This window comes from Oncorhynchus clarkii, chromosome 23, assembly GCF_045791955.1.
Source record: "Oncorhynchus clarkii lewisi isolate Uvic-CL-2024 chromosome 23, UVic_Ocla_1.0, whole genome shotgun sequence".
NCBI classification, from domain to species: Eukaryota; Metazoa; Chordata; class Actinopteri; order Salmoniformes; family Salmonidae; genus Oncorhynchus; species Oncorhynchus clarkii.
Genome location: NC_092169.1, coordinates 6,512,146 through 6,584,234, shown reverse-complemented (window position 1 = coordinate 6,584,234; position 72,089 = coordinate 6,512,146). Strand labels below are relative to the sequence as shown.

General features: G+C 42.4%; 1 protein-coding gene across 2 annotated transcripts; it reads left to right on the top strand.

The window, feature by feature from the left end:
• The first annotated feature begins 27,532 nt into the window (after nt 1–27,532).
• On the top strand, nt 27,533–61,521 carry LOC139381826 (extracellular tyrosine-protein kinase PKDCC-like). Of its 2 annotated transcripts, none has more exons than XM_071125628.1 (7): nt 27,533–28,626; nt 37,769–37,891; nt 43,256–43,521; nt 47,923–48,002; nt 49,811–49,918; nt 56,847–57,020; nt 58,116–61,521. In XM_071125628.1, exons 1-7 carry the CDS (start codon nt 27,826–27,828, stop codon nt 58,199–58,201), a joined length of 1,638 nt encoding a protein of 545 aa, XP_070981729.1. In that variant the 5' UTR covers nt 27,533–27,825; the 3' UTR covers nt 58,202–61,521. The 2 variants fall into 2 exon arrangements, with proteins under 2 accessions (XP_070981729.1, XP_070981730.1); XM_071125629.1 differs by having other exon boundaries at nt 27,618–28,626; nt 47,953–48,002.
• The last annotated feature ends 10,568 nt before the right edge of the window (nt 61,522–72,089 follow it).

Below are 72,089 nucleotides of genomic sequence, written 5' to 3'. Positions count from 1 at the left end.
GCAACTGCTTGCTAAGGTTACAGTCAGGGTTAGGTTTAGAATAAGGGTTAGCGTAAGGGTTCGGCTAAGGGTTAGGGTTAGGGTTAGGGTTAGAGTTACGGCTAAGGGCAAGGGTTAAGTTTAGGGTTTGGATAAGGGTTAAGGTCAGGGTTAGAGCCCAGCTATAGTTAGTAGATAAGTAGATTAAATGTTACAGATAGTCTGTAGAGCATCTACATCCAAATCTATATCCAAATATAGTGTTACCTCAAGACCTGCCGACTCCCTGCAGATCCGGCGTGAGAATCAACCTCCGTTAATCCTAGTTAGATGAGATGGGAGTCCAACACGGCTGACTGCGTTTTTCAAACGTTCTTTGAACCGGTCCACCTGACATTCTAAAGGAGTTATGTCATTTGACAAGGACTCTTAGCACGCAGGGGAAAATCTTGATTTGTTTTCAAGAGTTGTGTCTAATGCTGCTCAGTGTTTTGTCGGCATATGTATCACTGCTGTGTTCTCCACATAGAGGCCGGGGTGTCGGGCCCAGACCAGACAGTTTCTAATTCAATAATGGTTTAATATCGGTGGGATTTTCAACAGGAAGACTGACTCTGAAAAGGAAGAGGAGAGAGACGGGGGGAAAACAGAACCAGCCCAGCCACTGACACTGGGAATTGTCTTCACTTAGATAGCCAACTGCGAGATCCATACAGAAATGGTTTATCGTGATCGGTGTGGAAGAACTTGACTGGCCTGCACAGAGCCCTGACCTCAACCCCATCGAATACCTTTGGGATGAATTGGAACACCGACTGTGAGCCAGGCCTAATTGCCCAACATCAGTGCCTGACGTCACCAATGCTCTTGTGGCTGAATGGAAGCATGTCTCCGCAGCAATGTTCCAACATCTAGTGGGAAACCTTCCCACTAGATGGGAAGCTGTTATAGCCGCAAAGAGGGGACCAACTCCATATTAATGCCCATGATTTTGGAACATACTTTGGTCATGTTGTGTATCTCTCCTGCTTTGTCTCTCTCACACACACAAAACAGACGCACAAACGCATGCATGCACACACACAAGCACACACACAGTCATTTTTTTTAAATTTCAGCACCAACCAAAACAACATGGCATCAATTAAGCCACAAACCCAGTGTCCATTTTAACCCAAACAGGCTGATGAACTGTAATAGTGAATCACTGGTTGAAATGACTATCACTAACACAGATTTTCAATCATGTCCTTTTTTTCTTAGGGTGTGAAAAAATGAATGTTCGGGCAATCAGAAGATAAAATAATATTCTGTTACCATTATCACCTCAACAACTGTAGTAATCAACCTCCAGCCGTTGACAGACAGCCATTACTGACAATTATAAACTGTGTGCTTCAAGCCCTGAATGCTGATTGGCTGACAGACGTGGTATATCAGACCGTATACCAGGGGTATGACAAAACATTTATTTGTACTGCTCTAATTATGCTGGTAACCAGTTTAATAATAGCAATAAGGCACCTCAGGGGTTTGTGCCTCAGAACCCCTTTACGTCGTGCCTAAGAACAGCCCTTAGCCGTGGTGTTGGCCGTATACCACACTCCTTCCTTAGGCCTTAATGCTTAAATAACCCCTTCCACCTAATGAGTAGCATGCAATTAGAAGATCTGGTTGGGAGAGAAATGGAGACTGTTGTTTGTGTGTGTGTGTGTGTGTGTGTGTGTGTGTGTGTGTGTGTGTGTGTGTGTGTGTGTGTGTGTGTGTGTGAATATTAATCTGCGAGAGAGAGAGAGTGTGTAAATATACATTTCTGAATGTGTGTTTGTTAAATCAGTGTTTTCTTAATAAGATAAAAGGGTTGTGAAGTCTCAATCACATTCACGGGGATACATACATCTTAGGGACCCACAATGACCCCAGTAGACGACAGAGCTTGGTGCTTTGAAATGAGGAAGAGACGAAGGGGTTATGAAGGAATATGTGGTTAACCAAATTACTAAAGAGATTTGTGAAGACTTGTCAGTGTGTGTAAAAAGTACTAAAATAATCAAGGACATCAAGCGAGTGTGTTACTGTATGAGTGTGTGTGTGTGTGTGTGTGTGTGTGTGTGTGTGTGTGTGTGTGTGTGTGTGTGTGCTGGCGACACACACACATTGCTCTGTGATCAATCTACACCCGCGTGATTACCCTGACAAGGACGTGAGCGTCGGTGCATCGTTGCTGTTGGGTTGGGGGGACGGGGGTATCGGGTTACCCTCTGTCACTCTCATATTTACAACCGTCCACTTAGCAGTAGGATGCCAGGCCAGCACTGACACTGATAGCTTTACCAGGAGGTCCACGAGCCTCCAGACATCTAGTTAAAAAGCTCCGCCGGCGAGTTCCACAGGAGCTGTACAGTCATTAAAGAGTTGCCTGCCTCGAGAATACCAGGAGCTCCACAGCCCCAGTGCACCAGCCGGGAACGTTCGGGGAACGCAGAGAGAAGGTTGTGGGAAACGTTTCGGAAATCAGAGGCGCATTGTTCAGGGAATAGGCTGTGAGCGTTTTTACTCATGTTCCCACTCTGTGAGATGTGGAGACCAAACATTGCTAATAGGGTCAGAGTTAGGAGCACTGTACGCCCACCCATAAGTTCATAACAAGTGATCTCTTTTCAAACCAGACAGGCGTTCATCATTTGACCTGCAGCTCTTACAAACTCAGGCTAAGCAAACTGTAACACGGTCTCCCCTGCTCCAGCAGAGCTCAGGGTAAAGGTGACTCTTCCCAGAGGCAAACACCTGAAAGTCCAACATATAAAAATAAAAAATGTAGGCATTTTTGTTTTATGAGGCTAACGCAGTACATGTCCACACACTCAGAAACCCATTGACTGGCAATTCTATACACTCTCTTTTGTTCACACACATAACATGCATGCACTCACTCACACACAAAACCCACCACGTACACCCCCCCAGTTTGTGAGTGTGGCTCTTAGAGCCACAAGGAAAGTAATTCAGCGCTGATAGATGCCTCAGGGTCAGGCCTGTTTGTGTGAGCTGTAAGAGACCCTTGATACCTATCAGTCAGTGCAGGAGGGCCCTTCCTGTTGTGCCAGCCATGACCTATGAACCCTCCAACCCAAACAGACAGCAGGGGAACCAGAGGCCCTGAGAGCCCAGCATCCTGGAGGGCTGAACTGACCTCAGACTGACCCCCCCCCCCCCAGCCCTGAACACCCTCCTGGGGGAATGGAGAGAAGGGTATACCCTCCAGACACGCTGAGGTGGGCGTGTGAAAACAAGGCTTTGAGTTCAGACTGGCAGAAAAATTAAAGTTAAACCGTTACAGCTTTTAATAACTAGTCAATTACAATGAATAGTTCTACATCCCCAGCCTACTCGCCATATTCCCTGTTCACATATTCCTTGTCAGGTTCTTTGGACACAGTCTCATGACACCCACATGAGAGAGAGTGAAATGTGATGCATCCCACCGAGTGTGTGTGTGTGTGTGTGTGTGTGTGTGTGTGTGTGTGTGTGTGTGTGTGTCTGATGAGCGTGTGTTGTTACATACATGCTTGCATAAACACAGACAGGGCCTTGTGTCTGAGCTGCCAGATTGATGTGTGTTTGCTTTGGGTTGTCTTGTCTGTTTGAATGTCACTAGTCTTAGCCGCACTCATAAAAATGATGAACCGTCTGACAAATGCTCCTGGGCAGAAACAATAGAACGGTAGAGGGGAGAGAAAATGAGTTTTTGGGCCATTGTTGAAACACTAACTGCCCGGGATAATTTGTTGAAATGTAATGCACTTTCACTATGTATTAATCTCTCGTGGACAGATCTACAGTACACAAACAGAACTGGTGCCGAAGAATCTGTCGGGAAGGAATGCGATGCGTGAGGATAACGAGCAGCGGTAGTTGGTGTTTGGTGCTGGTGTTTGGTGCAAGTGTTTGGGTTTTTCGTCACTGGTTATTTGGACAAATCACGATTTCATGTGTTAGCATCTTTCGAGAAGAGATTCGGCCCATAGACCTGCCCGCAACTTGCAAAGAGAGAGAGGGTGGAGCACATCGTTCCGCTTCAGCTTCTCGTTCTAGCATCTCTTAATCCCTTCTCTGAACATGTTTGGACGCAGCACTCAATCTAGCAGCTGACCAGCTGACCAACTATGAAATACTTTAATTCTGGGCTAACTGAGATTAACTATGCATTGACATTCCAATAACAAACATCTTGGCTTACGACAACTCAAAATTCATATAGTAATGATTCGCTTGTGTGGGAATAAATATCATAACATAATAAATATGTAAATAAATTATGTAAACCCTGTTGTATCTGATGGGCCTCTTAGGCACGGAAAGAGACACCTTTTGGCCCCTGGTCCTAGAGCAGCAGTAGACTGTAGAGTGTTGGAGGTGGACGGAGAGAGCACAGAGATGAAAATGGGACCAGAGCAGTGCAGGCAGGGAAGGAGGGAGAATCGCTGTGGTAGTACATTACAGCAGCCTGCTTAAATAGGCAAAGCACACTGCTCCCATCACCTCTGGACTTCTCCCTCTCAGCTCCACACAGGAGCTATGGAAATGGCCGTGGAGAATTACTTTAGTTTTTCACTATTGATCTACCTTGCTCTCACATGCATGCACGCAGACAGACAGACAGACAGACAGAGCACATTGTGTTTGCAATTCTTGATTCATACAGTATTTGATGATCTGGTTGATGAGACATAACAATGGAATGACATGCCTTGTTATTTCACTTGTCAAAACCCCCTGAGTGCTTCAGTCAGCAGCTTTTGAAAATATCCAGTCCTGTAGATATGTCAATAAATCCTCAGGGAATGCAGACCTTTCTCAGTGGTTCAGACATGAAACACAGCAGCTCCTTCATGTTGTGAATCAATTATATCCTGGGTGGTAATGCTTTAATTAAAGACACACATATCGTAAAAGCACTGTAACCACAACAAATGCCAAAGGCCCTCTCGTTATGGGACATTAACCCACCTCATTGCAGCCCATTGATCCTTAGCGTGATGTATGTAATACTACATTGCAGGAGAGCCCTAATCAGTGTACCTTATTGACCTTTGACCCAACACATGGCTGACCCCTGTGTACCAGGCTCATTGTGACAGATGATAGAGCCCACTCTAAAACACAACAGGGCCATAACTCAGGACAGAGACTGTCAGACAACCTGTTTATTTAGATTTCTCTGTGTGCATGTGTGTGTGTGTGTGTGTGTGTGTGTGTGTGTGTGTGTGTGTGTGTGTGTGTGTGTGTGTGTGTGTGTGTGTGTGTGTGTGTGTGTGTGTGTGTGTGTGTGTGTGTGTGTGTGTGTGTGTGTGTGTGCGAGTGTGTGTGTAGCCTTTTTACATGATGAGAAAGAAATCTGTAAGGAAATTGTAATGGTGGATTTCAGACGGTAGACATTCATCAATATAAATGGATTTACAGCAGACACTTTCTCAATAACACACACAATTGGCTAACACTTGTGATTCTTCACTACAAATGCTCATATGTTGTCAACAACTCTGTCAGATGAAGCCCCATATGGATATGCCCTCATTGACCAGCATGCTGCTCTTACATAAAGCATGTACACACTCCGCACAGATTGGCTTAGCCACACTAGACACAACATTCTGAAGAATCCGCATTCAGAAAATCCACCCACCCACAGTGCAAACACACACATGTACCCATGGCCTAAATACCTAACACACGCGCACGAACACACACACACATACGGCTGCAAGATGTCGTCTTGGGAATGTTTTTTCGGGCCGCAAGATGTCGTCTCGGGAATGTTTTTTGGTCGATGGAAGGTCTCGTGCACAATTCGGATCTTTTATATAGATTTTTCTATTTTGGTGGGGCATTTATCAGGGGGTGCAGCAGTCTTCAGCACCCATACTTCCCGCTGCCGTACACACAGCCTTTCCTTGGGCCGGTTTCGACCTGTCACTCGCCCTCTTACAGATACTTCATGCATCCTTACATCCAAAGCTGTGGATTTAACCAGAGCTGAAAACACCAATCAAAGCTTTAATCCAGCCGGTGCTTTTTCAGGATGGGCAAGAATCGTTTTCTATTACCTCTGGGAAGCGCTCAGTTTGACCTCACCTCCTGTCAATGTAGAGTCTGTCCCTTTGCGTTAGGCTAGTCTGGGAGATAGCTGGGCTTTAATGTGGACCAGCAGCTCATGATGGGCCTGGATTCCTCCATTCTAGAATCTGGCTTCAATCCCACACTAGAATGAGTCTACACGTGTCCTTTTGTCTCCTATAGGCCTACATGTTAGGAATTCATTGAATTTGATTTGTACATATTTTAAATGGCTGAAATCGTCTATAGTGAGACGACTGTGGGTGAATTCGCAATAGACTATAATATCTTAAATTGGGTGTGTGCGCGCTTGTGTATAAAGAACATGCACTATAAGAGAGTGGGGGTGTTCGTCGGTGAGCGGTGTGTGACTTCACGGGGTGACTCCCTGTGGGATGTTGGTTATCCATCATGGCCCTCTTTTCTCTGGTAGCCCTCAAACAGGGCACGTCATTTCAACCCCCCAGGACCCAGCCGGGAGTAGACAGTCACTCCGGCCCCGGCCCCGGCCCCGGCCCCGGCCCCGGCCCCGGCTCCGGCCCCTCACCCTTCTGCCCCAGCTGTGCCACATCCATCTTTGACTGCTTCGCCTAAAGAGAAACACCCACTGGAAGCAGTACAGGTTCTTCAAATCTGATTGACAAAAAAGTTGAGAGTCTGGAGAAAAACCTCCGCCTTGTCTGAGTCTGGTGAGGTGATCCTTTCTGATGTGTCACCCTGTCTGCATACAGTAACGGTAGAGTGCAGTACATCTCTTCTCCTGCGGCGAGTGGTGGCGCTGTTGCCATCTCAACAGCTGAGCCTGCAGCTAAGCCTATTTCGTCTCACTGCCCCTGCGCTCCCCAGCCCAGCAATTATAGTAGGGAAGGAGAGGAGAGAAGAGAAGAGAAGAGAGGGGGCGTCTCTCTCTGACCTGTAAACTCTTAAGCATTTCAGCCCCTCCGCCGAGGAATGGCGAGAAGGAGACATGCTTTACTGGGTGTGCGAGGGGGGCTTGGAGTCGCGCTGGGCACCTTGACAGCTCACACTGCAGTGGCTTAGGCTGATTTGGGTGCCATGTTGTGGCCAGATGTGGAGCCCGCGTCAGACTGGACGCTTGTTCATGCAGACATACAGGGCCTGGTGACTGGAGGTGTCAACCAAATGCATAGTTTTAGTGGATAAGCTCAGCCGTTGTTTTGCAGTGTCTTTCATGACCTGAATGTAGTGACAGTGGTGCAGTGTTGCAGAGATGGGGATGGAGGGAGGAGGAGTTATGGGGGTGAGAGGTCAGACTTCCCCTTCAGCACCTGTGTTCTCCAGCTGACCTGACACACACGGCGCACCTCAATACTGGCTCTGAGCTAGAAGGGGCCCTCTGCCTGCCCTGATCACGCTCTCTTACTTCTACTGACTCCCATAGAGACAGACAGACAGATTCATTCTCCTTGTTATCCCTCTCACTAACCAATCATACTTTACAGTATCTCTAACATTCTATTACATTCCTCCATGCTTATTCACTGTGTCCATCACAAGTACTCCCTGCGAACCTGTGATCATGCCCCTGCCCTTTTTCCCTCCTCCTTGCCTTCTTTTCTGTCCCATCTCTCTCCCCCCCCCCCCCCCCTCTCTCTTGGAGTGCCTGTGCGTTGGGTGACAATGGCCCCCTCTCTCCCCGGGCCCTGGGCTGGAACATCCTCCCGTTCCCCTGCTGAACAGCTCCATTGTAAGGCATCTGCTCTCCAGGCACCTGCAATCACACTCCACACTGGGAAGCATCCCGCCAGATCGGGTTCGCTCACCCTCTTCCCCCACCCCGGTCCTCTCTGCCCTCCCATCAGCCACTGTCCCAGGAAGACGGGCTCTTGTATTGCCGACATGGCTCAGCAATCAGGACCATCTGACAGTATAAAGTGCACCACGTCCGTCTCTCAGCACCCGGGCCAGATCACTTTCCACTGGGCCACTCTGAGTGGGGTCTACAGGGAGCTGAATGGGGCAGTCAGGGGGATAGACTAAGGCTAGCTACTGATGATACAGGGCCAGGTGCTAGAGAATCAGTTTAACCCTTTACACTCGTGGGAATTAGTCGATATGGATAGGGCTAAATTGAAATGAGATATGACAATCAATAGCATAACCATGGTAGCAATTGAAAGGGAACAGTTTGGAGATAATGAGGAAATTATTAGACAAAAGGTGTGTACATAAGTTCCTCGGCGTACACATCACAGACACACTGAACGTTTCCACCCACACAGACAGTGTGGTGAAGAAGGCGCAACAGCGCCTCTTCAACCTCAGGAGGCTGAAGAAATTTGGCCTGTCACCCAAAACCCTGACAAACTTTTACAGATGCACAATCGAGAACATCCTGTCGGGCTGTATCACAGCCTGGTACGACAACTGCAACGCCCTCAACCGCAAGGCTATCCAGAGGGTAGTGAGGTCTGCACAACGAATCACCAGAGGCAAACTACCTGCCCTCCATGACACCTACAGCACCCGATGTCACAGGAAGGCCAAAAAGATCATCAAGGACAACAACCTGCCTGTTCACCCTGCTACCATCCAGAAGGCGAGGTCAGTACAGATGCATCAAAGCTGGGACCGAGAGATTGAGAAACAGCTTCTATCTCAAGGCCATCAGACTGCTAAACTGCAATCACTAACTTAGAGAGGCTGTACATGTGTACATTTTCTCATTCACCCCTTTAGATTTGTTGTTGGGGAATTGTTAGATTACTTGTTGTTATTACTGCACTGTTGGAACTAGAAGCACAAGCATTTCGCTACACTCGCATTAACATCTGCTAACCATGTGTATGTGACGACAAATACATTGAATTTGATTACTATGCCACCATTTTCTTTCTTCCTTTATATGCAACGTGGGGGTCCTCAGGACTAAGCTAAACGTAACACAGGTTCTTTAACATTAAGGAGTGGAGCATTTTAGTTCTCAGTGTCACAAGAAAGGCAGTCTCCATAGGCCAACATCATTTCCATATATTATCAGCTCTGTACAGCTGTCCTACAAGACAGACTTCAGCATTTCATTCACATACACAAACAGACAATAGTAATGTGTTGCAATACTCATAGAGGGCGTGTCCAGGGAGACGGAAAGCAGGTCTAGGTGGAATATGGGAACCAACGCCTACATTTATAATAATTACTATTTCAATTTTTTTAAATTGAACCTTTATTTAATTAGGCAAGTCAATTAAGAACAAATTCTTATTTACAATGACGGCCTAGGAACAGTGGGTTAACTGCCTTGTTCAGGGGCAGAACGGCAGATTTTCACCTTGTCAGCTCAGGGATTTGATCGAGCAACATATCAGGTTACTGGCCCAACACTCTAACCACTAGGCTACCTGCCGCCCAAATAATAGGTTGACGGCTCTACCCCGTTACAACATTACACTGTTGAGTGTATGTGCATTTTACATTTACTGTAATTTTCCACTTCATTTGTTGATAATGAAATCTGGATACATTCAGTAACTATTCCTGGAAAATGACAATGGTCCGAGTGAGAGGACTAACTGGTGTCTCCAAGTGGCAACACACCTCTCCAAAGTGTGCACAGTTCCTAAGGCATTTCGATGCACTTTTATGACTCAAAGAAGAGTCTTTTTTGAGCTCTCCTAGCGGCGCTATCGAGGAACTAAAGCAATCACAGTTGTAGTTGTTTTGAACACAACCCTGCATGACTGCCATCAAATAATTACCGTTGTTGTTTACAACAGTAAACAAAAAATGGTCCATTATAAATCGCAATCTGGGTCAGGTGGGCATGATTTGAAAGCTTGTTCTATTGCCAGCATGACTAGCTAAGTTGTGAAATAGGATATTACAGTGTTAGGCGTTCACAAGGCAATTCAGAGAAACAGATTGTAATTTTGGTTCTCGTAGAAAGGATTCATGAGTGCATTCAGGCGCGGGCACCGCGGCAAATTTTCTTCGCAAGAAACAAACTCATTCTCATTCAAACTCAAGACTCATTCTGTTCAAAACAACCCAGGGTATGACGACGCGATCTCACACCAGCACATCAAACATAGTGATCATAAACGTTGGCACGGTATAATGCAACATTTGGACTCACAGGTGTTTGGTTTGCTTGTGTATGACGTCAGCCTGTATTTATTACAATCCTCCACATCTCATCTTTCAAAATGCATCGAGTCATCTTAACTTGCAGCATTTTCCTCACTCAGACAACAAAAGCGTTGGCAGAAGTTGCCCAGCTACGGGCACTTCCTGTCGCGTGCGGCGCTCAAGTTCAGAACAGTTGTCAGTCAAAGCCCATGCGACGCTGTGAAGCGCCGAGCCGGAGCTCTGACGCCATGTATAGCACGTTATTGTACAGCCACTTAGACAGATAGCCATGTCTACCATTTTCAACCTGTTAACAGGTACTAATGTAAAGGGTTAACCCATGGTCTCCTCACACATCAATCTCATCTACTGCTAAGGGCCAGATAACCACCCCGAGTCAAGCCTTTCAACCCTTACAACCATTTATTAACCCTCCAAACACACGTTACTCACCCCCTAATAACCATTTGTCCCGTGTTGTGCCTTTTAATATGCCAGTCAGCAGGACTATCAGTAGATGGCAAACATGGTTCTGTCAACACTGGTTTACAAACCGAGGTCACGACTGGAGCACATCCCAGTCAGTGCACTAAAGGGCTATCTGTGTAAGTCAAGACCTTGAGCGTCTGTTGGTTGATGTTAATTCCCATGTACTTACTGCTTAATGAAAGTCACATTTTAGAGTTGCTTTATCAAGCTGTTTTTCACAGTCATCAAAAGTGGGTTAAACAGTAACTTCAAAACAAGCAGAGCATTGATGCCTAGGAATCAAATGACCCACTGCCACTGTGTATTGAGCAAGAAATGTGGAGGATAGATAGTCTGAGGAGACAACTGACAGGACAGAGACTTCTGAAGAAAGGAACAATAAAATGTGTGTGGGGGGCTGAGGGGGGGGGGGGGCAATTGATACAATTTTCTGCCCCACTAGCAGTCTGAAATGATATGGTGTGCGGATACAGTGACCTGGACCGACCTGCAAGCCTTCTTTATTAGACGGCCATGATTGGAAGCAGCTGTGGCCCCGCCCCCACAGTCTGGAACTGACGGAAGAATTTAGACCTGTGGAGAGGAGAAAAGAGGACAGGAGGGGAGGTGAGGTGAGAGGAGAGGAGGAAGTCATTTACAGCTCATGAAATGCGAAGCACTGCTGCAACGTGTTATATTTTACAGCGAAGGTTGATGCAGAAGCAAACTCCTTCTTGCGTTACTCTTTGTCTGCCGCGCCCCTGTGTGCACGGTTGGACGGGGAACGACTGCTGGTTGGTGGCAGAATATTGATATATAATATTGTATTAAATACACATTTACAAATTCGCTGTATTTGATGCCTTCCTTTTAGAAAGAATAAATAAAACAGGGTTGGGTGAATAACTTGAAACATTTTACCCATAAAGCCTACTAATACATAAGAGGGGAAACTGGTTTAAAAATGTCTGAAGGCTCTCATATTGGTTCATTTATGCCCTAAAATAAAGATACTGTACACAGCGCAGTATCTTCCACAGAAAGTTTTCTCGACAACAGGACGTAAGCCCTGCAATGACACTACTGAAGCTAATGCTAGCTCAGGCCTTTCACTGATCTGATGTGACTGGACAATAGGCTAATATAAATAAGACTATTCTAACAGGTAATTCAGGTAGATTGCATTCGGGTATAAAGGTAGATAGAATTTATAATTATATGTATTGTACTTTTTTATTATTCTAAACTTCTTACTTTTGGTACAGAGAATCAATGTGTCAATACCGACTCAAGACATGTGACCTGCTTGTCTGCCATGTGACTCTCTCCAGGAAGCAGATATTTTGGTCTGAGGAGTAATCTCTTGGTGGAATGTGGTGGTGTGCTAGCAGGCTGATGTCAGAGGGGTGTGAAACACAGGAGGAGTGCAGCATACTAGCGTCTCCACTCCAAGGCATTGCTTGCATGCCGCTGCTCAGCTGCATGGCAAACATACACAGACATACACACACCCAAATGTCAGTGCTCTCGCGCTGTTGGCCCTTTGAGTTCTCACAGTGGGACGCAGTCCAGGAATGTTGTTCTCTCTTTTGACCTGTATTTCACCTCTCTCAAGCTAATTAACCACATAGCACATTTGGTTCCTTGGGAGGTGTGGAAACGTATGATTTTGGTTTCACATTGGTTGTGTGAACAAAGCCATAAGTTTACTGACTGGTAAAACAACTCGGTCACTTCTGCTGCCAGGCAATGTCAAACCACTGGTGTTGGTGAGTACATTAGCTAAGTATATATCTAGTTAGTAGCTAATTTTGGTTATACAACATTATTTGATAATGTACCTAGCTATATACAGTGGGGAGAACAAGTATTTGATACACTGCCGATTTTGCAGGTTTTCCTGCTTACAAAGAGGTCTGTAATTTTTATCATAGGTACACTTCAACTGTGAGAGACGGAATCAAAAACAAAAATCCAGACAATCACATTGTAAGTTTAAGTAATTAATTTGCATTTTATTGCATGACATAAGTATTTGATACATCAGAAAAGCAGAACTTAATATTTGGTACAGAAACCTTTGTTTGCAATTACAGAGATCATATGTTTCCTGTAGTTCTTGACCAGGTTTGCACACACTGCAGCAGGGATTTTGGCCCACTCCTCCATACAGACCTTCTCCAGATCCTTCAGGTTTCGGGGCTGTCGCTGGGCAATACGGACTTTCAGCTCCCTTCAAAGATTTTCTATTGGGTTCAGGTCTGGAGACTGGCTAGGCCACTCCAGGACCTTGAGATGCTTCTTACGGAGCCACTCCTTAGTTGCCCTGGCTGTGTGTTTTGGGCCGTTGTCATGCTGGAAGACCCAGCCACGACCCATCTTCAATGCTCTTACTGAGGGAAGGAGGTTGTTGGCCAAGATCTTGCGATACATGGCCCCATCCATCCTCCCCTCAATATGGTGCAGTCATCCTGTCCCCTTTGCAGAAAAGCATCCCCAAAGAATGATGTTTCCACCTCCATGCTTCACGGTTGGGATTGTGTTCTTGGGGTTGCACTCATCCTTCTTCTTCCTCCAAACACGGCGAGTGGAGTTTAGACCAAAAAACTATATTTTTGTCTCATCAGACCACATGACCTTCTCCCATTCCTCATCTGGATCATCCAGATGGTCATTGGCAAACTTCAGACGGGCCTGGACATGCGCTGGCTTGAGCAGGGGGACCTTGCCTGTGCTGCAGGATTTTAATCCATGACGCCGTAGTGTGTTACTAATGGTTTTCTTTGAGACTGTGGTCCCAGCTCTCTTCAGGTCATTGACCAGGTCCTGTCGTGTAGTTCTGGGCTGATCCCTCACCTTCCCCATGATCATTGGTGAGATCTTGCATGGAGCCCCAGACCGAGGGTGATTGACCGTCATCTTGAACTTCTTCCATTTTCAGTTGTTGCCTTCTCACCAAGCTGCTTGCCTATTGTCCTGTAGCCCATCCCAGCCTTGTGAAGATTTACAATTTTATCCCTGACGTCCTTACACAGCTCTCTGGTCTTGACCATTGTAGAGAGGTTGGAGTCTGTTTGATTGAGTGTGTGGACAGGTGTCTTTTATACAGGTAACGAGTTCAAACAGGTGTAGTTAATACAGGTAATGAGTGGAGAGCAGGAGGGCTTCTTAAAGAAAAACTACCTGGTCTGTGAGTGCCGGAATACTTACTGGTTGGTAGGTGATCAAATACTTATGTCATGCAATAAAATGCAAATTAATTACTTAAAAATCATACATAAATATGGATTTTTGGTTTAGATTCCGTCTCTCACAGTTGAAGTGTACCTATGATAAAAATTACAGACCTCTACATGCTTTGTAAGCAGGAAAACCTGCAAAATCGGCAGTGTATCAAATACTTGTTCTCCCCACTGTACATCAAGCTACTGTGTAATGTGATGTATCACGTCAGAGGAAGATGAGCATATCTCACGTTAGTTGTTCTTAGCAAGGTAGCTAACTAACTGTAGCCCATTGGTATTTAGGGTTAATACAGTGCCAGCACTTAGATACAGCTTGCTAGCTAATCATAGAATGTAGCCAGCTTGCTTTCAATAATGTTTTAACTCAAACTGGCATGTTAGCTAGGTAGCTTGCTAATGTTTGCTACCTACCTAACTAATTTCAACTCGGACAAAGATATGATAACTAACCTGGATTTACAAGTTAGGTAGCTGGCTAGCTGGCTAGAATTCGGGGGGCTTCGTCTGCTCACCCAAAACAACATGTCTATTCTCATAAATGTTTATTGTGGATTTTCTAGGGCAAAAATAAATGAATGGCGGGCCTTGTCTACTACAGGTATAGCTATGGCCCTGGCAACAAATAGCAAATGTATCAACAAGCATTCAGCAACATACAGCATCACCGGCCTAAATCTATTTTGTAGTTACAGTCCCTCTTTTGGATATACAGTGGGACAAAAAAGTATTTAGTCATCCACCAATTGTGCAAGTTCTCCCACTTAAAAAAATGAGAGAGGCCTGGAATTTTCATCATAGGTACACTTCAACTATGAAAAATCCAGAAAATCACATTGTAGGATTTTTTATGAATTTATTTTCAAATTATGGTTGAAATTAAGTATTTGGTCAATAACAAAAGTTTATCTCAATACTTTGTTATATACCCTTTGTTGGCAATGACAGAGGTCAAACGTTTTCTGTAAGTCTTCACAAGGTTTTCACACACTGTTGCTGGTATTTTGGCCCATTCCTCCATGCAGATCTCCTCTAGAGCAGTGATGTTTTGGGGCTGTTGCTGGGCAACACAGACTTTCAACTCCCTCCAAAGATTTTCTATGGGGTTGAGATCTGGAGACTGGCTAGGCCACTCCAGGACCTTGAAATGCTTCTTACGAAGCCACTCCTTCCTTGCCCGGGCAGTGTGTTTGGGATCATTGTCATGCTGAAAGACCCAGCCATGTTTCATCTTCAATGCCCTTGCTGATGGAAGGAGGTTTTCACTCAAAATCTCACGATACATGGCCCCATTCATTCTTTCCTTTACACGGATCAGTCGTCCTGGTCCCTTTGCAGAAAAACAGCCCCAAAGCATGATGTTTCCACCCCCATGCTTCACAGTAGGTATGGTGTTCTTTGGATGCAACTCAGCATTCTTTGTCCTCCAAACACGACGAGTTGAGTTTTTACCAAAAAGTTATATTTTGGTTTCATCTGACCATATAACATTCTTCCAATCTTCTTCTGGATCATCCAAATGCTCTCTAGCAAACTTCAGACGGGCCTGGACATGTACTGGCTTAAGCAGGGGGACACGTCTGGCACTGCAGGATTTGAGTCCCTGGCGGCGTAGTGCGTTACTGATGGTAGGCTTTGTTACTTTGGTCCCAGCTCTCTGCAGGTCATTCACTAGAATGGCCAATCATATTGCTCAAATACAAATAGCACAACCTCTGTGTTGTCATCTTTTCAATGGTTTTCAATGGTAGACTATGGCAGAGCAGGTAAATGTTGAACTGGAACACAAAAATGCGCTGAGAAGCAGTGGTGTAATAATACTTGAAAGTACTACTTATTTTTTTTGTACTTTACAATTTATTTTTTACTTTTACCCCTTCTCCCCAATTGGTAGTAACAGTCTTGTCTAACTCCCCTATGAACTTGGGAAAAGCGAAGGTCGAGAGCCATGCGTCCTTGGAAACACGACCCTACCAAGCCGCACTGCTTCTTGACAGACTGCTCGCTTAACCTGGAAGCCAGCTGCACCAATGTGTTGGAGGAGACACCATCAAGCTGGCGACTGGGGTAAGCTTGCAGGTGCACAGCCCGCCACAAGGAGTCGCTAGAGCACGGTGGGACCAGGAAATCCCGGCCGGCCAAACCCTCCCCTAACCCGGACGACGCTGGGCCAATTGTGCACCTCCTTTCCCTGACACCCAAAAGTACTTGTTACATCTTGAATCGTTAGCAGTACAGGAAAATGGTCTAAATCACACATTTATCAAGAGAACATCCCTGGTTGTCCCTACTGCCTCTGGTCTGGTGGAATAACTAAACACATGCTTCGTTTGTGAATTGTCTGAGTGTTGGAGCTTGCCCCTCGCTATCCATAAATTAAAAAGAAAAACAAGAAAATGGTGCCATCTGGTTTGCTTAGTATAAGGAATTTGAAATGAGTTATACTTTTACTTTTGATAGTTAAGTATATTTTAGCAATTACATTTAATTTTGATACTATATATTAGTATATAGTATAGATATAGTATATTTAAAACCAAATACTTTTAGACATTTACTCAAGTAGGATTTTACTGGGTGACTTTTACTTGAGTCATTTTCTATTAAAGCATCTTTACTTTTACTCAAGTATGACAATTGGGTACGTTTGGTTGCACACTTAGAATTGAATTAGTTGACCATCTTGAGGTGTAGAGTCAGTCAGGAGGGGATAAGTCCTCAACTTCAAAACTTTGTTCTCTCCATAGCAAAGCTAGCTTAGCTTACCTCTCTGTACTCACTACTGGCCTTTTTTGTTGTGATAGAATGGCAACAACACACCCAAGAAACATCCACATCAAACACCCAAGACAACTCTCGTTTGACTCCAGTCATGGCTGATAGCATTTGTTAATGAGCATTGATTAAAAAATGTTTAAAAAAAGGCAAAATCAGGAAGTGCAGTCACCCTTTCATTTAAACATTCTGAGAATGGAACTGAAAATGTTGCCTGTTCTGGGAACGTTTATTATTAGGTTGCAGGGAGGTTCTGAGAATGTTCTAATCTGGTTCCTTGAAAGTATTCCTGGGAAGTTTTATTAATGCTCTGAGAATGGAAATTCTAGGTTATTTAAAGGTAATAAAATAACATTCTGATAACATTCTCTAAATATTGTGAAAGTTTTATGGTTATTATTGAAACTTTTCTTAATTCCTAACTACAAAAATGAAAGGTTGTTTGGAGGTTTTTGAATAACTTCACTGAATGTTTTAATAAGACTTTTAATAATACTGCTAGCTTATTTTGGGTTCATTTAAAAAAATTCCAAGCAGAGATAGAACACACGGAAAAGAATTTGCTTCGACATTCATCATGCAAAAGCATTTTTTTTCTATTGTGACAGGGCATCAGGGAGATAACCTATGATCTTCAGTTCTCTGTCCATGGAATAAGTCCACTGTGCCACCAGGATGGAGCTAGCATGCAATGTTTTTTTTACTCATACAAAGCTTTTCATTTTTGTCTATTCCAGCAGACCCCATTTCCAAGGAAACAAGCACTCATTAAGATCAAGTGTGGCCAATTAGTGGGCGCGGCAAACACGCCAGAACACACTTAACAAGATTAAGGACAGAGAGAGTTTTCTAGAAGCTGAGAACGGAATGTGTATTTTTTTTAATAGTATAGGTCGTTATCAACAAAACATTTAGCTGCTGGGGAATAAAGAGACCTCCAGCTCTGCTAAAACCATTGACAACTACAGTGCATGCCATTTTCAAGGGATTGTTAAATAAATGTTATAACTATTTGGTTTTAATACCATCACGTTAAAGAGCATAGTCAGTTACCCTATCCCGATTATTCCACATTTAGCTCTATCATCAGAGTTATACAGCCATCAGTAAACATCAATTGATCATGTATTTACAGATACATGAGGGTAGCCAAATAGATTTGGCATGTAGCTAACTTGCTAGCTAGCTAAAGAAATCGCAACATGTGTCTTTTAGCTTGCTTCTTCAGAGACTGGGCTTTTGGCAAGAGCTTGACCACGTCCTGGTAAAGTAGTCAGTCAGACTAATGTCATCACCACTGTAGATGGCAAGCAAATCATATAATATTTGGATATAGCCATCTAGTTTATCCTCTGAAATGTAGCTTGCTAACTAGCCATATTGACGTGATATGTTTTTAGCTAGCTAGCCAATTTGACTTAGTCCAACACTATGTAGACCTACGTTGGTTGGAGAAAAAAAGTATATTAGGTCTACTTACCAACCATTATGTTTAACTATACAAAGTATTTACTGGTAACTTGCAAGTTAAACATTATCAGCCAACAGCAACGTTACATTGGCAAATCCTCAGGACTACCTGGCATGATGACTCCTTGCTGTCCCCAGTCCACCTGGCCGTAATGCTGCTCCAGTGTCAACTGTTCTGCCTGCGGCTATGGAACCCTGACCTGTTCACCGGACGTGCTACCTGTCCCAGACCTGCTGTTTTCAACTCTCTAGAGACAGCAGGAGCGGTAGAGATACTCTTAATGATCGGCTAAGAAAAGCCAACTGACATTTACTCCTGAGGTGCTGACTTGCTGCACCCTCGACAACTACTGTGATTATTATTATTTGACCATGCTGGTCATCTTGGCCATGTTCTGTTATAATCTCCACCCGGCACAGCCAGAAGAGGACTGGCCACCCCTCATAGCCTGGTTCCTCTCTAGGTTCCTTCCTAGGTTTTGGCCTTTCTAGGGAGTTTTGCCTCGCCACTGTGCTTCTACACCTGCATTGCTTGCTGTGTGGGGCTTTAGGCTACGTTTCTGTACAGCACATTGAGATATCAGCTGATGTAAGAAGGGCTATATAAATACATTTGATTTTGATTTGAAATCCGCCCTTCTGCTGCTTGACAGGCAGACCCCACAATAGTTTGGGAAATGAACCTAAACACTCATACTTATCAGGTATACAGTGGGGCAAAAAAGTATTTAGTCAGCCACCAATTGTGCAAGTTCTCCTACTTAAAAAGATTAGAGAGACCTGTAAGTTTCATCATAGGTACACTTCAACTATGACAGACAAAATGAGAAAAAAAATCCAGAAAATCACATTGTAGGATTTTTAATGAATTTATTTGCAAATTATGGTGGAAAATAAGTATTTGGTCACCTACAAACAAGCAAGATTTCTGGCTCTCACAGACCTGTAACAGACCTCTTTAAGAGGCTCCTCTGTCCTCCACTCGTTACCTGTATTAATGGCACCTGTTTGAACTTGTTATCAGTATAAAAGTCACCTGTCCACAACCTCAAACAGTCACACTCCAAACTCCACTATGGCCAAGATCAAAGAGCTGTCAAAGGACACCAGAAACAAAATTGTAGACCTGCACCAGGCTGGGAAGACTGAATCTGCAATAGGTAAGCAGCTTGGTTTGAAAAAATCAACTGTGGGAGCAATTATTAGGAAATGGAAGACATACAAGACCACTGATAATCTCCCTCGATCTGGGGCTCCACGCAAGATCTCACCTCGTGGTGTCAAAATGATCAGAAGAACGGTGAGCAAAAATCCCAGAACCACACGGGGGGACCTAGTGAATGACCTGCAGAGAGCTGGGACCAAAGTAACCTTGAAAAACAGCCCCAAAGTAACACACTACTCCGCCAGGGACTCAAATCCTGCAGTGCCAGACGTGTCCCCCTGCTTAAGCCAGTACATGTCCAGGCCCGTCTGAAGTTTGCTAGAGAGCATTTAGATGATCCAGAAGAAGATTGGGAGAATGTCATATGGTCAGATGAAACCAAAATATAACTTTTTGGTAAAAACTCAACTCGTCGTGTTTGGAGGACAAAGAATGCTGAGTTGCATCCAAAGAACACCATACCTACTGTGAAGCATGGGGGTGGAAACATCATGCTTTGGGGCTGTTTTTCTGTAAAGGGACCAGGACGACTGATCCCTGTAAAGGAAAGAATGAATGGGGCCGTGTATCGTGAGATTTTGAGTGAAAACCTCCTTCCATCAGCAAGGGCATTGAAGATGAAATGTGTCTGGGTCTTTCAGCATGACAATGATCCCAAACACACCGCCCGGGCAACGAAGGAGTGTCTTTGTAAGAAGCATTTCAAGGTCCTGGAGTGGCCTAGCCAGTCTCCAGATCTCAACCCCATATAAAAAATTTGGAGGGAGTTGAAAGTATGTGTTGCCCAGCAACAGCCCCAAAACATCACTGCTCTAGAGGAGATCTGCATGGAGGAATGGGCCAAAATACCAGCAACAGTGTGTGAAAACCTTGTGAAGACTTACAGAAATCGTTTGACCTCTGTCATTGCCAACAAAGGGTATTTAACAAAGTATTGAGATAAACTTTTGTTATTGACCAAATACAGTGCCTTGCGAAAGTATTCGGCCCCCTTGAACTTTGCGACCTTTTGCCACATTTCAGGCTTCAAACATAAAGATATAAAACTGTATTTTTTTGTGAAGAATCAACAACAAGTGGGACACAATCATGAAGTGGAACGACATTTATTGGATATTTCAAACTTTTTTAACAAATCAAAAACTGAAAAATTGGGCGTGCAAAATTATTCAGCCCCCTTAAGTTAATACTTTGTAGCGCCACCTTTTGCTGCGATTACAGCTGTAAGTCGCTTGGGGTATGTCTCTATCAGTTTTGCACATCGAGAGACTGAAATTTTTTCCCATTCCTCCTTGCAAAACAGCTCGAGCTCAGTGAGGTTGGATGGAGAGCATTTGTGAACAGCAGTTTTCAGTTCTTTCCACAGATTCTTGATTGGATTCAGGTCTGGACTTTGACTTGGCCATTCTAACACCTGGATATGTTTATTTTTGAACCATTCCATTGTAGATTTTGCTTTATGTTTTGGATCATTGTCTTGTTGGAAGACAAATCTCCGTCCCAGTCTCAGGTCTTTTGCAGACTCCATCAGGTTTTCTTCCAGAATGGTCCTGTATTTGGCTCCATCCATCTTCCCATCAATTTTAACCATCTTCCCTGTCCTTGCTGAAGAAAAGCAGGCCCAAACCATGATGCTGCCACCACCATGTTTGACAGTGGGGATGGTGTGTTCAGCTGTGTTGCTTTTACGCCATTGTTGCCAAAAAGTTCAATTTTGGTTTCATCTGACCAGAGCACCTTCTTCCACATGTTTGGTGTGTCTCCCAGGTGGCTTGTGGCAAACTTTAAACAACACTTTTTATGGATATCTTTAAGAAATGGCTTTCTTCTTGCCACTCTTCCATAAAGGCCAGATTTGTGCAATATACGACTGATTGTTGTCCTATGGACAGAGTCTCCCACCTCAGCTGTAGATCTCTGCAGTTCATCCAGAGTGATCATGGGCCTCTTGGCTGCATCTCTGATCAGTCTTCTCCTTGTATGAGCTGAAAGTTTAGAGGGAGGGCCAGGTCTTGGTAGATTTGCAGTGGTCTGATACTCCTTCCATTTCAATATTATCGCTTGCACAGTGCTCCTTGGGATGTTTAAAGCTTGGGAAATATTTTTGTATCCAAATCCGGCTTTAAACTTCTTCACAACAGTATCTCGGACCTGCCTGGTGTGTTCCTTGTTCTTCATGATACTCTCTGCGCTTTTAACGGACCTCTGAGACTATCACAGTGCAGGTGCATTTATACGGAGACTTGATTACACACAGGTGGATTGTATTTATCATCATTAGTCATATAGGTCAACATTGGATCATTCAGAGATCCTCACTGAACTTCTGGAGAGAGTTTGCTGCACTGAAAGTAAAGGGGCTGAATAATTCTGCACGCCCAATTTTTCAGTTTTTGATTTGTTAAAAAAGTTTGAAATATCCAATAAATGTTGTTCCACTTCATGATTGTGTCCCACTTGTTGTTGATTCTTCACAAAAAAATACAGTTTTATATCTTTATGCTTGAAGCCTGAAATGTGGAAATAGGTCGCAAAGTTCAAGGGGGCCGAATACTTTCGCAAGGCACTGTACTTAGTTTCCACCATAATTTGCAAATAAATTCATTACAAATCCTACAATGTGATTTTCTGGATTTTTTTTATAATTTTGTCTGTCATAGTTGAAGTGTACCTATGATGAACATTACAGGCCTCTCTCATCTTTTTAAGTGGGAGAACTTGCACAATTGGTGGCTGACTAAATACTTTTTTGTCCCACTGTAGTTCACTTTTATTTTATATCACTCAAATATACAATTAATGGTGGTCAATATTGAGCGATATCGTGAGGCTACCCTCACGTTTCTGAAGTGACATAATAAATTGTTTACTGATCATGAAAAGCATGCGGTTAGGCTTTCTTGCTGTTGGCCTATAACTCTGATGATAGAGCTAAATGTACGCAATTGTTTTGCATGGAATAACCTGAAATCTGACTATACTCTTCAAGAGTATAGTATACTTATTACAACCAAGTAGTTCATATTTATTTAACAATCCCTTAAAAATGTCACAGATCTGTCCATGGTTTTAACTGTGCTGCGGGCTCTCCGTGCCCCCCAGAAGGCAAATAGAATGCCGTGCACCTTATTGTGATGTTTAATTGATGACGACCTATATGTTTTTAAATAACATTCTTAGAACATTACTAAAGTTGCCTTGTGATTTTACGGAACGTTTTTGTTCATGTTCTGAGAACAGAATTTAGAGCCAAAGTGTGTAGAGTATATATTTTTTTAATTCCCAGAATATTGTCAAGAACTGACATAAAAGAGAACCATAAATTCTCAGAAAATTCTGAGAACATTGCTTAATGTCGCGTTCGCATGCCATCGAAACTCGAAACCTATGAGTTCAAATGAGCGTAAGTTATTTGGTTGAGTCTGGTACTTTCAAGTTGGAAACTCTGAGTTCTTGTTTTTACAATGACTTTCCAAGTCAGAGATTTCAGAGTTTCCTAATTCTGACTAGCAAGTGAACGCAGCATCACTCACAGCATTTTTGAGAACGTTCCCAGAATGTAGTAAAAATATGACATTAAATAGAACCACATGGGAACTTTTGTGGAAGTACTGAAATTCCCACATAAAAACATTGTTTCTTAACATTCTTGGAACTATTTGAGAACATTCCCAATGTCAAACCATGTGGATGCAATTAAATGTAACCATATTTGAACTTTCAGTAAATGTTTTGTTAAAGTAAGGAAATACCAAGAAAATATTTTTTTTTTGTTTGTCAAGTTCCTTAAATGTGGTTCGAATGTTCCAAAAGCAAGCAAATATTCTGCACCATTCCCAGAATGTTGTGGGAAAATAACCATATGCAAAATAACCATAAGACAACCACTATCTCATCCAGGTCTAAGAAACAAATTGTTCTCAGAACGTTTTGTGCTAGCTGCATAGCATTGTATTGGCCAAATATAGACAAGTGTCACATTGTGCTCCAAGCCATGATCCACATTACAACTCATTAGATATACTAATTAGCAATTAAATAGGAAGATTGGAGCGAAAACTGGAGCGCTGCATGCAGCTTTCAGTCAAAGCTAAATGGGATAAATGCCATGAAGTGTATCTGACCCCCATGGCAGGTAGTGGGGTATCTCCTGTGGAGTAGCTGTGTTTATTAAACACATACATTTGCACTGTCTTACTGAGATAAGTGTCTGCCATCACCTGCATTGCATTTAACATCTTACTGATACCCAGGGTTGTTGGTAAGGAGGGGCATGCATAAACACACACACAGACACACACACACACACGTACGCACGCCGTGGCCCGGGCTTGATCTACTGACACGTTTCCTAATGGCTCCTACCAAAGCGCATGCTTGTTTCAAGGTCACATTCACACATAGTCTGAGGCTCATAAACTCAGTGTGACTGAGTGTTGGTGGGCGGCACAGGCCTTCCTCCCGGTCTTTCTCTCTCTCCTCCTTTCTCTCTTTCTCGCTAAACTTCCTCGTTTCTCCACTAAACAGGACCAGAAGTTAATCTCTAAAAACATAACTCTTGCGGAGGAAAGAAAGCTCTCTTGTCTCAGACACTGATATGGGTTTACTCCACTTTTCTACAGCAGCCAGCAAGAGGACAGGAAGAAGAAAACCATTCAAAACTCCTGACTAAAGGTCCAGATGGAAATGGGGTCAGTTTCAACTTAAACGGACCATAAAAAAGCTTGGCACCAAAGTGGGAAATTAAATACATGTACAGTGCATTTCTAAAATCAAAACCACGAATAAGAAACACAGAAAATGTAATAGATACAACATCAAGACACTGTTCAGAAATTAATTATATTGACTAAAAACAGCTCCAGTTGACTTGACTCCGCTGTACATTGAAGTTCTGATTCAGAAATGGCTCTGGCTAAAAAGGCTTATCCAAGAAACTAACTTGTTTCTTTTTGACCTTTGGGTCCTTGCAACAAAATGTACACGTTTACAGCTAATATATTTATACCTCTCACATTTGCAGGTTGCTGATCATTATTTTCGGCTCAAACGTGATTGATTGACACATGCCATTTACTGCAGGTGACATATTAGGTCTACTTAAGCACACAATGAATGGTCAACCTATGCCCCCATAACCATTTGAATGAATGTGTGGCTTACAGTAACCAACACATAGGCTATAATTATCACCCTCAGAAAATAGAACGTAAAAGGATTAGCTCAGTCACATGCAGCCGTAGGTTGCGCCAATCACAAAGGGACAGCAAAGGCTAAACATTCCTGCACTGCAGCAGGCTAATCCGTCACCCCCCGAGCCAGCCAACCACCACTCCCTCTGTGAGGATTCTCATGTAAACGGCCGGTTAAATGGAAACCTTAAAAAGGTTAGGCCCCGCAGCACAGTGGTTATAAGAATACTATGTTTGGCTATTGTCCCCAGAAATCCTCAAGAAAATGAAGTTATTTAAGTGGGATTAATGCATGATAGCTCCCCTGAGGGGCACTGGGCCTCCCCACCCGCAGAGCTGTAGGCCTCCGCCCCTAACTAGGCCATACAAATAAATGACCTCTCCACCCTTGTAGTAAGGAATCGGAAATACTACAGCAAAAACTGCACCACTCATGAGGAAAATACAATTTCCTTACACATCACTCCTGCTACTCAAAAATCCAGTCAATGAAAGAATTGTAAACGTTTTGTGTCAGTGCGTTATGGTGATTAGGCTATCTTGCACAAGTCAAAACTTGTTGACACTTGGGCTGCAAAAATAGGCCTAAATATTAACTAATATGTATTTACTAAGGCACTGCATCTTAGTGCAAGAGGGGTCACTACAGTCTCTGGTTCGAATCCAGGATGTATCACATCCACCCGTGATTGGGAGTCCCCTGGCGGCGCACAATTGGCCCAGCGTCGTCGTCCAGGTCTGGTCGGGGTAGGCCGTCATTGTAAATAAGAATGACTTGCCTAGTTAAATAAAGGTTCAATTAAAAAATTATCATTTACATCATAATGTAAGGAGGACTTTGCTAAATAGGCCTAGATAAGTGTAACCAATCATTCTCTAATGAGCCATTTATATTACCAGATAACAATGATTGAATGCAATCACTGTGTGTAATAGTAAAGAAAGAGAAACGTCAAATACACAAATAGTTAATTATTTAATTATTATTATTATTATTATAAATCACTTTTATTGTCAGAATGTATAATTATCATCCTCCTAAGCAACTCTTTTCTACAGCCATGCCACTTTTAGACATAAAACAGTCTTAAAGTGATAAGAACAGCTCCTTACACTAAACAATTTGGTGTGGGATACAGTGGTATAGGTATAGTTACTATAATGAGGTATAGTTACTATAACGCTTCAGCTCCACTGCAGTTTCATCCAAAATTATCTTTACCAATCTGTCAAAAAGGCCCAATGGTTCCTAATATATAATGTAGGCTAATATAGTATAATATAATAGTATGTAATATAATAATTTTTACACTACTCTGACCTTTTTAAAACCGAGACTAATATATATTAACCAAAGCTATAAGCCCCCCTACCCCCACCTCATGCGGTTGCGCCCCGCTGTCTCCGCTTTGTTTGTTCAGTTTCCAGGTTGATTGTATGTGTTAATTAGTTGCTAACAGCATGGTAATGTGGGTTTGATGGATAGACGTGTCACTAGCATTCAGGTCTACACTATCCGGAGACCCAGCAGGGTTTAGACTGGTCTCGCCGCGTCATCCTGACGATTTTTTTGGCCTAACGAAGCCATAGAGGCCGCTCCGTCTCGCCTCTGCAACACCAGAAATAACTAATTTGTCATTAAAGTAATCCAATTTTAAAAAACGAGGGCATTATTTTAAAGTTCGTCATTGTTTACCACAATAGAGAGCGAGACCTCTGCGTGAACTCTCTGTTTGGGCCCACTGAAAAGGGGTCGTGGCTCATTTTTTTTTAAACGTCGCTGGCACTGCTACAGTGTATTTACAGTAGACAAACACCACGGGATTTATTTAGGAAGGCGGGGGTGCTGGCTAACATGAGATTCCATTCGAGGAATGCTTATCTCAGCCGAGTTGAACAAAGCCTTATTGGAGCCTATTATTTGATTATTTATACAGCTTTTTTTTTGTAATGTCTGCTTTTAATTTAGTTTTACTTCTCAGACCCCAGAGACATAATTATACACATTTCTTTCCAAGTAACAGAGGGGCTCGCATAACTCCATCCTGCAAGGAGTCTGAACTTCTCTATCAATTTAAAACCGAGGTTGTAGATTTAAAGCAATCAAAAAGTGTTAGCTAAATGCAATACTTGCTGAAAAGCATTGTGCTCAAAATGTTTGTTGTCTCTTCTAAAGGCAATGCTCATTATTCATTGAAAACATTTCAACTTGCCTACTTGTCATGTTGTGCAACAATAGACCATCAGAATAACATCTAAGAGATAGGTACCAATTTATAATATGGATGACATAACCAATTGGCTTATATTAAGGAGTGACCAGGTAGTCTGGCAGGTAGGAGCGTTGGTCCAGTAACCGAAAGGTTGCTGGATCGAATCCAGGAGTTTACAATGTAAAAACCTGGCGTTTCCCCCCCGAGCAAGGCAGTTAACCCACTGGGCGCCGATGACGTGAATGTCGATTAAGACAACCCCCTGCACCGCTCTGATTGAGGGTTTAGGTCAAATGCGGAAGACACATTTCCGTTCAATGCGTTCAGTTGTACAACTGACTAGGCATCCCATTTTCTTTTGCTGAGGCGTAGGCCCCTATTAGAAAGGATTTCGCAAACCATTAAATTAAGTCTATATTTAAAACACATATAAGCCTAGTCATTCAAAATGGTGATTTAAATAAGATTCATCCATCAAGAGCAATACTAGATATTATTATTAATGTCCATCAATCAACTAATGCGCTTTCATCACTCGCTTCAGTGGTCAGCTTTTGCGCGTGCCATTACTCGAAAAGGCATTTCGAAGAACCCTCAAACACCGCCCCACAGCTGCTGGTTTGTTGGAACTCAGTGTCCAGTGTATGGATTTTTCACATTGCACCATGGGTAGTGTGGTTGTAAAATATTCTATGTAAGACGTACCCTAATGAAAACGCACTGCCTGGAGAACTACAGTGCTCACAGCTGCATGATATACGTATGCTGTCAATCACAGTGGCGTCACGGTTGTTCAGTCGCTCAGGGGGCTTCTAGTAGGCTACGAGAGAGGACCCCTGCCTGATGCGCGCATAGGCTACATAAGTGGTGGGCTTTGCAGTCTGTGAAGGCAAGTGTATCACCATGATCAACCTTATATGGGGAGGATCTTCAACCTGCTTGGCTGCATAAATCATAATCAAGATGAAGACGTGATCATAGCGCATTCGGCATCGTTCGAGGCATCAGTATACCAATAAGTTCTGACGCGCACGATAGAACGGTGGACTCCGGGCAAGGCTACAGAGGTGGTAGACTGCTAGGCGGGGGCTGGAGGCGAAAACAGACATATTTTAATGGTATTAATAAAATTAATCACAATGAAGCGCAGAAGGATAGTGGTTGCGGCAGGTTTCTGTCTTGCCTTCTTCCTTGGTACACTGATGAATTTGCTGTATATACCAGGGTTTGAGCACCATCAGAACCATGACCATAGAGTACATCGGTACTACCACGAAAAACAGCAGCAGGTTACAGGCGATTCGCAGCTTCAAATCGGCGAGTCAGTCACTGAAGCTGTGGCCGAGTCCAATAGTAAACCTGCCGTAGGAAGCAGGCATCATCAGGACCTTCTGCTGCAGATACGAGAAAGATTCGATGAGGTTGTGCGGTACCGTCAGCGCCAAGCGCATGGGTCTGGCACCGGAGACCCAGTCCGCCAGCTGGAGAGACGGAGGCTCATGGATTCAGAGCCAGGGGACAATTGGGACCATATCAAAGTAATTGAGCGAACCGAAAACCGACAGACGCATTTTCAAAATCGACTTTCACCTTCCATATACATGCCCACAGCATCACGGAAAGATTTCACTATGACTTTGAGCAGCGTTAACCGTACTCCGATGCTTGGCTGCAGCAGCATAGACAACGTGACCAATGTTCAGTACCTCGGCTCAGGCTACACAAAGGCTGTCTACAAGGCGTCTCTCAACAACAGCTTGTCGGTGGCTCTGAAATCGGTGGATTTCGGGGGACACGATATGGAAAATTGCGTAAAGAAATATGGTTCACCTGGAGACTGCTACAGACTGGCGTCCTTCAAAATAGTGAAAGAAATGACGCTGATGGAAAGGCTACAGCACCCCAACATTCTGAAGGTAATCTATATCTAGGCTAGCTAACACATTCATACCTTACTGATCGGTGTCTTTTAGCCATTTCTGTTGCACAATTATTTATTTAGCCATAGGCCTAGTATCACACACAGACCTATTTAAGATGTAGTATATCTTTGTTTTTGTTGCCTATTGCCTAAAGGATTTTTATCTGAAATCCATTAATTTCGTTATAACTTGTAGCAGTGCCCTATAAATCATTTAAGTTTGACTTCAAATTTGTGCTCTTTACGCAGTATCGAAGTTAGTTAATTGCCATTTTGTCTTATACCAACAGCCAAACCATGAATAATTCTTTCCCTAATGACTGAATAGCCATAGGTGTGAAACGTTACATTAAGCCTCTCGGCGTGTCAAAAGTGACACATGGGTTGAACACTTTGGAAATTGGTGTGTATTCCACTTCCACGAGTTTACTTGAGAAATCATTCCAGTGTGCAGTGAAAACAAAATAGGCAACATGAAATAAGTGCATGGTTGGCCTATTATTAATAGTGCTATTTGGTGGATGTGTTGTCCGTTTAGTGGCTGATTAATAGTTTAGAGTTGAATGAGCGCCATCGCTTCATTGTTATCCTGTCGATTTTAAGCCGTTCAGCGGTTTGCTGGATCTGCATGGTACACAAGCCGGTGAGTGGTGAGACGCCCGAGGCTCTGCCGCATATTACCTTGTATTTTATTTGCATTTACACCAGATCTGTGGCGTAGCCTACCGATACGCGGGTAAATCGTAATACATTTGTGTAAAAAAAAATTAAGAAGGCCTTTTTATTACGTTATATTAACAGCGCGTCTTTAAGCAGCTTGTCTATAACATCACCAATATAAGTGCATGCATGCGTAAAGGACGATTTTACAATTCAGACGGAGATAAGTAGCCTAGGCCAAATAGCCTTATCAATATCCACACTAATAAAGCATGTATAATCCACATAGGCCTACAATGTAGGTCTACAAATAGTGATGCCTGTACACGTATCCCTAGATGTATGCACAAGAACAGTTGCACGCCTATACTCAAGCATCTCACATTGTCCGATATAGGGCCAATATTTGAAGAATGTTATTCTAATGTTTCACATGTTAGGCTACTGTTTGAGAAAATATATGGCCTTGAGGTACTGGTTACATTGGCATTTATAGGCTACAGCATATAGGCCTAAGTCTGTGCTTTACTGTAATGTGTACCGCATGAGGCCCAATTACAATATCCAAACAACAGCAATCCAAACGATATTGTCGAGGGCATTTCATTCTTTGATCGCAACTATTGCTGGATAGATAGATAAGTAGTCATCAAACCAGTGGAAAACGTGCCGTTTTGTTTTTTAATTCAAGTGTAGGCTAGTTATTATAACTTAATAAAAAAGTAGTTCGGCTAATTTAAGGTAAAACACTAGTTGCACTTTAACCAAGTAAAAAGTGGCACGTTTTCAAGATAGACCTACTGTTTTATCGGATGGTACAACAGAACCAAGACAGTAGCCAAATAGTCTATACAGAACATTTATTAAAATACAATACATGTAATCAATTATGCTCTCTAAAATAATTTTCTGGACAATATTATACGTTTGTGATCTTTTGATCAGAATTGCTATACATAAGTATTTTGTTAGCACAGTCGAACTGGAAGTTATCTATTTAAACTAAATGTGTCATACCTATTTTGAGTCACTTCTATCAGACTTGATCTTTTTGTTTGCATGGTGAATGTAGAAACATTTGAAGAATGATACCCTAGCCTAGGATATAGGTGAATATCTGACCCGTAATCAAGTTATTTACCCTGTATGAAGCTTTAGAGGGAGTGTACATTCTTATCGAGATTTAAATTGCAAACAATAAAACAATATCACACCCTTATAAAATGTGAATTATTGTAAAGCACATATTATTGTCAAACAATGTTAAACCCACATTAACCTATTAACATTAACCTACAAACATTAACATATAAAACCAATGTACGTAAAACATTCATTTTTTTCTTGACATTTTTAGACATTAGTAAGGCTATGGGGAGTTAGGCCTCATTAGTAAGGCTATGGGGAGTTAGGCCTTTGCCACTTTTTTTTGGTAACTTATTTCAATCTTTGACTTATAACTAACTGGGTGTCTTTCAATTGACTTACATTCAATAATTGAGGTATTTCACAGTATTAACTCATATCAAAACTCTCCTCAAAACTGGATGTCCAAGTTATAACCAGGCATTCTTTTTTGACAACCGCACCGAACAGAGGGACGACATGTCACTACAGCATGTTGATACATCTGGACTGTATTTAATGTTTTACTTGGTTTATTCATCAATAGGAAGTTATTTTTGTTATAGAAGTTCCGTTGCGGAGTGGGGGGGGGGGGGGGTAGAGCCCAATATAGTAGCTGCCCATCTCTCATCGCACACTTACTAGTCCGTGTTGTGATAGGTACAGACTTACATTAACATTGACTGTAATACAGTTTATTTGTGTACATTTAAAAGTAGTACTGGAGTCTTGGTTTGTGTGTCCACTCAGACTTTTCTGGCTATCACAGTGTAATACACACACACACACACACACACACACACACACACGCACACGCACACGCACACGCACACGCACACACACACACACGTACATACACAGGCGTACACACACGTACATTCTAGCATTTGTGTGACTGGAAAGTGCACTTTGGCTATCCCACTCTATCATCGTTGTCATAAGCGAATAATACCAAGATGATTTATTTCAGGATAAACATAAATAACAAAATTCATTTTCTGGCATGGAAGCTACATTGAGGGATTACAGGAATTGCTTTAGAAAATGTCAACATAAACTGGAAATGGTATGGAATTTCTCTCTCTAATCATAGGGAAAATATTATTTCCTTTTCATTCCTCTATGAACATGAGCACACTGGCCTTAAGGCTAATACATGCACTTTTTTTGTGCACCAGGAAAAATGCCTGAATGACTTCTAGGGTAAAGTTAACTGGCATGCTCCACTAGCGTAGAAAGAATAAATCACTGGAATAAATCATGTATTAACTTTAAGACTGAATTAGAGCAATATCTCCATTACTAAAACAAATGTTTATTTTAGCTGGCTTAGGTTGATATTGATTTGACTTACTAGAATCATAACTTGAGATCTGTATGTATAACAATATTTTTCACGTAAATCTCCCATTGACATCAATGCATCATTTACAAAAAAAAATGGTGCAAACTAAACAACTGGTTGATTGCAAGTAAACGTTTTTGTATGTTTAGTATCCCAAAGAGTATTTAATGTCCAGCTCTGCTGATCCAATATATCCTGTTAGAGTAATGAAGTCTGGCTCTGTCTGAGCAAAACAGTCTACAGCACACTGTCTGGTTAGTGTCTGCCTCTGGCCAGTCCTCAGTATGAGAGGAGGAGACAGAGGCTCAATGCTCTCTCACTGGAGAGAGTGGGATCAGAGGTAGAAACCAAAGCAGTTCATCTCTGTTCTCCTAACTCAGCACACTTTTGGTGTCAATAGTCATGTTGACTGATACTGCTTGTCCGGGATAGATGGGGGACGCTCCTGTGTAGAGGGGAGGAGTAGCGGGCGACTGACTGGGAGGTGGATTGTGGACACATGTTTCTTACACCAGCACGCACGGCAGGCACCCTCCACCTTTCTCTGCCCTCGTCCATGTTAGAACGAGTGTGAACAATATGAATTTGAGCTGATCAGTGAGGGAGATAACAAGAGGGGGCTACTTGCCTGCCCGGACTGAGGGGTGTGCGGGACGGAGGGAATGAGGGGAGGAGGGCCCGTGTGGCTCAGTTGGTAGAGCGTGGCGCTTGCAACACCAGAGTTGTGGGTCGAGTCCCCATGGGGGACCAGTATGGAATATATATTTTTTTTAAACGATGAAAATGTATGCATTCCCTCTGGATAAGAGTGTCTACTTAATGACATGAATGTAAGGGCTACCTGTCAGCGAAAGTATACGTGGTGGATACAAATGATCTGAGAGTGGTGGGACCTCGGGGCTGCTGCAGGGTTTCTGGCTGTGTAGCTGGATTATGTTTACACAAGCCTGTCAGCCTCTCCCTCTCTCCCCCAGGGCCTGCTCAGTAGATCTCCTCCGTTAGTTGGGGAATCAGTAACCAGGTTGTGTTAATGTGAAAGCTGGGTGTCTGTGGGCCTTGGGGTCAGTTTGAGGATGAGTGGACTGGAGACAGAGTTGCAATTAAGCCCGGGGTTAACACTTTAACCTCCGACTTCCATGGGAAGGAAGCTGGGGGAAAAAGAGAACGCCAGAGAACTGTTGTCCTGGGCCTGCTCTGCCTCGCTAAGCCCTCAGCCCTGTTTCTGATCAACCCCTAGGGTATGTTGGGGCTCAGCAGCCCTGCAGCCCCCACACTCTACATGGAGAGCAGGGTGCCCTCATGACCCCCAGAACCCCAGACCATCACCACATAAACATAGGACATTTCTGCTTGTCTTCTTGCTCTGAAACCTTCCCAGAATATACAATACATGCACGTCATCACTTCTTAAGTAACAGATAAAGAAAGTCAAGGAAAGCACAGTTTTGAAGTTGAATATGGGCTGTTGTGCATGTGCTCATAGAACATCCAAAAAAGTCCCCCCAGTTTTAAAAGAGAAATGTGAACAATAATTTGATCGGATGAAGTAACATTGGTGTGAAACATTATTTGACATGGCCAGCGAGTCTCCCACATCATTTGCATTAGTTGAAGCTCTGTAACTTCTCCCCTTTATTTCACTCTGAGAACATGCTCAGCTCCTGTTAACTGGTAGTCTGAAGGTCAGGTATTGGTTTGACAAACCCTGTGATGTGTTTAAGGAGGAAATAATAAGGTGAATGTCACTCCAGAGTATTGGGAGTGAATTCTTTCTGCAAAACACCTTGTTGTGCAGCCCTCTCCTACGACACCGTTTTTTAAATGTTGTTTATTTTTACTGAGCGGTTGGAGAAAACAAGTCGATGAGAGTTCTTACTCAACAAACTTTTTTATGTTTCTATATGCTTCCTCCCCCTTTTCGGTGAGGATGTAAGGCACCAAATTCAAAAAAAAAAATAATAATTCGGTAGATTTTTACAGTCATCCAAAAAGTACTAAGTTAGCAGTCATACATATTTTCTTCCAGAACGCTCGCTTCCAGACTTTGTTTTCAACCCTATGAAGTCATGCAAATTATATAAGGGGAAAGATGTAATAAACGGAGTGTGTAATCATCGAAACTCAAAACGTTTAAGCCCCTTTATGCACCCAAACTTACGGTTTTAACAATTTCACCCTCCTCTATTTAATGCATTATGAGTATCAAGTCCATCTAATGTACTAGGATCAATTCACATGGAAAAGGAAAATGACAGAGGGTTTTCTGCCAGTTGCACTTGGTCCAAGTCTCTGATTAAAACAAGGCATACCAAATCCAACCATTAATGTCATTCGATACACACACACACACACACACACACACACGCACACGCACACACACACACACACACACACACACACACACACACACACACACACACACACACACAACTGCTGCTACCAAACAACTGCTGCTACCAAACAACTGCTGCTACCAAACAACTGCTGCTACCAAACTCTTATTCTAATTCTAACACTCCTTGTGGGGACTAAACAATTGATTCCAATTCAAAATCCTATTTTCCTTAAACCTAACCCTAACCCCTTAACCTAACCCTAACATGAACCCTAACCTTAACCCTAAATCCCTAAACTAACCCTAATTTTAACCCTAACCTTAATTGTAACTGTAAACCTAACCCCTATGCCGAAAATAGCCTTTTTCCTTTTGGGGAACGGCAAAATGTCCCCTTGTTTTACTATCTTCGTGAGTACTTCTGGTCCCCACAAGGATAAACATGCATGCACGCATGCATGCGAGCACTAAGTTAAACCCCTACGCTGCACATGGATAGACTTCAAACATGCATTTCATACAAGTTCATGAATAATAGTTCAAAGTATGTTACTTATTACCTGATTTGTGAGTGAAATGAAAAGCTCTACATTTTGTACTGGGCTTTACAGTAAGTCCCCACCCAGTCCGTAGCAGAGATCCAGAGAGAATCCGGTTGGTATGATAGAGGTGTTCTTGTTTGACTGACACTCAGTCCTGCAGTGACCCTGTCCAACAGAAGAGCAGCAGTGTGCTCTGGGCTCTGGCAGATGCTGGGGATTTCATCTCTGGACAAACATGTCCGCCCCGGGGCCGGTTTGATCGGGGGCCAGGAGGCCTTCGTTAAGAGCGTGTGGTGACTGGGTTAACTGCCCTGCCGACCCCGGCGTTTATTTACACATTAATAATGTCCCACACAGAAATGCTTTTGTGGAGCATATTATGACGCGCATAGCATATGTTCTCGACTATTTCATCTGCTACTCGAGCAGCCGTTCCAGCAGCAGCACCCCCCTCTTGGCTGCTAGACCCGTCTCACTCTGACCGCTACCCTGGTTACCCGGCCTCACCTCAAGCAGAACCTGCATGGATTCATTCTCTTTGTCCATCTTCAACTCTCAGCATTATTAACCGGTCTCAGTTGAAATGCACATTCCCGCTACCCTACATTTAGTTTAGTAAGAACAGAGAGACCTTCCAACCTTCCTTCAACTCACTTCTTGTGTGTACAGCCAACTGGCCAGTGGGGGTTTGGCCTGTGTGAGTGTGACTGGTCCCTGGGCTGGTGTGTGTTTGTGGCCCTGGCCCTTGGCCCCCCTCTCTGTTCCCGGTGAGGCCTTGCTGTGCTATGGCATGCTGACTCACTCCTGCCTCTGGCCGGGAAAGTGGTGAACTGCCAGGAGGTTGGCCTAATAGTCTTGGCTCCTAACGTGCCTGCCTTTTCACACTTACCTCACCTCAGATTTTCTCAGCCTTTTCACTAAGGCCTCGCTCTCTCATGCTCTATATACACCCATCCAAAGATGCAACTTAGATAAACCTCTATGTACAGAGGAAACAGAGACACATCAAGACCTGAACTCACAACAGCAGAATATATTCTGAACTCAGAACAGCACTCACAACCGAACCGTTCAGAATCCCGTTGCAGAAATATATAAATACATTTGCACAGATTTGATATTTCTCTGAAACGCTTCAATGAGGTCATGCCTTTCTCAGTAAAAAGACATTATCAAACGACCGAGGTGAGTGACCTCTGAACCTCAGTCAGACAAAATGGCACCAGATTCAAAGCAAACACAAACACTGCCCCAGCATGCGTACAGCTGCTATCTCACTCTGGGCAGCCTTAGCTGCCAATGAGTCTAGTCTGACATGGAGGGAAAACACTGCCCTGATGCGGTCGTGTTCGCACAAGAATGCCTCCGCTGCCCACAATACCAACAACTCCAGCACTGGCTGCAGACGTGGTGCATACAGTACACACAGCCTGGAGATGGCGTGTGCTGATAATAGTCATTACTGTGAATTCAATCTCAGATAACAAAACTTTCCGTACACTCCAACCCCTGGGAAAGCTTCTCTGGCATTGCCAAGGGCAATCTCACACGCACGCAAGCACACTCACACACACACACACACACACACACACACACACACACACACACACACACACACACACACACACACACACACACACACACACACACACACACACACACACACACACACACACAGACAAAAAAAAGGTGTTAGTCCTGCATTGATGGCAGTATAAAAAAAACACCATTCTTCTTTTGCTGCAAAAATGCACTTTAGATTCACATACTCAACAGAACATTTTTTTTCTACAGAGAGAAATAAAGAGACTCTACAACACTCGAAAACTTAACCTTAACTGAACTCAATTCATACATGCTTTTCTCACTGCACAAGGAAAAGGGGCTGATTTAAGCTCTATAAGTGCAGTCTTCTTCAAGTGTTTGTCATGCTGCACCCAGTGGTGGGATGAGGGGCCACTCTGCCAGCCTTGCCCACAAGCCCCTCCTCTCCTCCCACAAGGTTGGCACCCACTGGTCACCTCACATTTCCCATCACACAGCACCGCTATAAAATGTCTCTGCGTCGCTCTTCACAGGCACACCCAAACTGCTAACACGCAGTAGTCACCCTCAGAGAGTATGAAGCCTCCACTACTTTACTCTCAGACAACGCTACATTCTCACATCATTCACTTGTAAAAGCCTTTTATTAACCAATAAACAACATGCAATGACACCTCTGTTTTGCATAGTCAGTGTTTTCCCCGATGGTATGGTTGACAGCCGTATTGGTTGTTATGCTTTTAGATTGAATTTCATGCCCACTTATTTTAACCAGTTCTTCTGGCACAAATTATCTTACACAAATGTTTATGCAAGCAAAGGGCCGGCATCTCTAGGAGGCACTTACCATAGCAAGAAAGAGGAGAGTAAAAACTACTTCAATCGACCAAAAGAAACATTAATGAGTGCCAAAGCTCTCACATGTCTCATTGGGTTTTCATTTTAAAAACATCAGAATGCATGCAACCGACATACAGTAATTCAATCTTCTGAATGAGATTGTTTGTCACTGACGGCTCAGGTTTACACGGAGTGTACAAAACATTAGGAACACCTTCTCTTTTCATGATGACATAGACTGATCTGGTGAATCCCGGTGAAAGCTATGATCCCGTATTGATGTCAGGGGAGGAAACAGGTTAAAGGATTTTTAAGCCTTGAGACATGGGTTGTGTATTTGTGCCATTCAGAGGGTGAATGGGCAAGAAAAAAGATTTAAGTGCTTTTGAACGGGGTATGGTAGTAGGTGCCAGGTGCACCGGTTTGAGTGTGTCAAGAACTGAAACACTGCTGGGTTCTTCACGCTCAACAGTTTCCCCGTGTGTATCAAGAATGGTCCACCACCCAAAGGACATCCAGCCAACTTGACACAACTGTGGAAAGCATTGGAGTCAACATGGGCCAGCATCCCTGTGGAACGCTTTCGATACCTTGTAGAGTCCATGACCTGACTAACTGAGGCTGTTCTGAAGACAAAAGGGCGTGCAACTCAATATTAAAAAGGTGTTCCTAATGTTTTGTACGCTCAGTGTATATATCGTGTGTGTATAGATGAAGAACTAGTGTTTCTCGGTGTCCTCTCCAGTTGTACGGCTACTGCTACCAAGACAGAAATGACATCCAGGACACGGTGACAGCCATCACAGAGCTGGGAAGTCCTCTGGAGATGATCCAACTACTGCAGACCTCCTGGGAGGAACGCTTCAGGGTGAGTGTTAGCGGACAACACACACATTTCACTTAAGCACTCACTTAAAACAAGGTTTTAATCAAATGCTATATTGACATGATCATTATCTTGTCAACGTCTTGTGATATCCCCTCTCTCACTGAACAGAGTGCCACATGTATGAGTCAACAGAATAGGCTGAATTCTGGTAGGTGTTACTGAGGGACTGAGGGTAGGTCACATGCGTAAGTAGATACTAAGGCCTGTGACTCAAACCCATTGCAGGCTGACTCAGAATGTAGAGCGAATTGGCTGAAACATGGGCTTGGTTAACCTGGTTTATAGGGACACTACTGGTATAGCGGATGGTATTTCCAGAGCCAGGGCCCTTCTCCTACTCAGTTTCCTGCCTCACTAGCTGGGCAACATGGACCTGTGTGCCGCTGGGGCCCCCGGGCCGGGTCTGCCGATCACTATCGCCACAGAGCCGCGCTCTAATTATTTCCTATTGCTTCATGTGGCCGGGGGAGGGTCCACCCGCTTGCCACACAGAGGATGAAAGAGCTTCGGTGCATGAAATCACCAGCAAGTGCTCTCTTCCTCTCTTCTCTCTATCCCCTCCTCTCTTCTCTTCCTTTCTCTCTTTCTTCCTTTCCTCACAGGCAAGACTGGAGGAGATTCACTGAGACAGTCAGCTCTTCTACTGAGAGATCCTTCAACACAAACGTTTTGTGATGATGAATACAGGGTGGGAAAGATTGTTGCCAAATTTAGCTTCACAATGCCTTCTGATAGGCCTTGGGCTTCCTTAAGTGCCTTGAGCTTCCATATCATTTACATCTATGCAATCCTTTCAGATTTGTACAAGTGCCTAGGGGGTAGGGCTAGGGGTGGGTTTGGAATTGGGCATGGGGAAGTTAGTTAAAGAGTTCCCAGTGTAACCATTGACACAAGCACAGCTCAACACGTCCTTGAATGCTCCGTCACTGTCATTTATAACACTACACACTAAGCCTATCTACATGTCATCACACTAGTCTATGACCTCCTAAAGCATCATTTGTTTCATCCCTAATCAAAACTGTATTTGTCATGGAGAGGCGGCCTTTATCCAAAGTCCGAGCTTCCTCACGGAGCTTCATAGTGTAGTTCACCACACCAAATACATCAGCCAGTGGAGGCTCATCAGAGGAGGAAGGGGAGGACCATCCTCCTCCGTAAATTTAATAAAAATAAAAATTGTGAAACATGAAAAAAGTTATCCTTTTTAGATAGAACTATACTAAATATATCCACGTCACCAAATAATTGACTAAAACAATCTGTTTCGCAATGAAGGTCTACAGTAGCCTCCATAGCACTCTCTGGGGTAGGACCATGGTATAGCTTGAGGACAGCTAGTTTCCGTCCTCTGGGTACATTGACTACAAAACCTAGGAGGCTCATGGTTCTCACCCACTTCCATAGACTTACACAGTAATTATGACAACAGCCGGAGGACGTCCTCCAACCTATCAGAGCTCTTGCAACATGAACTGACATGTTGTCCAACCAATCAAAGGATAAAACAATGCATCTAGTACTGAAAGCACAAGCTACAGCTAGCTTGCTTTGCCAAAGCTACAGCTAGCTTGCATTGCCAAAGCAGTTCATCTCTGTTTTCCTAACGCAGCACACTTTTTTGTCAATAGTCATGTTGACTGATACTGCTTGTCCAGGATAGATGGGGGACGCTCTTGTGTAGAGGGGAGGAGTAGCGGGCGACTGACTGGGAGGTGGATTGTGGACACATGTTTCTTACACCAGCACGCACGGCAGGCGCCCTCCACCTTTCTCTGCCCTCGTCCATGTTAGAACGAGTGTGAACAATATGAATTTGAGCTGATCAGTGAGGGAGATAACTAGTAGTTGTTTTCCCACAACATAAGCGTCAGGTCTGCCTCCCTTGTCACCCAAGAGCCTTCCCTTGAAATGTGGAGTGCATAACATGTGGTGGGTAGTTGACTCAAAGAGAAAGAAAGACAATAGTAGAACAGTTTTGAATGAACAAATTTCTTCAAAAATGACGGAGAAGCGAGAGCGAGAACTATTTTGTGTTTTTTCACTTTCAATTTTACTTACTTGGCTAATTAATGCAGCTAGCAAGTTTAGCCTACTCAAACACCCAGCTCAAACAGAGAGGGATGCGATGTTAGCTAGCTGGCTATGGATACCCAACACTTGAACTCTTCCAAGTCATGGTAAGCATTTGATTTTATTAATTTGCCACCAGGGCCTGCCGGTGAACTGCTAAACTGCTTGCTGTACACTGTACTACATGGTTGTAGTGGGTTTACGAACACGTTAGTTCTAGTATGTTGACCGATGTTACCTAATATGCTGACAACGATGTAGGCTGTGTGTAGCAGTTAGCGGTTATGGTATGAAGGTTTGGAAAGGTTTGTTTGCCTGGTCACAGACAGCTTTTGTGTTGTGCACTGAAGTCCACAAGCAAAGGTGAGATGAGACCGGGTAGATGCGAGAACGGATAATATAAAGATCAAAGTGATGATGCTGTTTGGATGTGGTATAAAGGTTTGGTTTGGAAAGGTTTCTATGAAAGTGAACTGTGTTTGCGGGTGATCAGGGGTGTATTCATTCTGCCGAAGTCTTTTGAAAAACATTTCTTAAATGGAAGAAAACGGAAAAAAAACGGTGAAAACATAACTGAATTTGTCCAATAGAAACCTTTGTTTGCAACTTTCCGACTAATGATTACACACCCTAGATCAGCTAGATGCAGCAAATAGTGTGCAAGGTGGTATTGAATGTGTCACTGTCTGATTACCTTGATTACTCAAACTTTTCCCTCAACCTCCTATGATGGGTACAGGGAAAATTTGAGTATCATGTAGTAGCCTAAACCAATCAATGTTACATTGAGCTGGCTGAATGGAATATGAATGACAGTTATCCAGTATGCTGTAGTTAATATAAATAAGTACATACTCATAAAAATACAAAAATCGTCCTCCCTCATCTTAAATGGCACCGACCACCACTGAACATCAGCCTTCTGGTAAATAAATCGACTGAGATAACTTTCCACTTTGATTTCCTGGGCCTTTAATGATAGCCACACGGGTTTCCAAGCCTGTGAGTACTTCCACAAAGAACAATACCCAGTACTTAGTGCAGGGTTTCCCAAACTCGGTCCTCAGGACACAGCTGATTCAAATAATCAACTAATCATCAAGCTTTGATAATTTGAATCAGCTGTGTAGTGTTAGGGAAAAAAACAAAACGAGAACCGAGTTTGGGAAACGCTGGCTTAGTGCAAGTAATTCCCACTTTTAAACAGCGACCATGCTTTTAAAGACTCCTTCCTAGTGCTTGTTCCTTTTTGTAAGTCTGATAGAAACAGCGGTTAAATAACTTTAAGTTGCACGTAGAAATCAGTTGCTTTTCTATGAATGGCTCTGCAAATGTCTTTGTGGTTCACTCAGTGGATCTGAAGCACAGTGAAAAATGACTTTGTCTAGCTTTGAGAGAAACCATTGCATTTCAAACAAGATGTCTTGGTTTTGTCTATGTAACTCGATTTTACCGTAATGCAATAACAGAGCATGAGGTTAGACAAATTCAATGAGATTATTATTTTTACATTTTTATTACCTAAATATAATAATACTATTTCAATGGAGTGTCACCACTTACTATCTCTGGATCTTGTGTGTGCGGTGTGTGTTCATGCAGCATCAGTGTGTGCTGTTTTTTTGGTTGCTCCTTTGTTTCCCCACAACATAAGCGTCAGGTCACCCAAGATCCTTCCCTTGAAATGTGGAGTGCGAAATGAAAGAAAAATATGCTTTTTCTCTGAGCATTTGCAATTCGTATGAGGCATTAATAGACTCTGGGGAGGCGCGCTGTAAACCCACTGAATTTCAAATGCTCCATTTAGGTCTGTAACCATTTCCTGTGAGCGTTGACAAAGGCTTTGATGGCCCTGGCCTGCAGCCCCTGTCAGTGAGACAGACACACCCATATCCCCTTTAACCCCTTCATCCTCACTAACCACACCCACCCAGCAGTCTGTCTGTCAACCTTCACGTCAGGCTCATTTACATTTATGGAAATGATAAATTATAGATACATTCTATCAAACCTGTGTTGCAGTATTTACAATACACAGTATGGTCAAATAGAATGACAGAATGGGGTACTCTAAAAAACCTATGGCTATCAATCAAATCAATTAAAAAAATACCCAGTATTTAAAGGGGCAATCAGCAGTTGAAACAAGAACGCTAATTCCTCACCACTGTTTCGGTAGAGAGCTGAGGGATGGTGCTGGAGAAATGTATCCACTCCCAAATTCATAGACAGAACTATAGATGCAAGGACCGACCATCCATGATATCAACATGAAAGTTTTTACCATGTTTTGAGCCTATACAGTGTTTCTTTTTATATACATACAATTCATTTATAAGTCCAAAAATGTATGTAGCAACTGCAAATTGCCCATTTAAGCATAGTGTGACATAGTGTTGCATTCCTCCAGCACTACTCTTACTTTACTAGGGTTAGAAAGAGACTCCAGACCCTAACTCACGCCTGAGTGCTCTGTGTCTCACCTCTCCCACTCACACTTAATCCAGAGTACATTAAAAACAGCTTTTGTTTCGCTTGAAAAGAAATGAGCTGTTCAGCTCCTCCTCCTCTCCTCCTCTTTTCCCTCTGTCTCACTCCCCTCTCTGCTCTTGGGAACGTAGATGTTTGGTTTATAGTCTGTATAATATAGGTGTCTATTCCCCTTTCACGCGTTCTCTTGCCCCTTTCACGCGTTCTCTTGCCCCTTTCAGCCCTTACCCTCGACCCCTGGACACACACAATGGGAGAGGGGCACACACAAACACACAGACTCATGTGGTTCTCTCAGGGATTTATGAGTGTTCACAGAGGAAATGGGGGGCGGGGGGAGGGGGGTTGCTCTCAGTCAACCCCAAAGAGAATAATGCAGTGGAAAAGAGAACAATGCAATGGAATAGAGAGATGGAATCAGGGAAATAATGACAGACTGACTCATCCCCACTGTAATTTCTCTTATCTGCTACAGAATTACACTAAAACCTTCCAACCTTACAATTTCAGGGCGGATACTCTAACTTGGACTGTTTTAAGATAAGGGCTCCACATTTGGCAAAGAAGTAGATTCATGTACCCTGAACAGATTTAGATATGGAGCCACCATTCCCTCAACCTCTCTCTCAATTCAACTAAATCCAAAGGAGCTTTATTGGCATGGGAAACATATGTTTATATGACCGCAGCAAGTGAAAATAAATAAACAATCAAAAGTGAATCATAAGATGAACAGTAAACATTACACTCACAAACTCTTTCTCTCTCTCTCTGCTGCAGATCTGTCTGAGTCTAGTGCGTCTGCTCCACTACCTGGCCCACTCCCCTCTGGGCTCTGTCACCCTGCTGGACTTCAGGCCTCGCCAATTTGTCCTGGTGGCGGGGGAGCTCAAAGTCACAGACCTGGATGACGCCAGCACAGAGGAGGCCCCCTGCTCCCCCTCCGACTGCGTCATGGAGTTTCCCGCCCGCAACTTCACCCTCCCCTGCAGCAGAGGGCGCTGCTTGGGCATCAACGAGAAGCGCAACCTCTACAACGCCTACAGGTGAGGAGGAGCAAGACCTCTGCCATGTTAAATGATCATCTAACTATTTCAGTGGAGGCTGCTGGGGAGGGAAAACACCTTAGTAATGCAAGAACCTAGAAAGAAACCTAGAGAGGAACCAGGCTCCGAGGGGTCGCCAGTCCTCTTCTGGCTGTGCCAGGTGGAGGTCATAGGAGTACATGGCCATTAAGGCCAGATCGTTCTTCAAGACGTTTAGATGACCAGCGGGGTCAAATAATAACCACAGTGGTTATAGAGGATGCAACAGTCCAATGCCTCAGGAGTAAATGTCAGTTGGCTTTCATAGCCGAGAGAGAGAGAGAGAGAGAGAGAGAGAGAGAGAGAGAGAGAGAGAGAGAGAGAGAGAGAGAGAACGCACGTCCGGTGAAACAGGTCAGGGTTCCATAGCCGCATAACTGGATCGGCAACACGACCAGATGGACTGGTACAGGGACAGCCAGGAGTCATGCTTCCGGGAAGTATGTGGTATTTTATTAGTATCCCCATTAGCTGTTGCAAAAGCAGCAGCTACTATTTCTGGGGTCCACACAAAATAGGTCAAATAGGCGAGAGGTGTTGTGCCGTGAGGTGTTATCTGTTTTTTTAAACCAGGTTTGCAGTTCATTTGAGCAACATGAGATGGAACGCAGTTCCATGAAATAATGGCTCTATATAATACTGTACGCTTTCTTGAATTTGTTCTGGATTTGGGGACTGTGAAAAGTCCCCTGGTGGCATTTCTGGTGGGGTAAGTGTGTGTGTCAGAGCTGTGTGTAAATTGACTATGCAATTTGGGATTTTCAACACATGAATGTTTTTTATAAAAGCAAGGTGATGCAGTCAGTCTCTCCTGAACTCTTAGCCAAGAGAGACTGGCATGCATAGTATTTATTTCAGCCCTCTGATTACAATGAAGAGCAAGATGTGGTGCTCTGTTCTGGGCCAGCTGCAGCTTAACTAGGTCTTTCCTTGCTGCATTCCAACAGACGACTGGACAATAATCAAGATAAGACAAAACTAGAGCCTTCAGGAGGGGAGACATAGAGATAAAGAGAGAGGAGAATTAGAGGGAGCATGCCTAACATCACACAGGACACCAGACAGGACATGAGAATTTGAGATCACACAGTATACCAATAACCTGCCCAGGGACGGCTGTTGAAAATTAGCCGGCTGGCTAAAACCAACACTTTTACTGAAATATTGATTAATGTCCATTGTCTCTGTAAAGAAAACTCAAACTCAGATAGGACACAAACTCAGATAGGACACAGACTATTGCAGCTCAGATACTGGGGACTGAGACGGGAGATCAGGGGACACTGTTGCCCCGTCCAAAGTTACCCCCGGAAGGGGAGAAACATATAACCCCACCACTTTGCCAAAGCATAGCCCCATAGCAAAGGGATATCAACAGACCTAACTTACTACCCTGAGACAAGGCTGAGTATAGCCCACGAAGATCTCCCCTACCGCATGGGCCCGAGGGGGCGCAAACCGGACAGGAATATCACATCAGTGACTCAACCCACTCAAGTAGAGGATAGCGAAAAAAGGCTGGCATGACATGATGCGCCTTCTAGGAACAAGTTAGCCCTCGATCCAGCTGCTTGCTTCGAAAGGAGGCCTGTGCTGGGGTGTAGCCAGAAATCTTTAGTGTTTGGGCCTGCAAAATTTTGGATGGGCCATGTAGGCCATGGGCCATGTAGGTATGTAGCAAGGGCTTGAATTCATCCCTAGTCGTAACGGGGCAGTGCAGTAATGCCCTTTTAGTGAAAAAAAAGTATGTTCAGGTGGGATGGCATTTTTTGGCCCACAACATGACATCACAATCTGATCTGATTATTCTGACCAATGACCAGTCATCTTTTATTTGCATATGTATCCTCCTACTTTGAAGGGGTAAGAGGGGTAGGATCTAGAGCAGGGGTTAGCAACTAGATTCAGCCGCGGGACGATTTTTTAAGAGCGGATGGTACACTGCCAATTGACCACAACTAAGCCCAAAAGAGATTGTATTTGAAAATGTCAATTATTTCATACCTATTTATTTTATTTATGAAAACATTTGCAGGAGGAAATCTCTTGAGATGCACCATCTCGTTTTCAAGTGTCCAAATGAAAAAAAACTAAAGCTATACTTAGTAACAATAATATTATGCCAACTACTGTCTAATAATTATAATAACAGCTAAATAGTCATTTCAAAAATTACATTAATTTTAACGGCATAAAACCGTTTCGAACAACTACTAATAAAAACTACTGTTACAACTACTAATACAACTAATAAAGTGAATTAGCATTAATACAGTTGAAGTCGGAAGTTTACATACACAGTTGAAGTCGGTCAGTTGAAGTCTACTTTGTGCATGACACAGATAATTTTTCCAACAATTGTTTACAGAATGATTATTTCACTTATAATTCACTGTATAGCAACAACAACAAAAAATCGAACACCGAAATACTGGACATTTTGAACTTTTATTACGGTGGTGATTTGGCAAAATTACAATCATAGTCTTGAATTGTACTCGCATCTGGTCTTGGTCTTGATTCGTTCTCGGAACCCTTTTCCCCCTCCCGGTCCTGGTTTTTGAGTCGCCCCCCCCCCCCCCCCCTGGTCTTGGTCTTGACTCAGACCCGATCTTCTCCGGTCTTAGTTTTGAATTGGTCTTGACTATCACTGGAGTTACAAGCGTCATGTAGTTATTGCATGCTATGAATATGGGACCAAATACTTAAATTGATATTACTTTAATACACAAGTGAATTCGTTCCGCTAAAATGGGGGATGGACTATGTACAAAAAGTGCTGTAATTTCACTCAAATGTAAGCTGACAGTCTGCACTTTAACCTCATAGTCATTGTTTGATTTCAAATTCAAAGTTTTGAAGTATAGAGCCAAAAGAAGAACAAATGCTTACTGTCCCAATAATTACTGAGGGCACTGTATTTCTTTTTTTTATTCGTTGGAATACTTGGTAAACAGATTTAAATGAAATACATTTTTAGCTGAATTCCAGGTGATTTTAGTATTTTATTTACAAAAACTTTAGAGGGCCCCAAAAAACAACTTGCGGCCGGTTTTGGCCTGTTGCCGACCCCTGCTCTAGAGTCTGGATGATCCTATTCGCCAATCAGGGCTGTGTCTGTAAATATATTAACATTTGTATCAACACGCACACGATTAGACCAAGCATTTCAATGGCAAAAGGAGGCTCGGGAAATAAATGATAACCTTTTACTGCAGTGGGCTAAACCAGGGTCACACACACAGTGTGTTACTTGGTAGTCTTAAAGAAATCTGCTTTGAAACAAAAGTATACACCTCACACACATGGTTATGGGCTTTAAAAAATAAAAATGTCAGATATAGAGTGGAAATGTATTACATTTTGAGATTGCATCCCAATATTACACTATATCACAGAAGACTGAAATATAAAGAAACACTGACTTTTTTATGTTTATGAATTCTGAAAGATATTAATATCATTCCACCCATGCCACTAGGTCATTTGACTGAAAGAAAGGGCTATAAGTATATTTGGAGTTACAGTATTTTAATGAAATAACACACACAGTGATTTATTAGACATACAGTGATGATTAAAACATTTAATTAAAACAACTGCATGGGGACTTTAACAGGGAGCCAGTGGCTAGCACTGGAATAATACAAAATAAATAAAACATGTGGGTTATAGTCAAAATTCTAGCAGACATATTTTGCACTAGCTGAGGTTTATTTTGTGCCTTATCCAGGGTAGCCAGAGAGTAAGGCATTGCAGTAGTCTAATCTTAAACTGACAAAAGAACGGAATAGCTTTTCTGCATACTTTTTTGACAAAAGGTTTCTGATTTTTGCAAATGTTACAAAGACGGAAAAATGTAAATATTTGTGTTATGTTAATCAAAAGACCGATCAAGGTCCAGAGTAAGACCGAGGTCCTTCACAGATTTATTTGAGACGACTACACAACTTTGGAGATTCATTGTCAGATCCGACAACAGATCTCTTTATTTCTTGGAACCTAAAACTAGCATCTCTGTTTTGTCCGAGTTTAAAAGTAGAAAATTATCCATCGTCCACTTCCCAGGGTAGGCAATTTTGAGGCTTCACCATGTTTCATCGAAATGTACAGCTGTATATCACCCTCATAGCAGTCAAAGTTGACATTGTGTTTCCAAATGACATCATAAGAGGTAGCATATATAGTGAAAACATCAGTGGTCCTAGAATTAAACCTTGAAGAACACCGAAACTTACCTTTAATTTGTCGGAGGACAAACTATACACAAACAAACCAATATCTTTATGACTAATAAGATGAACAGAAGCCAAATAATACAGCTATTGTGTTTGAAACTCCGGTGTTGATTTTAATTTACAGGTTCTTCTTTACATACTTGCTGCCTCACAGTGCCCCACCCACTCTAAGACCCCTACTGGACAAGATAGTCAACGCCACAGGTGAGTGCCCACTGGGGACAGTCAGTTCAAAGTCATATTTTTAAAAATATCAACTAACGTTCAAAAGTTTGGGGTCACTTATGAATGTCCTTATTTTTTAAAAGAAAAGCACAATTTTTGTCAATGTAAATGACATCAAAATGATCATAAATACAGTGTAGACATTGTTAATGTTATGTAAATGACTATTGTAGCTGGAAATGGCAGATTTTTATTTGAATATCTACATAGGCGTACATAGGCCCATTATCAGCAACCATCACTCCTGTGTTCCAATGACACGTTGTGTTAGCTAATCCAAGTTTATTATTTTTCATTCGAAAATAATTTAGCAATTCTGTTAGCACAGCTGAAAACGTGATGATTTAAAGAAGCAATAAAACTGGGCGGCCTTCATTAGACTAGTTGAGTATCTGGAGCATCAGCATTTGTGGGTTCGATTACAGGATCAAAATGGCCAGAAACAAATCATTTTCTTCTGAAACTCATTAATCTATTTTGGTTCTGAGAAATGAAGGCTATTCCATGCGAGAAATTGCCAAGAACCTGAAGATCTTGTACAACGCTGTGTACTACTCTCTTCACAGGAAGGGAGTAGTATCTGATGCTCCAGATACTCAACTAGTCTAAAGAAGGCCAGTTTTATTTCTTCTTTAATTAGCACAACTGTTTTCAGCTGTGCTAACATAATTGCAAAAGGGTTTTCTAATGATCAATTAGCCATTTAAAAAGATAAACCTGGATTAGCTAACACAATGTGCCATTGGAACACAGGAGCGATGGTTGCTGATAATGGGCCTCTGTACGCCTATGTAGATATTCCATAAAGAATCATCCGTTTCCATCTACAATAGTCATTTACAACATTAACAATGTCTACACTGTATTTATGATCATTTCAATGTTATTTTAATGGACAAAATGTGCTTTTAAAAAAAACAAGGACATTTCTAAGTGACCCCAAACTTTTGAACGTAAGTGTACATTTCATTAAGTTGTCAACTAACTTGAATTCGAAGTGAATCAACAAAACGGTCACTGGATTTAGGTTGAAAGTCGGGTGAAAAAGAGACAAGAAATCCTGAGATGTCTGTATGGTGATGACTTTTTGCAAATCCAATCAGTTTTCCACATTGATTCAATGTCATCACATTTTGTTGAAATTATGTTGAAACAACGTTGATTCAACCAGGTTGTGCCCAGTGGGTGTGGGTGCCCTCTCTCTGTGGTATCCATGCTATCCATGTTATCCATGTTATATGCCTGAGATGGCGCTCTCTCGCTCTCTCACTCTCATATATATATATTCTTCCCCTTTGCTCTCTCTTTCCTTTTCCTCACTCCTCTCCCTCCTATCGGGCTTCTCATCAGAGTGCTGGTATGTCAGCCGGGTGTTTGACATCTGTTTTACTGGGACACAACAGGCCGTGAAGATGCAAGCCGCGTGGGCGGGCTGTGTGTTAGTGTATGTGCATCTGTGCGTGTGTGTACGAACTGGGGTATGGGTCAGGTGATCCTATCTCTCCTAGTCAGACAGAGAGCTTAACGACCTCCGATCAGTGTCTACTTTAAGGGAAGCAAACACAGACACTGCCCCATGTCCCTTGATCCATGTTCAAAGACTGAGCTGGGCCTCTTTTGTCTGTGCTATTGTACGCCATTTTTGTTCCTCACAGATTTGGTTGAATGGTATGCTTTAATGTCGCTATAATAATAAGTCATAACCTTTGTTCTGTGGAATTTTGTTTGACGTGTAGAGTTGAAACTGTGTTGCACTATCTGAATGTTACTTCCTGTGTTGGTTTCAGGAGAGCTGATATGGGGGATAGATGAGACGCTGCTTCAGTTGGAGAAAGTATTGCACCTGTACAGAAATGGATTTTACCTGCAGAACAGCACACAGACACACATAACAGGTAAATATGCACACACGCACACACAAACAGGTTCAGGTTAGATTAGATTAAGGGTTAGGGTTAGGGGTTAGGGAAAATTGGATTTTGAATGGGAATCAAATGTTTGGTCCCCACAAGGATACATAAACAGTGTGTGTGTGTGCCCAGGGGATTGAGGTGGGGAGAGAGAGAGCGCGATGATCCATGATCAGATAGAGCCATGATCAGATATACTCCGGACAAATAATAGTAATGAGTTTAAAAATATGAAAATGTATATAACGGGAGGGAACTCAATAGGGGATGGGAGAGACTGACAGGTCTACTAATTGCATGGTGCATTGGGAGGAGAGGGGTGAGTGTGAGCTTGCTCTCTCTCCCACTGTCTGTCTCCTTCTCATCTTTGCTCGACAGCTTTCCTTCTGTATCCTTTCACCTTTTTCCATTCCATTCTGGAGGATTCTGTTTTCACTGTCTTACATTCACTTGGTGCCCCTTGCTCGTCATCTTTTACTTTCACTTGTTCTTTCTCTCTCCCTTCCTGGCCTCCCTCAGTGTCTCCTCGCCTCGCTCCATTGGCAGTGTAAAGTAAACCCAGACAGTAATTGACAGACGAGTGCTCACAGCCCAAAGGGCCGAACACAGTGTCTCCTTAACCTTTACAAAGACACTGGTGCTCCAGTAGGCCTCTCACTCTCCAGTCTCCAACCTGAGCTCCTCTCTCACTGACACAGAACAGCACGATCACACAAGAACACTGGTAGGGTCAATCTCAGTGGCCAGTGTTCGCCCATGCAGGGCTTCCTTGTGGAATGTGGCCTTGCGTCATGTGCTTTTTTCCCCCGTGATTACACTCCTGTGCATGCTTCCCTTCAGCTCTCCTCCTCCTCCCCTGCTCTCCTTGTTTTCTCTCCCCATCATGCCATTTCTAGAAGCTTTTAAGTTCTGCATTTAGAGAAAGCGAGCACTCCATAAAGCATTAATTACAGCCATAAAGCGTCTAATAGTTGTAGTTATTTACTACACGGAGCACTGCTGTCTGCTGCCACGCATGCAGGGGGGCCGGCGCGTGGCTGTGAGTGCGTGCATGCGTGTGTGTGTACTTCCACACAGTAAATCTTGAAGAGGTCGCACACAGAGACTTTCTGTCCTGCTCCCCTCCTGCCATCTTTCTTCCTCTTCAAACAGGTGTGTTTGAACCTTCCCTGTAAATCACCAGGACTACTCCTGGCCCAGCCAGGCATGACACATATATATATATATATATATATATCAATGTATATACAGTATAGAGAGAGAGGGTGGAAGGATAGAGATTGAGGGGGAGAGAGACAGTGACAGAAAGAGAGAGAGAGCAGTGTTGTGATGTCTATTCCTTATTCCAACACCAAAAAGAGTAGTCTGGAAATGTTAAAAGTACTAGATTCCAAGACGACGAAAGAGATGAAGTAACAGAGGAAGAGAAAAACGGACTCAATGATTCACGGGCTGGGAGGCTTTTAAAGGGGGGTGGGGACTTGCTTTGAAGCTGCCCTCTTCTGATCTGGCCCATTGTCACAGTCCTGTGAAGCTTAGTTAAACCCACAGACCATAGGACAACTGGATCCTGATTGTGCAGGATAAGTACAGACGCTTACACTGCTTCATGTAGATGGTATATGTGTCTGTCTCAGTTAAAAACACAACCTACTGGCTACTGAAACATGTCTTTCTTTGCTGATTCATGTGACTCACCACCTGGATTCGGTCTTATGTAGCAAAATGTGAAATGGTGTTTTTTACATTGGATAAATGTAGAGACTACAAAATGGTACATCATACACTGCATTTGAGGAACAATGGGAAAGTAATTCTGCTTTGAAAGTTGATCAACTTGTAAACTCACTTTTGAGAAAATCACCTTTGAACATTTTGGTATCTAGTGAAGAGCTCTTCTTTGACTACACCCATTCAGCATCGTTCACACCCTCTTAAGCTTTAGCCCCACCCATCTTGTTTCGCTCTCGGAGCGCACACGACTCTGGCCGATTATTTGTATACCTTTGGATAACATGAAAACAGCCTAACCAGCTCTGCTGGCCACAATTTCATTGTGCTTTTTTTGCAGACGTTTACTGACACCGGCCATATTCCATGGGTGATGTACACGCGTCACGTAATGTTAGCTAATGAGCCAGCCAGCTAACGTTAGCTAGCTAAACAACCATTAACAAAGTGCCAACACTGCCTAACATTAGGCTCTAACTAGAAAAGTGAACAGCCCTGGGAAATGAATAATAACGTCCGCTAGGGAGCCAGCCAGCTAACGTTAGCTAGCTAGCTAACAGTTCACTTTAGCTTAAGACATATAGCTAGCTAGCTAGGTAAACAATGAACCACAGCAACACTTATTACCAACACAGACTGACGAGCTCAATTAGACAGACGCCTTCAATATGGCAGACCAATCCAAACTCCTTTTCTGCATGTCCAGCCCACTCATTATAAAAGCCAATCATGGCTAGTTGGAAGGTTGCTGTCTTTTTCTGTGGCTTAACCAACAAGGCTCATAATTTAACAATTTTATTCATATTTACAGATGGCATACAAGTTTGTTATTAAGTCACATGAAAGTTCACATGTTCATGATGGCATTTCTGCCCAAAAATGTATTTTTACGTTCAAACGGCTCTCCTGTGAAGTCGTGACTTGCAACATATGCCAAGTTTCCTGAATGGGGACACATATGCTCATTATCATGCAGATACAGTACCAGTCAAAAGTTTGGACACACCTACTCAAGGGTTTTTCTTTATTTTTACTATGTTCTACATTGTAGAATAATAGTGAAGACATCAAATCTATGAAATAACACATATGGAATCATGTAGTAACTAAAAAAGTGTTAAACAAATCTAAATATATTTTATATTTGAGATTCTTCAAAGTAACCACTGTTTGCCTCGATGACAGCTTTGCACACACTTGGCATTCTCTCAACCAGCTTCATGAGGTAGTCACCTGAAATGCATTTCAATTAACAGGTGTGCCTTGTTAAAAGTTAATTTGTGAAATTTCTTTCCTTCTTAATGCATTTGAGCCAATCAGTTGTGTTATAACAAGGTAGGGGTGGTATACAGAAGATAGCCCTATTTGGTAAAAGACCAAGTCCATATTATGGCAAGAACAGCTCAAATTAGCAAAGAGAAACGACAGTACATCATTACTTTAAGACATGGTCAGTCAATCCGGAAAATTCCAAGAACTTTGAAAGGTTCTTCAAGTGCAGTCACAAAAACCATCAAGCGCTATGATGAAACTGGCTCTCATGGGGACCGCAACAGTAAAGTAAGACCCAGAGTTACCTCTGCTGCCGAGGATAAGTTCATTACAGTTGCCAGCCTCAGAAATAAATCCTTCACAGAGTTCAAGTAAGTGACACGTCTCAACGTCAACTGTTCAGAGGAGACTGCATGAATCAGGCCTACATGGTTGAATTGCTACAAAGAAACCACTACTAAAGGACTCCAATAATAGGAAGAGACTTGCTTCGGCCAAGAAACACGAACAAAAGACATTAGACTGGAGTCTGTCCTTTGGTCTGATGAGTCCAAATTTGACATTTTTATTTCCAACCTCCATGTCTTTGTGAGACGCAGAGTAGGTGAACGGATGATCTCCACATGTATGGTTCCCACCGTGAGGCATGGAGGAGTGATGGTGTGGGGGTGCTTTGCTGGTGACACTGTCTGTGATTTATTTAAAATTCAAGGCACACTTAACCAGCATGGCTACCACAGCATTCTGCAGCAATACTCCATCCAATCTGGTTTATGTTTAGTGGGACTATCATTTTTTTCCTAACAGGATAAGGACCCAAAACACACCTCCAGGCTGTGTAAGGGCTATTTGACCAAACAGGAGAGTGATGCAGTGCTGCATCAGATGACCTGGCCTCAACAATCCCCCAACCTCAACCCAATTGAGATGGTTTGGGATGAGTTGGACCACAGAGTGAAGTAAAAGCATCCAACAAGTGCTCAGCATATGTGACTGACCGGCTCGATTCAGTCTCATGAAGCAACATTTGAAATGTTGTTTTTTACATTTGATAAAAGTACAGACTCAGAGCTAGAAAATGTTATATCATACACTACAGGTGAAGAACAATGGGAAAGTAATTCTGCTTTGAAAGTTGATAAACCTGAAACCTCACTTTTGAGAAAATGGCCTTTGAATGTGTTGGTACACCTACTGGAGAGTTCTTCTTTGTCTACACCCATTCAGCATCATTCACACCCTCTTAAGGTTTAGCCCACCCATCTCTTTAAGGGTTGATCTGAGTGTTCTGTCATAACAACAGCAGTCAAGCACCCAATCTAACTGGCTAAAGTTGGCTAGCTTGCGAGCTACTTCCAGACACAAATGAGAGACCAGCTCACTCTGACCATTTTAATTGCCGTAGCAGAGCTGGTTGGGCTGTTTTTATGCTATCCAGAGCGTTGGTGACTGCAACTGTGCTGTTGGTAACAATTTACACTTTTTTGCCAACGTTTACTGACACCGGCCATATTCAATGGGTGTTGCGCATTCATAAATGTGTCAGATATTCTGCGCTCTGGCACACTCAGACGAGAGTGCTCTGAAATCGAAGTAGATAGCCAGAGTGAATTTACCAGTTACGTCTATCAACAGCTGTCACAGTGACATCATGAACATTCTATTGAAATGGGTACTTACATAATAGTATTTTGTTAAGACATGTAGTTAGCTAGCTAAACAATGAACCATAATCCCAACTCATGACTTTACTACCCTGCATGAATCAGCAGGTAGATAACCTAGCAGGTTCAATGTTAGCTAGCTAGCTAACATTAGGCTACAACTAGCAATGCAAATGGCTCTGATATACAAATAATATTACTACACAGATCATACACGTAACATTAGCTAATGAGCCAGTCATCTAATGTTAGCTACCTAGCTAACAGTACATTTTAACTTGAATTGAAAACTACATTCTGACAAAATTAGAAATGTTTAATATCTGAAAATGTAGTAAGCTAGACTATCTTATCTGGGTGTATGCTTCTCGCTCTCTGTCACGTATGCTATGGCTGCCCTTAGTTTGAAGAAGTAATCCAGAGACAAGTGTTTTCTCCATCTCCTTAGCTATCAAAGTCTAATTCCACTGATTTTAAAACTCGGTCCTCCAGAAAGTGGAGTGCAACAGTTATGCAGTTTTACTACGCTCAAATAGACAGAAGCGCGCTACATGGCAGACCAATCCGAACTCATCTCTCGGCATATCCAGCCCACTCATTATCTCAGCCAATCATGTTGCTGTCTTTTTCAGTGGATAAACCAGCTAGGCTCGATATTTAACAATTGTATTAATATTTACAGTTTGTTATTAAGGCATATGAACAAATCTGTGTCTTATTAGACTTAACTACACTGAACAAAAATCTAAATGCAACATGTATATTGTTGGTCCCATGTTTCAGGAGCTGAAATAAAAGATCCCAGAAATGTTCCATGAGCACAAAAAGCTTATTTCTCTCAAATGTTGTCTACAAATGTATTTACATCCCTGTTAGTGAGCATTTCTCCTTTGCCAAGATAAACCATCCACCTGACAGGTGTGGCATATCAAGAAGTTGATTGTTTTAGGCTACTCTAAAATGTGCAGTTTTATCACACAACACAATGCCACAGATGTCTCAAGTTTTGAAGGAGTGTGCAATTGGCATGCTGACTGCAGGAATGCCCACCAGAGTTGCTTCCAGATCATTTTATGTTAATTTCTCTACCATAAACCGCCTCCAACGTCATTTTAGAGAATTTGGCTGACTCTCCAACCAACCTCACAACCGCAGACCGTGTGTATGTTGTTGTGTGGGCGAGCGGTTTGCCCCAATGGGGGTGTTGGGGTTATGGTATGGGCAGGCAAGGATCTGTACACAATGGAAGCTGCAAATGTCCCAGTTCTTCCATGGCCTGTATACTCACCTGACATGTCACCCATTGAGCATGTTTGGAATGTTGAAATTAATTGTTGAAATTCAAAAGTCTGACCATTCAAACTACTTATTGATACTTGTATATGGTTAGTTGCAACTACGTTGGGTAGCCATGCACTCAAGATTCTATTTTCCACATCAGATCCAGCTAACCATGTCTGGTCAGGCTTAATCAGTAACGTACTGTGGTTGTACAGCATATCTATGGAGTTATTGTTCCACTTGAGAACACTCTGAGAAATAAGGCTTGCTCTACTGAGCATAAAACCCAGGACACAAAACAGACTATTATATTTTCTACAACAGACATGCTATTGGCTAGAAGCAGTATTTTGATATGAGCCTTGGCAAAGCAAACTTATTTAATTTGATTTATTTTGTATTTTTCGATTTCTGTTTTGCTCTTATTAAATGTCCATCGAACACACTCATTATGTTAGTGGATCCTTAGTGGAACACTGAATCTGGTTAAAACACTGTTGAGCATTTTGTCATTCACTCTGTAATTTGATATACTAATTATTGGCATAGTAAATGTACATTTAAATTGCAACTGCTTACACTCAAATGCAATCTCATTTGTTTATGAATCACCTTTTATTTCAAAGTATAAAAATAGTTGGAGGGAGAAGTTTGGGGGGGGCGGGGGGGGGGGTTCCCATTTAAGATTTAGGAGTGATAGGTACAGTATTCTCTGATTCAGAGGGGTTGGGTTAAATGCAGAAGACACATTTCAATTGAAGGCATTCAGTTGTACAACTGACTAGGTGTCCCCCTTCCCTTTCCCTCACACAATGAGCTACCTCATTACATGTGTACAGGACCCTCAGTGCATCTCTCCCAGCCAGTGACAAATATGCACGCACACACACATGCTCGTACACACACGCACAAACACACACACCCTTCCTTGCTAACTAAATTACTTCTCTCCTTGTCTTCTCCAGACTATAAGCATGTGGTGGATGCCTCTATTCCTGAGGAGAACTACCGCTGCTGGCCATCCTATCAGCACGATGGATGTCTGCTATCAGTCTTCAGCATCACAGAGGCTATTGGTGTGTGTGAGCGCCATGCCCAGTGCCAAGCATTTGTAGTGACCAATCAGACCACCTGGACAGGTAAGAGTTAAATTTACATTTCAGTCGTTTACCAGACACTCTTATCCAGAGCGACTTACAGTTAGTGCATTCATCTTAAGATAGCTAGGTGGGACAACCACATATCACAGGCATAGAAAGTACATTTTCCTTAATAGCATAGCTATCAGTAGAGTCAGAGCTACAAGGGATATCAATTATTATTGATATTTGTTCAGGGGAGGGTGATTGAGGTGAGGAGGAGGAAGGGGAGGAGGATTTCGGAAGATGGGCAGGGACTCTGTACTTGCTTCAGGGGGAAGCTGGTTCCACCATTGGGGTGCCAGGACAGAGAAGAGCTTGGACTGGGATAAGCGGGAGCTGCCCTCCCGTAGTTGTGGGAGGGCCAAGAGACCTGAGGTGGCAGAACAGAGTTGGATGCGAGCTTCGACTGGGAGCCAATGGAGTGTTCGGAGGAGCGGGTTGACATGAGAGAACTTGGGAAGGTTAAAATCCAGGCGGGTTATCATTGTATGGTTGAAGACAATGTGTGGGTTGCATTCGTGTGGCTGCCTGTGTGTATCTGTGTGTTTTGTTCATAAAGTTCCCTGTGTGTGTGTGTGCGTGTGTGTGGGAGGTAAAGTACACAGCGTTGTCAGACGTCTCTCTGATCAAACAGAGGCAGGGCCTTCAGTACCGTCGTCTCTCATCACTAACCCCTCCTTTCTAGTAGGTGGCACACACACACACACTTCATTAGAGCTTAGTCTGAGAGGAGCACATCAGCATGGAAATCACTATTTATTGAACCAGGCACGTCTAGACCCACAGCACTTTCATATTCCTTCTCTTCACTCTTCGTCCTCCTCTCACCCATCATACAGTATCTCTCTCTGTCTCTACCTCCTCTACACACCGCAGTTCTTTCTTTTCAGTCTCTCAATTTATTTGCCATTTCTGGCGTTGTACGATTGTCATGGCATTCATGCAATTAACAAATAATACATTGCAGAAGGTACGCATTTGCTAGGGTACATTCAGCTCATTTAACACAATGTCTTCCTCTTATGGTCTCTCCTACTTTTCCACTTTTTATTCACATTTATTGAAATGTTTTGTCTTCTTCTCTGTCCCCAGGTCACCAACTTGTATTCTTCAAGACGGGCACTGCCAGTCTGAGCTCTGCCAAGGGACGGGTCACCTACGTCAGAGTGGGCAGCTGAATCAATGGAGGGGGAGGAGACTTAACTGCCAAACCTTGCTCTGATTGGCTAACCTGCTCCTGGGGCATGCCCTCACGGCTTAGTGAGTCACCCCATTGGATGGGTCGGACAGAGGGAGTTGAAGATGGATCCTAGACAACACCCTTCATGGGGCATAGAGAAGCCCAAACCAGCTCACACTGAAGTGCAATAATATAACTTGGAGAACAATTTTACAATATTGCTCTTCATATGTTTCTCCGAAGGAAAATGCTGGGTTGTGCAAGGCAATAGCTCAGGGTATAGTGCGGTTACCCTCCTAGCTAAGAAGGGTGACAGTGAACGCCTGAGATTTCCCTCCTGTGCCCCCTAAACTACACTACATTGTCAAAAGTATGTGGACAACTGCTCATCAAAATCATTGGTATTACTATGGAGTTGGTCCCCCCTTTGCTGCTATAACAGCCTCCACTCTTCTGGGAAGGCTTTCCACTAGATGTCGGAACATTGCTGCGGAGACTTGCTTCCATTCAGCCACAAGAGTATTAGTGAGGTCGGGCACAGCTGTTGGGCTATTAGTCCTGGCTCGCAGTTGGCGTTACAATTCATCCCAAAGATGTTTGATGGGGTTGAGGTCAGGGGTCTGTGCAGGCCAATCAAGTTCTTCCACATCAATCTCGACAAACCATTTCTGTATGGACCACGCTTTGTGCACAGAGGCATTGTCATGCTGAAACAGGAAAGGGCCTTCCCCAAACTTTTGCCACAAAGTTGGAAGCACAGAATCGTCTACAATGTCACTCATTGTATGCTGTAGCGTTACGATTTCCAATCACCGGAACTAAAGCCGGGTGTACACTACACGTCTTTCAAAGTCCTAACATCGCTAAACCTCTCACATTAAAACAACCATCTTTCCTGTAGTTTTCTTTTTGTCTTGCCAACGTAGTGGTGCGCACACAAAATGATGTGAGGATGTGATTAGATGTAATGTGGCTACAACGAGCTGTGGCTCAAAGCAGCATCAAGTATTTTCACGCTCGCCATACAGAGTTGAAATATCTAGCCGACATTTTGAATGTAATAAGATTGTTTTAGAACTTCACAGCTGTAACAATTTGAGTCTTTTGATTTAAAGGCAAGTACAAATGCATACTAGTAGTATTCATCACACCTTCCCGAGAGTCTACACATTCTGAGTGATGCGAAACGACGGCATCATCTCACTGGCTTCTTCTCTGGCGAGCTCTCGTTGGTTATTGCTCATCACCGTTCTCAAAACATTTCATCGCACATCTCGCACAACAAGAGCATTTCAGATTTTGTGCCGATTGAAATCAAACATGTTTGAAAATATGGGGACGCCTGGGACTGCTCAAAGACGAGATCAGTAGCCCTCAAAATTGCATCTCTGACCCATTCATATTAAACGAGCGTCGCCCCTTTGTAGGGATGAGGATTTTGTCTCCGATCTCAACAACTTGTCTGGGACAGCTAAATCGGTGTACATCTGGCTTATGGGGCCAAGCCCGAACCATGAAAAACTACCCCAGACCATTATTCCTTATCCACCTAACATTACAGTTGGCACTATGCATTCGGGCAGGTAGCATTCTCCTGGCATATACCTAACTCAGATTTGTCCATCGGACTGCCAGATGGTGTAGCGTGATTCATCACTCCAGAATGTGTTTCCACTGCTCCAGAGTCCAATGGCGGCGAGCTTTACACCACTCCAGCTGACGCTTGACATTGGGCATGGTGATCTTAGGCATGCGTGCTGCTCCTCAGCCATGGAAACCCATTTCATGAAGCTCCCAATGAGCAGTTATTGTGCTGATGTTGCTTCCAGAGGCAGTTTGGAACTCGGTAGTGAGTGTTGCAACCGAGGACAACATTTTTATGCTCTATGCGTACACTCTTCAGCACTCGGCATTCCCATTCTCTGAGCTTGTGTGGCCTACCACTTTGTGGCTGAGCTGTTGGTGCTCCTAGACGTTTCTACTTCACAATAACAGCACTTACAGTTGACCAGGGCAGCTCTAGCAGGACAGAAATTTGATAAACTGACTTGATGAAAAGATGGCATCCTATGACGGTGCCACGTTGAAAGTCACTGAACTCAGTACGGGCCATTCTACTGTGAATGTTTGTCTATGGAGATTGCATGGCTGTGTGTTCGATTTTATACACCTGTCGGCAATGGGTGTGGCTGAAATTGCCAACTACACTCATTTGAAGGCTGTCCACATACTTTTGTACCTTCCCATGGAGTCTGGTCAAAATGATCTCCTTATGGTACTGTAGCATGTTTTATCATTGTCTGTGCCGGTTTCAAGCCTACGTCTGTACAAACCTTCAGCCAACCATCGAACACTAGGAAAGGTACTCACCGAGACAAACATATTCCAAAAATAAGGGGTTTACCCCAAGAAAAATGTTTAAATAGTACGTCTTCATACAATGTTCAGGCTTTTGTCCAGATGGAAACAAAGGTGTGGGCAAAGGACTTATTTTCAGATTCTCTAATGCTGAGTGTTACTTTCTCCCTCCTCCCTTATCCCCTCACCTGTCTCTCTTTCTCTGTTTCCTTTCCCTCCCCCAGTCTTGTATTAGACCCACAGCACTTTCTCTTTTCAAACAGGGTTTCTCTATGCTTTCAATAAGCATCTCAGAAAGTGTGATTGATTCCAAATCTTAGTGAATGAAGAATCTGCACTTATAACACAGATGATTGTTACATCTGAGTTATCAGATAAAATGTTATTTTTCAATCCAATGTTGATGGAAATGAAGAAACTGTTTTGATATCGACAAATCAAGGACTAATTTGGAATATTGTGTCATTGTTGATTTTGCATGTTGACCAAATTTATTGTAGTGTAGAGACCTCCTTGAGAGGGTACATTTTTATGGTGTATTTTATGGTGTATTTATTGCGAGTGTGTGCCACTCCTGGGTCGTATTCATTAGGTACCAAATGGAAGAAAATTGACTAAAACAGGGAGGACCTACCCAAACTTGTCCAATAAAAACTAATCTTTGTTTTACATTGCAGAAACTTTGCTACAATTTGCTCTAATGAATATGACCCTGGGTTTAGAGCGAACAAAGCAGGATGTAATCTCGCTCTATTCTAATTTCCTAAGGAAATGTGACATTAACCTTTAGATAATTCAACAGACAGTATCAAAGAGACATTGCTTTCAGTGAAAGCACTCCTTGTGAAAAGAATGAATCAAAAGTGAATTCTACAAAAGCACACTTTGTGTACATTGGTCATTGTTACTTTTTGATGATAATGATGAGATGGCTATTTTTATATGAAAAAAATAAAAACCTTGTGGCAAGTGAGACATCTCTGTGTGTGTTTATTTGAGTTACAGTAAATTATTTTTATTTTGGTTGCCATGACGCTGCAAATACAGCATATGTTGAGAGGTCCTGTAAATATTGTACATATTTAGTTGATTTTTGTTTATTTGTTTTGTTATTTGAAATCTGTTTTTTTTCAATGCTAATTCAACATTTTGATCCAAAATGGGAGTTGTAGAAATGATTGGAGGTTGATTTGTTTGGTTTGCTTAGTTAGTTAGTTAGTTAGCTTGTTAGCTAGCAAGCTGCCTGTTTGCATTCAAAAGACACATTCTTGACACAGCTTCTTGTTTCACCATCCAAAGTGTGAGGCCTGCAGTGTGGAGACGGAAGAGGGCTCCCTTATTGGATTACTTTATACATTGGACGTATGTGTGGTGAGCTTTAAGCTCCAGAATAGGCAGCAGAAGAAGCGTCACCCAAGTGGGTGCTACACGTCGCTGGTGGAGGAATCGTCCAGTAGCTACAGAGAGCTGAGGAATGATGAAAACAACGTCTGAGGACAACTCCAGTGAGCCAACTCCATCACCACCACCATTGTCATCACCAACCTTGTCCCTACCATACAACTTGGCTACCATTGAAGTAGACTGCTAGCAGAATACTGGTAGATGCCTTCACCAAACGCAGGCTCCCTCTGAAGATATAGACTTGATGCTTGTTTGTTTTACGTTTAAAGCAATGTAATATTATTTTTGTTTTGGTGTACTTCTGTACTGCAATTCAGCTTTTAGCTGCCAAGTATGGCCTAAATGTAAAAATTAAATAAACTACTATTACTATTACTATATTATTAAGTGCAGCAGGTTGAGACAGGGAACTTGAGTATTGGCTTCAGCGACATCGCACCATTCATAATCTACAAACACTTTTGTTGTGACTTTACTTTCATTAATCTGGTGACAGTTAGTGGATAAAATACATAATGTTTAATTGTTACTCAATTAAATTAATCATGTAACAATTAACTCATTAGGATTTGGGGCACCACGGAAGAAGTTGTAATCATAGCCTCAAGCTCATTACCATAACGCAACGTTTCCTATTCATGAAAATCGCAAATGAAATGAAATAAATATATTGAAAGACAAGCTTAGCCTTTTGTTAACAACACTGTCATCTCAGATGTTCAAAATATGCTTTTCAACCAAAGCTACACAAGCATTTGTGTAAGAGTATTGATAGCCTAGCATAGCATTAAGCCTAGCATTCAGCAGGCAACATTTTCACAAAAACAAGAAAAGCATTCAAATAAAATAATTTACCTTTGAAGAACTTCGGATGTTTTCAATGACAAGACTCTTAGTTAGATAGCAAATGTTCATTTTTTCCAAAAAGATAATTTCTGTAGATGAAATAGCTCCGTTTTGTTCATCATGTTTGGCTAAGAAAAATACCGGAAAATGCAGTCACTTACAACGCCAAACTTTTTTACAAATTAGCTCCATAATATCGACAGAAACATGGCAAAAGCTGTTTAGAATCAATCCTAAAGGTGTTTTTCACATATCTATTTGATAATCTATCAGTGGTGGCAGCTGGCTTCTCATCAGAAGAAAACGGAAAAATACTGCAGCTGGAGATTACGCAATAATTGCAACGGAGGACACCAAGCGACCACCTGGTAGATGTAGTCTCTTATTGTCAATCTTCCAATGATATGCCTACAAATACGTCACAATGCTGCAGACACCTTGGGGAAAACGTGGAAAAGGTAAGCTGACTCCTAGCTCCTCCACAGCCATATAAGGAGTCATTGCCATGAGGCGGTTTAAAAAAATGCGTCACTTCCTGATTGCATTTTTATCTGGGTTCCGCCTGTAACATCAGTTCTGTGGCACTCACAGACAATATCTTCGCAGTTTTGGAAACGTCAGAGTGTTTTCTTTCCAAAGTTGTCAATTATATGCATAGTCGAGCATCTTTTCGTGACAAAATATCTTGTTTAAAACGGGAACGTTTTTCATCCAAAAATTAAAAGAGCGCCCCCTATATCGAAGAAGTTAACGAGTTGCCATCTCCCGAATTAAACTAGATATATAGATATATAAGATACAAGTTATATATCGACAACAGTCCCTTATTAATCATTACCTCCTACCAGTCTCATAATCTGAATGGTCGCAACCTTCTTCGATCCGCAAAAACCCCCAGCCTTGAGCACTATTCAGTACTACACAAATTGGTTGAATTATTTATTTACTAGCTAACTAAATAATAACACAGAATACACATACAAACTTACATGAGACAAATGTCCCTACTAGACTGACAAGATAGGATGGCTTGTTACACATATAGAGAAGGGGTGGAGGGACATTTATAGTGGATAAAGTATTGGACTGTCCTCACAATAATCACATAACTTGCACACGAACCGCCGCCCATTTGGAATGAGAAGTAAAGAATGTATTTACATGTTGAATGCCGTTCACCTTTTCTCTATCGGAACGAGCCCTCCTTCAGAAGAATGTTGGTTTGGTGAGCCTTTCCTGTGGGCTACTTGTACATGCTTTGATTGTCCACTAGAGATCACAATGTCCTTCTTCTTAGTTGTCCAGCTCCAATGGGCTGTTTCCTGATAACAGCTACTTAGCCGTACCAGTGATTGTATGAGAGGAGAGTTTTCTTCTCCTCTTCCTCGGGTAGATAGTCAAAGTTCCAAACCAATTTAGCTGCAGACTGGCGATATCCTGGTCTGGTAAGGTCATTTTCTTCACTTTGTGTTGAGGTTGAGAGTTTCAACCATTTCAAACGTGTGGACCACGGTCTCATGTCATTCTGGTCTGATATGTTAATTCTTAGCCAGTCCTTTTAAGAACTCTGGTCGAAAAGAGTGGTTCCATCACACTGAATCGCTTTGCTGACCTCACTCGGGGTGTGGCTAGTTACTGTGCAAAGGATATTATTATCTCGTATGACTTCTAAAATCACATTCCTATCTTAACACAAATATCTTCATCACTTTTAATATCCTCTGCACCATGTATTGGATGCAAACTTGACATATAAAGGGGGTATCCATTCCAAGTTACAGTATTTGGTAAATACAGTTTTTAATAGCATCACAAAATGAAAAGCAATATGACATTAGTTTTCTACATCTCCCCACTGACCAAGAGTTGTATCACTTTAATGACACGTTCTTTTCAAGAGAGCTATTCCAGACAACTGCAGTCTGCAAACCTAATCTAGTAATCTACGGGGCATATTTCTCTAGTTATCAGGTCAACTATTCTTCTCTGATAGTTTACTGGCATTTCAAATTTGACATGAGCCTACAGTTGAGGTACACTCTATTGTAGGCCTAGGTTGTAGATTATCATTGTCTCTCTTATTGTGCATGCCGCAGATGCATCAGCTACAGTTGAAGTCAGAAGTTTACATACACCTTAGCCAAATACATTTAAACTCAGTTTTTCACAATTCCTGACATTTAATCCTAGCAATAATGTCTGTCTTAGGGCAGTTAGGATCACCACTTCATTTTAAGAATGTGAAATGTCAGAAAATATGAAAGAGAATGATTTATTTCAGCTTTTATTTTTTTCATCACATTCCCAGTGGGTCAAAAGTTTACATACACTCAATTAGTATTTGGTAGCATTGACTTTAAATTGGTTAACTTTGGTCAAACGTTTCAGGTAGCCTTCCACAAGCTTCCCACAATAAGTTGGGTGGATGTTGGCCCATTCCTCCTGACAGAGCTTGAGAAATGTTCTATAGGATTGAGGTCAGGGCTTCTATAACGCTCGTCTGAAGAAGAAGACCAAAGCGCAGGGTGGTACGTGTTCATGATTATTTATTCAAACTGAACACTGAAACAATATAACAAAGTGGAACAAAACAAAACAGTTCTGTCTGGTGCAAACACAAAACAGAAAACAACTACCCACAAAACACAGGTGGGGAAATCTGCTTAAGTATGATTCTCCATCAGAGACAACGATAGACAGCTGCCTCTGATTGAGAACCACACCCGGCCAAACACAAAGAAATAGAAAACATATAAATAAATAAACTAGAATGCCTACCCTAGTCACACCCTGGCCTAACCAAAATAGAGAATAAAACCCTCTCTATGGCCAGGGTGTGACAGCTTTGCAATGGCAACTCCAATACCTTGACTTTGGTGTCCTTGACACAACTTTGGAAGTATGCTTGGGTTCATTGTCTATTTGGAAGACCCATTTGCGACCAAGCTTTAACTTCCTGACTGATGTGTTGAGATGTTGCTTCAATATATCCACATAATTTTCCCACTTCATGATGCCATCTATTTTGTGAAGTACACCAGTCCCTCCTGCAGCAAAGCACCCCCGCAACATGATGCTGTCACCCCCATGCTTCACGGTTGGGATGTTGTTCTTCGGTTTGCAAGCCTCCCCCATTTTCCTCCAAACATAATGATGGACATTATGGCCAAACAGTTATATTTTTGTTTCATCAGACCAGAGGACATTTATCCAAGAAGTACGATCTTTGTCCCAATGTGCAGTTGCAAACCGTAGTCTGGCTTTTTTATGGCGGTTTTGCTGAGCGGCCTTTCAGGTTATGTCGATATAGGACTTGTTTTACTGTGGATATAGATACTTTTGTACCTGTTTCCTCCATAATCTCCACAAGGTCCTTTGCTGTTGTTCTGGGATTGATTTGCACTTTTCGCACCAAAGTACGTTCATCTCTAGGAGACAGAGCGTGTCTCCTTCCTGAGCGGTATGACAGCTGTGTGGTCCCCTGGTGTTTATATTTGCGTACTATTGTCTGTACAGATGAACGTGGTACCTTCAGGCGTTTTGACATTGCTCCCAAGGGTGAACCAGACTTGTGGAGGTCTACAATGTTTTTTCTGATTTCTTGGCTGATTTCTTTTGATTTTCCCATGATGTCAAGCAAAGAGGCACTGAGTTTGAAGATAGGCCTTGAAATACATCCACAGGTACACCTCCAATTGACTCAAATGATGTCAATTAGCCTATCAGGAGCTTCTAAAGCCAAAGGAATTTTCTGAGCTGTTTAAAGACACAGTCAACTTAGTGTATGTAAACTTCTGACCCACTGGAATTATGATACAGTGAATTATAAGTGTCTGTAAGTCTGTAAACAATTGTTGGAAAAAATTACTTGTGTCATGCACAAAGTAGATGTCCTAACCGACTTACAAAAAACTTTAGTTTGTTTACAAGAATTTTGTGGAGTGGTTGATAAATGAGTTTTAATGACTCCAACCTAAGTGTAAACGTCCGACTTCAACTGTACTTCTTAACAGTATCAGTAGTGACGTTTTGCTATTTACATAGTACTGGTGGTTATGTGTAGCCACCGTTGGTTGCTGTTTTTTGGGTTCGGTACTATATTGTATTTAGTTTTATGCTCCGTCATGGTATGTCATGGCTGAGATGTGCTACTCTGCATCAGTTTAATGTCTCATCTTCTCTGTATGATGTTTTATTGTTTGAATAACCAAATACTGTACCAATTAAAAAGCTTGGACACGCCTACTCATTCAAGAGGTTTTCTTAATTTTTACTATTTTCTACATTGTAGAATAATTGTGAAGACATTATAATGGAAATGTAATGTTTGTGCTTTTCTTATAACTAATCTCTGTGTTCTTTTTATGTTCTGTTCTATAAACCAATTGCTGTATTCATGCAAGTGGCTGACTGAACAAATCCTCACTATCATTAGCTGCAATTTGACAATATGCCCAGACCTTGTTTTGAGAACGAACAAAATATATCTCAGTTTCAAGGTCTCAGCTTAGAGAGAAAAAGCCTTGTGAGGTATTGGTCGGTCACATGAATGAAACAAAACGGTAATGAGTAATTATGCTAAATAATGCAAATATCAAATAAAATCAAATCAAATGTATTGATATAGCCCTTCGTACATCAGCTGATATCTCAAAGTGCTGTACAGAAACCCAGCCTAAAACCCCAAACAGCAAGCAATGCAGGTGTAGAAGCACGGTGGCTAGGAAAAACTCCCTAGAAAGGCCAAAACCTAGGAAGAAACCTAGAGAGGAACCAGGCTATGTGGGGTGGCCAGTCCTCTTCTGGCTGTGCCGGGTGGAGATTATAACAGAACATGGCCAAGATGTTCAAATGTTCATAAATGACCAGCATGGTCGAATAATAATAAGGCAGAACAGTTGAAACTGGAGCAGCAGCACGGCCAGGTGGACTGGGGACAGCAAGGAGTCATCATGTCAGGTAGTCCTGGGGCATGGTCCTAGTGGCTCAGGTTCTCCGAGAGAGAGAAAGAAAGAGAGAAGGAGAGAATTAGAGAATGCACACTTAGATTCACACAGGACACCGAATAGGACAGGAGAAGTACTCCAGATATAACAAACTGACCCTAGCCCCCCGACACATAAACTACTGCAGCATAAATACTGGAGGCTGAGACAGGAGGTCAGGAGACACTGTGGCCCCATCCGAGGACACCCCCGGACAGGGCCAAACAGGAAGGATATAACCCCACCCACTTTGCCAAAGCACAGCCCCCACACCACTAGAGGTATATATAAGCCATATTTAACCATATATAAGACAACTGCTGGGACTGCCCAGGCAGAGCTCCTGATTGACATGTATTCTATGGTGCATTGAGTTGATTGGAACCTCTCCAGAGGAACAGACCCTTACTGTGAGCTGCCCAGGAGGAGACACGTAATCCACAAACAATTGAGGGACGCTACCTGTTTTCAGTAAGTCAATTTAAATGAATCTGTATTAAAAAAAGATAATCAAGGCGACTAATGCAATTAAATGTACCCATCGTCTTATAGAGAGAAGGCTATTCACTAGTTTTATGAGAACTAGAGCTAGGGCGCAACGGTACCATGGAAAGTCCCACTGATAGCTGTCTGTAGGCATTTAGAAGAAATGTCTATGTGGTCTGCAGCCTCTTAATACGGGGTGTCATTTATATGTATAGCAAGTAGCAGCAAGAGATCCGTTGACGATACATATGGTGCATAGCAAGCAATGACAAGAGAAAACCATTGACGATGCACATGGTAATGAGGAATAGTACTAAGTGAATGTGGATGTGAAAGTTGTGTGATTGTGAGATATGGGATAATAAGCTGAAAGATTGATATTAGGATAATAAGCTGATTGAAATTTGGATAATAAAAGGATTGAAATTAAGCTATTAAACATTGAGTGAATGAGAACTGTCAGGGGACTAGATAATAAGCTGAAAGATTGATATTAGGATAATAAACTGATTGAAATTTGGATAATAAGAGGATTGAAATTAAGCTATTAAACATAGAGTGAATGAGAACTGTCAGGGGACTAGCTCACGTGTGAAAGAGGTGAATTAATTCCCCAACCAGTACTGTGAGTTGAGTTTTTCAATCTGTAATGTTATCTAGCGGTCTGTCCAACACTGCCGTTGGATCTACAGGTAGAGGATAACATCTCATACGTAACATGTCTCAGTAGATAACATGTCTCATTAGTAAGGAGGATAACATGTCTCGTTAGTAACGAGGATAACATGTATCTGAGGTTAACATGACTTTAGATTACATGACAACTCATCAGTGGAGTTTGATGTATAACGTTATGTACGATGATATGAAAGAAGAGAGAACTATTTCCCAATAGGCTGTTAAATAGAACAGTAGTGAATATTTAAACCCATGTGTGAATAGAACACTGGTGTAGAAGAAGAATTTGTGATGTTGCACAAATGCATCATGGGTTACTAGAGATAAAGTAACATCATATTTGTTAAATGGGTTATTATGATGATCTGATGAAGTAAGAATATAAAAATAATAATAATATACAACCTGTACACCCGCAAGTAGACGTACATAAATGGTGAAATATTTGGACTGTGCTAACCCAGTTAATACATGTTGATCCCTCCAAAGCATTAAATATGAATCTGAAAATAATTGACATTTAATAAATATTGAATCAGAAAGTGAATATCCAATAGAGATTGGTAATAATAATATAGATTCACTTTTTGAAGGTATGCTATAGTCAAAACATTGCCTTCCAATATGGAGAAAGTTGTCATGTTTGTTTTTTGTTTTAAAAGAAAAAGAAACGCACACCTATTAAGACGAGGTCCTGGCTAGCGGAGTAGAAAACTTGAAAATAAAAGAGAGCCGCACACTCTAGGAGATCAGATGCAAAAATGTAATTACCAACGTTTCGACGTTGGTAATTACATTTTTGCATCTGAGCTCCTAGAGTGTGTGGCTCTCTTTTATTTTCATGTTTTTTGTTTTAAACCTTGCAATAAGGGGAAAAGAAGAATGTTGTTTGAGAGTGATCCATCTGTACAAGTAGTAGATTGAGAAGGTCTTCCTATTGGGAAGACGGGAGTCCTAGTTGAAGGAAACAGATTATGGAGACTAGTGAAAATAACAAAAGTGAATAGTAATTGGCTTTCAGATAGCAATCTAATAATGCAATGTTTTTAGTAATTTGAAGAAGACAGAGGGATTGAGCATTGCAACATAAATTAGAGACCGCTCACTCTTCAAGGCTTGTTTCACTGCTCTCATGTTTATTAAGTCATCTGTTGTTTGTGAAGAACCTTCCTGTGGAACAATAGATAGAGCCAGTACACACAATAGAGCCAGTACACACTGAACTCAAACAGGCTGTGAGAGACACAGTGGGGTAGTTAGGGACAGTTTGTACAGAATTGTATTGTATTGTAACTGCACCTCAGATTGCAGCCCAATTACAATTGAAGTCAGAACTTTACATACACTTAGGTTGGAGTCAAAACTTGTTTTTCAACCACTCCACACATTTCTTGTAAACAAACTATAGTTTTGGTAAATTGGTTAGGACATCTACTTGTGCAAGACACAAGTCATTTTTCCAACAATTGTTCACAGACAGATTATTTCAGATTATTTATTCACTTATAATTCACTGTATCACAATTCCAGTGGGTCAGAAGTTTACATTTCTGACCTACACAGGTCTGGTTCATCATTGGGAGCAATATCAAAAACACCTGAAGGTACCACGTTCATTTGTAAAAACAATAGTACGCAAGTCTAAACACCACGGGACCACGCAGCTGTCATACCGCTCAGGAAGGAGACGCGTTCTGTCTCCTAGAGATGAATGTACTTTGGTGTGAAAAGTGCAAATCAATCCCAGAACAACAGCAAGGGACCTTGTGAAGATGCTGGAGGAAACAGGTACAAAAGTATCTATATCCACAGTAAAACGAGTCCTATATCGACATAACCTGAAAGGCCACTCAGCAAGGAAGAAGCCACTGCTCCAAAACCGCCATAAAAAAGCCAGACTACGGTTTGCAACTGCACATGGGGACAAAGATACTACTTTTGGAAAAATGTCCTCTGGTCTGATGAAACAAAGATATAACTGTTTGGCCATAATGACCACCATTATGTTTGGAGGAAAAAGGGGGAGGCTTGCAAACCAAAGAACACCATCCCAATCGTGCACTTCACAAAATAGATGGCATCATGAGGGAGGAAAATTATGTGAGTATATTGAAGCAATTTCAGACATCAGTCAGGAAGTTAAAGCTTGGTCGCAAATGGGTCTTCCAAATGGACAATGACCGCAAGCATACTTCCAAAGATGTGGCAAAATGACTTAAGAACACAGCACTGGGGTTTGAACTTGCAACCTTCCGGTTACTAGTCCAACGCTCTAACCACTAGTCTACCCTGCCTCCCCAAGGTATTGGAGTGGCCATCACAAAGCCCTGAACTCAATCCCATAGAAAACGAACATATCAAAAAGTGTTTCTCCTCTTTCAGTAGCACAAGTTTGAGTTTCACATTATTGTAATGTTGTTGGGTTTACACAGATGCTATTCCAGAGGCGGTCTACATGATGGCTTTTAGGGGTCCCATCCCTTTCCTCTCTCAGTTCTGGTTGTTTAATGGACACTCACATGTTAATCGGATTCTCATACACTCCAAGAATTTAAGACTTGCAATGGAATATTGGTTTTAATCACTACAACTAACACTGCTTTTCATCTTCCCTTTCATGTTATGCTACCTGCATGCCGACCACAGGCGAACTTCTGTTCAACATTGATGCTGGCAACATATACAAATACTGGAACTTATCATGGCTCCGGTTCCTTTGTACATCTCACTCCAGCACGGGCAGTGCTACTGCTTCTCAATTGGTCTCAGCTTCACCCTTAGGACCATTTGCCGATGATCCTCTTCTACTTAAAAACGTTATATTTGATTAAATGTTCTGCGTTGTGGAAGCCTAGATGAGTTCCTGCAGTATTTGCTAATTTTGTACTTGGACGGAGTGTGTCAGCCCCATGGTTCAGTAGCTACAGTGCATTCGGAAAGTATTCAGACCCCTTGACTTTTTCCACATTTTGCTACTTTACAGCCTTATTCTAAAATTGATTAAACGTGTTTTTTTTGTTGCAATAACTATATAATAAAAAAATAAATATCACATTTACATAGGTATTCAGACCTTTTATTCAGTACTTTGCTGAAGCACCTTTGGAAGCGATTACAGCCTTGAGTCTT

Coding starts and splice junctions, on each gene's coding strand:
- LOC139381826 (XM_071125628.1), top strand. CDS start 27,826: ATGGTATTAATAAAATTAATCACAATGAAGCGCAGAAGGATAGTGGTT. Junction 48,003..49,810: donor CAAGATAGTCAACGCCACAG/GTGAGTGCCCAC, acceptor TGTTGGTTTCAG/GAGAGCTGATATGGGGGATA. Junction 57,021..58,115: donor CAATCAGACCACCTGGACAG/GTAAGAGTTAAA, acceptor CTCTGTCCCCAG/GTCACCAACTTGTATTCTTC.